This window comes from Haliotis cracherodii, unplaced genomic scaffold (genome assembly GCF_022045235.1).
Source record: "Haliotis cracherodii isolate W230 unplaced genomic scaffold, xgHalCrac1.p SCAF_13, whole genome shotgun sequence".
Taxonomy (NCBI): domain Eukaryota; kingdom Metazoa; phylum Mollusca; class Gastropoda; order Lepetellida; family Haliotidae; genus Haliotis; species Haliotis cracherodii.
In genome coordinates this window covers 26,127,826-26,194,044 of record NW_027266268.1, presented here as the reverse complement: position 1 = coordinate 26,194,044, position 66,219 = coordinate 26,127,826, and the positions used below count along the sequence as shown (strand labels likewise).

The following is a 66,219-nucleotide window of genomic DNA, read 5'->3' as shown; positions in this document are numbered from 1 at the left end:
GCCTGCGCAGGCCCATCAGGTGATGGAGAAGCCCTAGCTTGCGTTGTCATCGGTTACACAGCTACGTAACATTCACCTTGTGATTGCATCAATTATCAAGCTACATAGATGCATCTTATGACCTTGTACGGGACAGGGTTGCATCAGTTCGTAAGCTAGTAGGATTCACCTTGTGACCTTGTGGGTACCGGAGATGACTGATGATACCTTCCACTGGGCAGTATCTGCCTGAAGCAGCTTCAGCCTCTCCCACTACAGTCCACGGTCCATGATGCTGTGTCACGCCATTGCTGTCCAGTGTCCATCTGCTTCATCTAGTAACTAGGTCAGTCAGATCTATGTAGGGTAGGGTTGATGGTGTCATTACTTCACGCGGTGAGATTACCCATCGGAGTCCAACACTGCATTGAGTTAACCCTGCAACACATCACCCACCCAGCTTCATCAACATCATGTATAACACCTGCTTCAAATGCTGACCGCAACATCATGGACCCTGAGCAAGACCGAAGAAGGATGCGATTTGATATAAATGTGTTCTGTAGTTTTCTAGAAAGAATGTACGTATACAAGAGTCACACAGTTGTCGAGGAAACGTATTGATAATGGACAAAAGAGGATTGAATGAAGACAGTTGCCTCTTGATGTAGATTTGAATGATGGAGTAAGGTTTAATCTTGCTGATGTTTGAAAGGCAGCTCTTTGGTAACAGATATTAGAAGACTGCTGACAATGCATTTACATTGTGTGCTGTTTACCATGTGTTGGTGGTCAGATTGGATATTAATGCTGCAACATCAAAGGGCTGTCTTTCGGCTTCATCTCCGACTGTAGTTTGGGGAGAGGTTCATGTTACGCTGATGATTAAATCGTGCAATCAAATTCTCTGGCTGGAGATAAACAGATCAACTTTTTTAAACGATCAAGGTACACTTTATACCTTTTTAATCTGTTTGATATATGTAGTCATTCATGTTGTATATATTTGATACTAATGTACTTATGCTGGCTTGCTGTACGCTGTTGTTGTTGCTGCTGCTGCCTGCACAGATCATCAGCATTCAGTCGGGATACAGCAAAGGGCACCTGTTGACTGCTGGAGAAGCCTGTGAAAGTAGGGGAAGTAACTCTATAGTAGTGATGCTCTTCCAATGAAGGCCGAGAAATTTGATAGAATTATGCACTCGAATTTGAAAAAAGGAAAGCACCTCTGTAACGATGAATTGAATTGAGCACGTGCTTTTATGTAGCTGGATGATTAATATGTTGAATTCTTGTCATGTTGTGAAATTCTTCAAAACATCATTTTCACAACATCATATTGTTTTAGTATCTACACAACTTGATTAAGAAAAAAGGCCTTTATTGTGTTGACTGAAGTCAACAGTCTTGATAGACATTTGTCTAATGTAGAAATATATATGGACAGCATACACACTACCGGAATATCCCCTACTGAGGAATGTCCACGTTGGTATCCCGACAACATAGACTTGCTTTTAGCCCTTTGTCCTTCCCTTGTGATCTTGTTTTAGCTCTGTGTCATGTACAGCATGCACATAACTTCTTAGTTGACGAGGATGCAGTTGTGTATAATATCATGCTGTAATTTGTGATGCTATATTATTTAAATCATTACTGTTTGTGCTTGTTAATGATTCCTCCCCGGCAGTGCAGGCATCTGGTAACATACAGCTTTTGTGGTTAGCCCAGTAGCAACAATGTCTTGTGTTGGTGACATTGGGTGGTTTGGTAGGGTAGCCTCATGGTTCATGCACTTGCTCCTTCACCTAGACGGTCCAGGTTTGACTCCCTGCTGGATTCAGCCTTGGCCTGTCCTGGTGTACTGGTAAGGTAGCCTAATGGTTCATGCACTTGCTCCTTCACCTAGAAAGTACAGGTTTGACTCCCTGTTGGATTGCCTTTGGTGTTTCTTCGGACATCCATCTGACACTTTGGACCCACTTTTAAGTGTAGTCTAAGTCAGAGTTTTAGTGTGGGTTGGAATAGCAGATCCACTAACATCATGATCCTTGGTTTGTCCAGCAAGTACTGAATGTATGCAACTTGACCATAACCAAACCAAACTCCTTTCTTTCATCACTATGTTGGTGCACCTTATTGACACTTGCTCCTGTCATACTTTCATTGTTTGCTTGAGGGCTTGTTCTGAACGACAACAGACAGTGTCTGGGCTTTGTTTTTATGTGTTTGTAAACTTATCAGAACCTGAAAGGATTTTGGAATTAGATTTCGAGAAAGTGAATTCATTTTGTACATGAAAATCATAATCACTCTCACTGTCAATAAAATTGACTTGACAGCCATCTGTGACATATCATCATTTAAAACATCAGCATGTTTTTAGCTGCTGTGACAGAGCAGATGTGTTCAATAGTGTGTGTTGCGATGACAAGCCCAGGACATTATCTCCCATGTGGCTGGAATGTTGAAGTAAAATACGCTAGCATCCAAACACCCACCTACTCCTACTCCCAAACCCCCATCAATCTCTCCCTCTCATCCACACCCTACCACCGACGCACCCACACATATTCCACCCATCCACCGAGTACCACCCTCCCACCAAGTTGGATGTAACTCAGTGTCAGTCTCACAATATTGCCACCCACCCATTAACTCAATCTTCCAGACATCCACACACCCTCACTCACTAGACAAGTTTTGTTTCTGTTTAATGCCTCACTCAACAGTATTCCAGCTATATGACGACGGTCCGTAAATAATGGAGACTGGACCAGAAAATCCAGTGATTGATGTCATGAGCATCGATCTACGCAACTGGTATACGATAACATGCATCAACCAGGTCAGCGAGCCAGACCACCCGATCCCGTTTGTCGGCTCTTACGACAAGCAGCAAGCATGGGTTGCTGAAGACCTATTCTAACCCGGATCTTCATGGGCATCCATGCTGAAGACCCTGTTCAATTGCCCGTATGGGTAAAATGTGTGAAGCCCATTTTGGTGCCCCCTACTGTCATGTGGCTAGAATAATAAGTTAAACCCTTCTCACTCACTCACTCACTACCTATCTTACCCACTCACAGATACACATAAACCCACCCACCCACCAACTGACACTCTAACACTCACCCACATGGAGTAGTTGGGCCACTGCTTGACTGACTGATAATATATCACAAAGCGTATTGTAAAGTTGCCTGCACTAGAGTTGCGGACTGAAGACTCCCTGCCTGTTACTCTCTGCAGAAGCTGTTATCACTGTATATTATTTGTTTATACGGGGAGAAAGATTCCTACATTGTTACGTCGATATAACCTAGATCAATATCGTCCTTCCTGATTGTATACAAAGCATGAGGTCAGTGACCTCACTCTGACATTTCCCTTTCCTTCCTGCAAATACTTGCTTGTCCATCAGTGTGGCTTTTACCTGTGCTATGCAACAATATGGGTTCGCAAAATGCATGATTTCTGTGAATGAGGCATCGTAATTAAGCCTTACCCTTAATTAGCTAATGAGGAAGAAGAAACGAGTTGTTTTTTATTCTTGGGTACTTATCATGTACAAAACACTCCTGCTTTTCGTCAAAGATGAAAATTGTGGTCTAAGTTTACTCACTGCAACAATATCTAGGTCAGCTGCACTAAATTGTAAGTTATCTACACTAATATGTAGAATACCTGAACTAATGTAGGTCATCTGTGCTAAATCGTAATTTAAATCCTAGAGAACGAAATGTTCTTATTTTTATTGCTAATGTTTACAACTTGTTTTACTTGATCACGTTGTGCAATTGTCTAACATTTGCAAAAAGCAGATGTCAAGAAGCTGAACTCCTGAACAGATCTATATACCCGAGCCGTTCCTCTCAGCAGTGTGTATATAGTCGTTTGCTAGAGCTTTCTGCTGTTTGTTTGAAATCGTCAGTAGGGTCTTTCTACTGCATTGATCTGTGATGAAGGTGCAACATTTGTATGTGTAATGATAATTATTGTTTACTTTGTTTATTCCGTCTCAACCCATTTGGGCCCCTTCAACAAAGGGGGAACGGTGGGGTAGCCTTGTGGTTAAACAGGGGTGAGAATCGTCCGCGGATCCGCAAATTTCCACAAATCTTAGTGACAACAAATTTCTTAAAATCTGATGGCTTTCCCTCATAAACTCCCACAAATTATGGACCATGCTCCTTTGCAAAGAAGTTTCAGCTGGAAACGAAAATATCCGTTCTCATCCCTGGTTAAAGCATTTGCTGCTCACGCCAAAGACCCAGGTTCGATGGGTACAGTGTGTGAAGCCCATTTCTGGTGTCCCCCGCCATGATGTTGCTGGAATAGTCCTACAGGCGGTGTAATACCATACTCGCTCACTCCACAAAGTGATCAACGCACTCTAACTACCATTATCATGCCTCTGTTAGAGATGCAGCATGGTTGCTGGTAGGGTTCTTTGTCCACTGTCAGTCATTGTGTATCTTTGTCCCCTTATGATGTCACTGTCTGAGAGCAATTCATTTCCAACAAGTTTATCAGCTCATCTCCATTTCAGGACATTGCTGATAGTTCTGGGGGTTTTCACCAACCTATTACTTATGAGACTGTGACCCTTTATTTTAATGAGACATCTCTGATTATACTTGAGGGCAACTGCTCAATCTGTTATCTATTAGATCAGTGTTTTCAATTGTAACCATAACCTTAGTAATAATATTTAATAATAATTTTGAAAGTATCTGTCTGTAAGAGTTCTGCATGGTAAACATAGACATTGTGCTGAGTCATCACTTTATGGAATGAGTTCTAGTGTGATTTCTAGCCCATTGCCTGGACTTCTGAGTCTAATGGAGAGAAACAGTTGTATACGGCCATGATTAATCTGTAAATCGGGATCTTTGATTGGATAGTGTTTCTTTCTCCATGCTGTGGGGCTACACTGTTCAGGCCACACCAATTTTGTTTTACAATTGCTCCTTCCCCAAAATTTAAAATATGAAACAAATTGATTGTTTTTGTTGTTTTCACTTCTCTGTCAGTGTGTCAAGGGTGTGCATCTGAGGTGGACAACCTTTTTTATGTCACAGTCTGCTTCAAATTGTGACTGTCGACCACTACATTTCACAACACTGTAATATCACAACACTCAGTCACAGTGAATGTTGACAACAACGGTAAAGTCGACAACCCCTGTGGAAGTCAACAATCGTGTTGAATGTCGTTCAAGGTGAATGTTGATGACCACAGTGAATGTTGACAACAACGGTAAAAGTCGACAACCCCTGTGAAAGTCAACAGTCGTGTTGAATGTTGTTCAAGGTGAATGTTGACGGCCACAGTGAATGTCAACCACCTCTGTATGGGCCCAATGGGAAGCAGGTTAAGGTACACTCAACTTATATCAACTTTCATCTTTCAATCAGCCTGTTTTGCAGATCTCATACTTAGATAATGTGTTCCTTATGATTGTGAATAGTCTCCGGATCTGTCTGACCTCCCTGTCTCCCCACAGTCTCTCTTATAGTGATAATCCAGTTGTTGTTTTTTAAGCATTTCTCTCATGACATTGACATTCTCGCCTCCTTGTGACCTGGGATAAAACTATTTACAGAATTGACTGGTATGGAATTATGTGTATTCAAAGTAGTGAAATTGCTCATATAGAATTAATATCAGTGTTACTGGATAGAGTTGAGAACTAAGTAATGAACATTGTTCAGGATTATTACCTGTAGGCAACAATTGGGTACAAAATGTGAGATTTGTGATTGTGTGTTTCCTGGTTCTGAGGAAGATGGTTGTTAGCTTGGGGAAATGTGGGTGAGCTTCATGCTGATATACGCCTTGTGGTAAATAGGTCCTGTTTCACAAAACCATGTGTGCTGGAGTGGTGGGATAGCCTGGTGGTTGAGGCGTTTGGTCTGATTAATATAGGAAACCCATTCTTTACTTCCCCTGCCAACATATTGCTGGGACATGACTCAAGCCAACATGCTACCATACATGCTCACTCACTTGTTAGAATGTCCATTGGAGCTTCAGTACTGGAACCTAGCATGGAATGTTTGATTACTAACGCAAGTCCATGTTGAAGTTAAAGGGTAGACTTTACTGACAATTGCTTTGTGAGACAAGGTGAAGGTCACGTGGAGGTGACGGCAAGAAGCCTTTTCATTACTTCTTTGGGTCTGATTTTTATCTATTCAACACACAGGCATTTGTGAAAGCAACATTGTCATCCTATTTTTGCCATTTTGCTAGTATTATTTTTTTCAGGGAAAGAAGGTCTATGTAAATAGGGGCATTACTCTTTTCCTATGATACTGTACTCAAGGCTTGTTTTTTGCTGCATGTTTTTCCACTATGTGGTATTATCTGGATTAACGGGGGGTTTATCAGTACTTGTAAGTAGGCCACAGTCAGGATGCTCCTTTTGTCCACTGCAAAGGGTATCAATGTCAAGGTTAGGAGACATCAAGGTCAAGGTTAGGGGCATCAAGGTTAAGACAATAACTTTTTCAGTCTTTTAACACTTAATGGAAACAATAAGAAATTTATCTTAAATGCAGATCTTCATCGATCAAATTTCATCTTAATTATTCATCTATGCATTACAACAAGTTAGAAATGTCATTGTAATGCCAGTGTAGGCATTCACAGTATGATAGCGCCAGACATTGCAATATGTGTACATATCTGCCTGTCTTGGGTATGATGCTTTATTAGGCCGTGGATGCTGTAAGAATTGTATTGACTGTTACTGGTACACTTTACACTCACTGTAACACTTCTAGTCTTCAAACTTGTTTGTCAGTATTCCTTCAAGTGTCACTAATGCCACAAGATTGCTTTTCCACAAAAGATGCCTACATTATTTCCTGTACATGTGTTTGTAATACATATTTTCTTCAAAATATTGTGCTGTGCAATGTTTTCTAAATCCTGAATGTTCTCAGATTTATTTCCGAGATGAATGTTTTCTGTAGAAGCTCCAGCTCCAGCTCCAGCTCCAGCTCGGACTCAAGCAGTCAGTGCTGCTTCATTCCCATACCTCAGTTCAACAGGGGTATGGTTGACATTGTAGCTTACCAACACACTAGTGTCTACCCTTTCACTTAAACATTATTTATTTGCTGGACCACACTGAACAGGTTGAGATTCTGTGGGTATTTACAGCATGTGTTCATCTGCTCTCTCTCCAAAGGCTGTATCATGACGATGTCCTGTGTGGGTACACATTGATGTCATGTATTCACACTAAGTGTCATGTGCTGCTGTTAGTGTTAAGCTTCCATCATCCAATTTGACCAGTGCCAAAGAAATTCCTCTGTGTTTATTGTTGTAGCACTACTAATGTTGTAGAGAAATCTTGATTCTACCTTGTAATTTACACCAGTTTATTTCGCTGAGATCGATTAAGATTTTTAAAATAACATACAGATTTCTGTAATATGTTTTCCTTGATTTCATGTCATAAGATACCACTATTGATCAGCCATTGTTAAAGATGGTGGTCAAGTTTGTCATTACAGGCTTGATAAAATCACATCCTTAGTTTAATTTCTGTAAACTGGTTCTAATTGAAAGTCTTTTTGATACAATTTGTAGAAAATGATTGAATCTATATACTAACTTTGACAGGTGGCAGTATTCAGTGTATAAGTGTGACAGATACTTGTAATTTGTAAAGAATCCTTGCCCTTCAGTGTACAGGCTGTGCTGGATGGCTCTACTTGGCTTTGCATAATGCTGTTCTTGTTATACCGTGGTGATTCTATATAGACCTGATCAAAAGCTAGCACTAATCGGAACCTTACTGTATAAAGGGTAAATAATTGTAACATTGTTTCTTAGACTTCTGTACATAATAAATACTGCCCAGCCTCATCATATTGCCCGTGTTGCTTGTCTCTTTGTTTCATTCTGGTCATCCTATGTTCCTTACTAACTGGAACCTAGTGGTAGTGTCCGCCCAGAGAGCGGAAGGTTCGGGGTCCGATTCCCGGCCTTGTCATGCCAAATGACGTTAAAAGATGGTACTTGATGTTACCCTGTCTGGCGCTCTGCATTAAGGGGCGAAAACAAGGACTGATCTGCTCGGAGTGAGTATACTGTGTCTGAGTGGGGTATTCATGTTAAACTGAGGCTTGGTATCTCAGTGGGCTAGCACTATAAATCAGCATCAGTCTGGACTAGTACAAGCGCGCGCACAAACGCACGCCATTCACACACACACACACACACACACACACAGTGTGCATGCACGTTGCTATGTAAGTGCAATAATCTTGGACGCGATGTTAAACTCCATTTCACCTCACCTCACCTCACCTCACCTCACCTCACCTCACCTACGAACTGGAACATCAGGATCTGAGTCTCCAACCACTCTTACAAACACGGGGGCGGTCAGGTAGCCAAGTGGTTAAAGCGTTCGCTTATCACACCGAAGACCCGGGTTCGATTCCCAACATGGGTACACTGTGTGAAGCCCATTTCTGGTGTCAACAGAATCTCCACCCACTCCTACAAACATAGGGGCTGTGACCTAGACTGACAACACAATCTCCACCCACTCCTACAAACATGGTGTGCTGGGACCAAGACTGACAACAGAATCTCCATCCACTCTTGCAAACATTGGGTTCTGAGAGGTAGAATGATGAAGAATCTCCACCCACTCCTACACACGTTAGGTGCTGGGAAATTGACTGACAATGGCACCTGTACCCACTCTTACAAAAATGGGGTTCTGGAAGCTAGACTGATCCAGAATATCCACAGGCTCTTGCAAACCGTTAGGTGATGGGACATTGACTGACAATGGCATCTCTACCCACTCTTGCAAATATGGAGTGGTTGGTTGGTTGGTTGGTTGGTTGGTTGTTTTACGCTGCATTCGGCAATATTCCAGCTATATGACGGCGGTTGGAGTGCTGGGACCTTGACTGACAACAGAATCTCCACTCGCTCTTGCAAAGTGGTGTAACCGAGAATGCCCACTGGGGCGATTATAAAGCAGTCGAAGTGAAACAATCAGTTGACAATTCACATCTACAGTGAGTCGAAAGTCACATAGAAACTTGGAACTGTTTTAAAGGGAGATGGCTTGCGCGTTGGACGCTTCTCGGAATTCAGCGTCTTCTAGAAAACTAACAAAGCAATAAGTGTTGGTTAAGTAATAGGTTTGAAGGTGCCCTAAAGTGTGCCACCGTGCTCTTCCGCTTGCCCAGGACCAGGGTGTTTGGACAGCCCATGTGATAATTTCAATGATGATAAACAAATTCCAGCGAAGGATTGAAAAGCACACGTATCGTTTCCAAGAAAACGGCTAAGATTGAAAGCTTGGGTTGTATGAGGATATATAAAACCAATATAGACTAGAGAAAGCCAGTCTGTCTTTGATTTCGGATGTATACAAACCCATCCAAGATTGCTTAGAGAAGCAAGCGTTTGAAAGAATCCACATGGAGATTTGATGACTACAAAGTGTTTCAGTACGCCTGTACATTTGTTGAAGCATTGAAAATGGACCCTTTTTCAAAGATACCATGGGAAGCGTCTGACTTGGAAAATGACATTGCCGATTATGCGTGTGTTCGTGGTGCAGTCGGCAGCGCTGACAGTTTTTGAAAAGTGAGATTGTGAGTTGGAATCCTTGGTTGAAACAATATTTGTAATTATCTTTTAGAGATGTATACAAGCCTAGCTGAATGAATGTTTTAAGGGGCGTTAAAATTTTGAAAGACTCCATTAGAGCACGTGGAAAAGAGAAGCAATGTAAATTATTTGTTTGCTGTACCTCATACCTGGGATCAGGCTTGAAGCCCGAGTTTCAAGATGGCTACGGTGAACGGCTGTTTTGAAATATTCCTCTGCCGCTTCAGTCAGTTGTATCCTATTGAACACCACATTCAGCCCCTCTCACCACAAGAACAGTCTACAGGGTACCGAAACGGCTATTTGTTTAGTTTGCCAGCCCCTTCAGTCAGTCAGTCCATGTTTGTTTGTTTCACGCCGCACTCAGCAATTACTACCAGCTATATGATGGCGGTCTGTAAGTAATCCGTGATTTTTGATATCTTTAAATCCTACTTTGATATCATCAATTGAATATAAGATATCCGCCTTACGATCAGAAGTTAACTTAGTTGTGCTTTCTTCAGCCTGGAACATGCCTTTGCCTAGGTAAGTGAAATAATATCAGTGGGTGGAAAAGAGAACAATTCACTACTCCATCAGAATGTTTGTTTGCTTGATTGTTGTTTAACGCCGCACTCGGCAATATTGCAGCTGTGTGACGGCGATCTTTAAATAATCGTAGGAAGCCCTAAAGAACAATATTGCTGACTGGCTTTGCTAATTATTGCGTTAATTAGTGGACGCTTTACCACTGGCCCGAGAGCGCTATCACATGTAACGAGTGGTCGTTTAACAGGTGTTTGGCATCCCATTAACACACATGCGTAATTACGTGAATAATGAATTGCGGTCCGCACTCCCATTCATCTTTACTTGAAAGCACACCTGCCATTGTTTATGTCAACATGACCGACCAATAAGATTAAGCGGATTAACACTTGAAAAGGTAAGAATTTATGGCTAACCCTTGCCCTAAGCAAGCTAACCCTAAGGACCGAAAAGGGGTGTTGGAACGTAAAGACGTGTAAGTTTCCCTAAGGACCGAAAAGGGGTGTTGGATCGTGAAGGCGTGTAAGTTTCCCTAAGACCGAAAAGGGGTGTTGGATCGTAAAGACGTGTAAGTTTCCCTAAGACCGAAAAGGGGTGTTGGATCGTGAAGACGTGTAAGTTTCCCTAAGACCCAATATTTTATTAAGGATTTTCACTATGAGCTGCAGGCAAAATGAGAGTAGACACAATGAGCTGTACTCAGAAAGAGTGTAGACACAATGAGCTGTTCTCAGAATGAGAGTAGACACAATGAGCTGTACTCAGAAAGAGTGTAGACACAATGAGCTGCACTCAGAATGGGGGTAGACACAATGAGCTGTACTCAGAAAGAGCGTAGACACAATGAGCTGCACTCAGAATGGGTGTAGACACAATGAGCTCTATTCACAATGAGATGCAGGCAGAATGAGCTGTAGGCAGAATGGGTGTAAACACAATGAGCTGTATTTACAATGAGCTGTCGGCAGAATGGATGTAGACACAATGACCTGCAAGCAGAATGAGTGTATACACAATGAGCTGCAGGAAGAATGAGCGTAGACACAATAAGCTGTACTTAGAATGAGTGTAGACACAATGAGCTGCAGGCAGAATGAGCTGTAGGCAGAATGAGAGTAGACACAATGAGCTGTACTCAGAATGAGAGTAGACACAATGAGCTGTACTCAGAATGAGGGTAGACACAATGAGCTGTACTCAGAATGAGGGTAGACACAATGAGCTGTACTCAGAATGGGGGAGACACAATAAGCTGTACTCAGAATGGGGGTAGACACAATGAGCTGCAGGCAGAATGAGCTGTAGGCAGAATGGGTAAGGACACAATGAGCTGTAGTCAGAATGAGTGTAGACACAATGAGCTGTAGGCAGAATGAGATGTAGGCAGAATGGGTGTAAACAATGAGCTCTATTCACAATGAGCTGCAAGCAGAATGGGTGTAGACACAATGAGCTGTACTCGGAATGAGGGTAAACACAATGAGCTGTCCTCAGAATGGGGGTAGACACAATGAGCTGTACTCAGAATGAGTGCAGACAAAATGAGCTGTACTCAGAATGAGTGTACACACAGAGAGCTGTACTCAGAATGAGGGTAGACACAATGAGCTGTACTCAGAATGGGGGATACACAATGAGCTGTACTCAGTATGAGGGTAGACACAAGGAGCTGTACTCAGAATGGGGGTAGCAACAATGAGCTGTACTCAGAATGGGGGTAGACACAATGAGCTGTACTCAGAATGGGGGAGACACAATGAGCTGTACTCAGAATGAGTGCAGACAAAATGAGCTGTACTCAGAATGAGTGTAGACACAATGAGTTGTACTCAGTATGAGGGTAGACACAATGAGCTGTACTCAGAAAGAGTGTAGACACAATGAGCTGCACTCAGAATGTTTGTAGACACAATGAGCTGTTCTCAGAATGAGAGTAGACACAATGAGCTGTACTCAGAAAGAGTGTAGACACAATGAGCTGCACTCAGAATGGGGGTAGACACAATGAGCTGTACTCAGAAAGAGCGTAGACACAATGAGCTGCACTCAGAATGGGTGTAGACACAATGAGCTCTATTCACAATGAGATGCAGGCAGAATGAGCTGTAGGCAGAATGGGTGTAAACACAATGAGCTGTATTTACAATGAGCTGTCGGCAGAATGGATGTAGACACAATGAGCTGCAAGCAGAATGAGTGTATACACAATGAGCTGCAGGAAGAATCAGCTTGGACACAATAAGCTGTACTTAGAATGAGTGTAGACACAATGAGCTGCAGGCAGAATGAGCTGTAGGCAGAATTGGTAAGGACACAATGAGCTGTAGTCAGAATGAGTGTAGACACAATGAGCTGTAGGCAGAATGGGTGTAAACAATGAGCTCTATTCACAATGAGCTGCAAGCAGAATGGGTGTAGACACAATGAGCTGTACTCAGAATGAGTTTTTAACACAATGAGCTGTACTCAGAATGAGGGTAGACACAATGAGCTGTACTCAGAATGGGGGATACACAATGAGCTGTACTCAGTATGAGGGTAGACACAATGAGCTGTACTCAGAATGGGGGTAGCAACAATGAGCTGTACTCAGAATGGGGGTAGACACAATGAGCTGTACTCAGAATGGGGGTAGCAACAATGAGCTGTACTCAGAATGGGGGTAGACACAATGAGCTGTACTCAGAATGGGGGAGACACAATGAGCTGTACTGAGAATGAGTACAGACAAAATGAGCTGTACTCAGAATGAGTCAAGACACAATGAGCTGTACTCAGAATGAGGGTAGACACAATGAGCTTTACTCAGAATAGGGGATACACAATGAGCTGTACTCAGTATGAGGGTAGACACAATGAGCTGTACTCATAAAGAGTGTAGACACAATGAGCTGCACTCAGAATGGGTGTAGACACAATGAGCTCTATTCACAATGAGATGCAGGCAGAATGAGCTGTAGGCAGAATGGGTGTAAACACAATGAGCTGTATTTACAATGAGCTGTCGGCAGAATTAATGTAGACACAATGAGCTGTAAGCAGAATGAGTGTATACACAATGAGCTGCAGGAAGAATGAGCGTAGACACAATAAGGTGTACTTAGAATGAGTGTAGAAACAATGAGCTGCGGGCAGAATGAGCTGTAGGCAGGATGGGTGAAGACACAATGAGTTGAAGTCAGAATGTGTGTAGACACAATGTGCTGAACTCAGAACGTGTGTAGACACAATGCGCTGTGGGCAGAATGAGCTGTAGGCAGAATGGGTGTAAACAATGAGCTCTAATCACAATGAGATGCAGGCAGAATGAGTGCAGACACAATGAGCTGCAGGCAGAATGAGTGTAGACACAATGAGCTGCAGGCAGAATGAGCTGTAGGCAGAATGGGTGAAGACACAATGAGCTGTAATGAGAATGTGTGTAGACACAATGAGCTGTAGGCAGAATGAGCTGTAGGTAGAATGGGTGTAGACACAATGAGCTGTATGCAGAATGGGTGTAAACACAATGAGCTGTATTTACAATGAGCTGTCGACGGAATGGATGTAGACACAATGAGCTGCAAGCAGATTGAGTGTATACAAAATGAGCTGCAGCCAGAATGAGTATAGACACAGTAAGCTGTACTTAGAATGAGTGTTGACACAATGAGCTGCATGCAGAATGAGCTGTAGGCAGAATGGGTGAAGACACAATGAGCTGTAATCAGAATGTGTTTAGACGCAATGTGCTGCACTCAGAATGTTTGCGGACACAATGTGCTGTGGGCAGAATGGGTGTAGAAACAAAGATCTGTATTCACAATGAGCTGCAGGCAAAATGGATGTAGACACAATGAGCTGTATTCACAATGAGCTGCAGGCAGAATGATTATAGACACAATGAGCTGCAAGCAGAATGAGTGTAGACACAATGAGCTGTATGCAGAATGAGTGTAGACACAATGAGCTGTATGCAGAATGGGTGTAGACACATCGATCTCTATTCACAATGATATGCAGGCAGAATGAGCTGTAGGCAGAATGGGTGTAAACACAATGAGATATATTTACAATGAGCTCTCGACAGAATGGATGTAGACACAATGAGCTGCAAGCAGATTGAGTGTATACACAATGAGATGCAGGCAGAATGAGAGTAGACACAATAAGCTGTACTTAGAATGATTGTAGACACAATGAGCTGCAGGCAGAATGAGCTGTAGGCAGAATGGGTGAAGACACAATGAGCTGTAATCAGAATGTGTATAGACACAATGTGTTGCACTCAGAATGTGTTTAGACACAATGAGCTGTAGGGAGAATGAGCTGTAGGCAGAATGGGTGTAAACAATGAGCTATATTCACAATGAGCTGCAGGCAGAATGGGTGTAGACACAATGAGCTTCAGGCAAAATGAGTGTAGACACAATCAGCTGTACTCAAAATGAGTGTAGACACAATGAGCTGCAGGCAGAATGAGTGTAGACACAATGAGCTGCAGGCAGAATGAGTGAAGACACAATGAGCTGTAATCAGAATGTGTGTAGACACAATGAGCTGCAGGCTGAATGAGTGTAGACACAATGAGATGCACGCAGAATGGGTGTAGACACAATGAGCTCTATTCACAATGAGCTGCAGGCAGAATGGGTGTAGACAGAATGAGCTTCAGGCAAAATGAGTGTAGACACAATGAGCTGTAATCAGAATGTGTGTAGACACAATGAGCAGCAGGCAGAATGAGCTGTAGGCAGAATGGGTGAAGACACAATGAGCTGTAATCAGAATGTGTGTAGACACAACGTGCTGCACTCAGAATGTGTGTAGACACAATCAGCTTCAGGCAGAATGAGCTGCAGGCAGAATGGGTGTAAACAATGAGCTCTATTCACAATGAGCTGCAGGCAGAATGGGTATAGACACAATGAGTTGTAGGCAGAATGTGTGTAGACACAATGAGCTGTAGGCAGAATGGGTGAAAGCAATGAGCTCTATTCACAATGAGCTGCATGCAGAATGGGTGTAGACACCATGAGCTGCAGGCAGAATGAGTGTAGACACAATGAGCTGTACTCAGAATGAGTGTAGACACAATGAACTGTACACAGAATGAGTGTAGACACAATGAGCTGTACTCAGAATGAGGGTAGACATAATGAGCTGTACTCAGAATGAGGGTAGACACAATGAGCTGTACTCAGAATGGGGGTAGACACAATGAGCTGTAGGCAGAATGAGTGGAGACACAATGAGCTGTACTCAGAATGAGTGTAGACACAATGAGCTGTAGGCAGAATGAGGTGTAGGCAGAATGGGTGTAAACAATGAGCTCTATTCACAATGAGTTGCAAGCTGAATGGGTGTAGACACAATGAACTGTACTCAGAATGAGTGTAGACACAATGAGCTACACTCATTCTGCCTGCAGCTCATTGTGTCTACATCGATTCTGCCAACATCTCTTCACCCATTCTGACTGCAGCTCATTCTTTCTACACTCATTCTGAGTACAGCTCATTGTTTCTACACTCATTCTGAGTACAGCTCCTTGTGTCTACCCTCATTCTGAGTACAGCTCATTGTGTCTACACTCATTCTGAGTACAGCTCATTGTGTCTACCCTCATTCTGAGTACAGCTCATTGTGTCTACCCTCATTCTGAGTACAGCTCATTGTGTCTACCCTCATTCTGAGTACAGCTCATTGTGTCTACCCTCATTCTGAGTACAGCTCATTGTGTCTGCACTCATTCTGAGTACAGCTCATTGTGTCTGCCCCCATTCTGAGTACAGCTCATTGTGTCTACCCTCATTCTGAGTACAGCTCCTTGTGTCTACACTCATTCTGAGTACAGCTCATTGTGTCTACACTCATTCTGAGTACAGCTCATTGTGTCTACCCTCATTCTGAGTACAGCTCATTGTGTCTACCCTCATTCTTAGTACAGGTCATTATGTCTACCCTCATTCTGAGTACAGCTCATTGTGTCTACACTCATTCTGCGTACAGCTCATTGTGTCTCCACTCAATCTGAGTACAGCTCATTATGTCTACCCTCATTCTGAGTACAGCTCATTGTGTCTTCAATCAATCTGAGAACAGCTCATTGTGGCTACCCCCATCCTTAGTACAGTTCCTTGTGTCTAGAATCATTCTGAGTACAGCTCATTGTGTCTACACTCAATTTGAGTACAGCTCATTTTGTCTACCCCCATTCTGAAAACAGCTCATTGTGTCTACCCTCATTCTGAGTACAGCTCATTGTGTTTACACTCATTCTGAGTACAGCTCATTGTGTCTACCCTCATTCTGAGTACAGCTCATTGTGTCTACCCTCATTCTGAGTACAGCTCATTGTGTCTAATCTCATTCTGAGTACAGCTCATTGTGTCTGCACTCATTCTGAGTACAGCTCATTGTGTCTACCCCCATTCTGAGTACAGCTCATTGTGTCTACCCTCATTCTGAGTACAGCTCCTTGTGTCTACACTCATTCTGAGTACAGCTCATTGTGTCTACACTCATTCTGAGTACAGCTCATTGTGTCTACCCTCATTCTGAGTACAGCTCATTGTGTCTACCCTCATTCTTAGTACAGGTCATTATGTCTACCCTCATTCTGAGTACAGCTCATTGTGTCTACACTCATTCTGCGTACAGCTCATTGTGTCTCCACTCAATCTGAGTACAGCTCATTATGTCTACCCTCATTCTGAGTACAGCTCATTGTGTCTTCAATCAATCTGAGAACAGCTCATTGTGGCTACCCCCATCCTTAGTACAGTTCCTTGTGTCTAGAATCATTCTGAGTACAGCTCATTGTGTCTACACTCAATTTGAGTACAGCTCATTTTGTCTACCCCCATTCTGAAAACAGCTCATTGTGTCTACCCTCATTCTGAGTACAGCTCATTGTGTTTACACTCATTCTGAGTACAGCTCATTGTGTCTACCCTCATTCTGAGTACAGCTCATTGTGTCTACCCTCATTCTGAGTACAGCTCATTGTGTCTAATCTCATTCTGAGTACAGCTCATTGTGTCTGCACTCATTCTGAGTACAGCTCATTGTGTCTACCCCCATTCTGAGTACAGCTCATTGTGTCTACCCTCATTCTGAGTACAGCTCCTTGTGTCTACACTCATTCTGAGTACAGCTCATTGTGTCTACACTCATTCTGAGTACAGCTCATTGTGTCTACCCTCATTCTGAGTACAGCTCATTGTGTCTACCCTCATTCTGAGTACAGCTCATTGTGTCTAATCTCATTCTGAGTACAGCTCATTGTGTCTGCACTCATTCTGAGTACAGCTCATTGTGTCTACCCCCATTCTGAGTACAGCTCATTGTGTCTACCCTCATTCTGAGTACAGCTCCTTGTGTCTACACTCATTCTGAGTACAGCTCATTGTGTCTACACTCATTCTGAGTACAGCTCATTGTGTCTACCCTCATTCTGAGTACAGCTCATTGTGTCTACCCTCATTCTTAGTACAGGTCATTATGTCTACCCTCATTCTGAGTACAGCTCATTGTGTCTACACTCATTCTGCGTACAGCTCATTGTGTCTCCACTCAATCTGAGTACAGCTCATTATGTCTACCCTCATTCTGAGTACAGCTCATTGTGTCTTCAATCAATCTGAGAACAGCTCATTGTGGCTACCCCCATCCTTAGTACAGTTCCTTGTGTCTAGAATCATTCTGAGTACAGCTCATTGTGTCTACACTCAATTTGAGTACAGCTCATTTTGTCTACCCCCATTCTGAAAACAGCTCATTGTGTCTACCCTCATTCTGAGTACAGCTCATTGTGTTTACACTCATTCTGAGTACAGCTCATTGTGTCTACCCTCATTCTGAGTACAGCTCATTGTGTCTACCCTCATTCTGAGTACAGCTCATTGTGTCTAATCTCATTCTGAGTACAGCTCATTGTGTCTGCACTCATTCTGAGTACAGCTCATTGTGTCTACCCCCATTCTGAGTACAGCTCATTGTGTCTACCCTCATTCTGAGTACAGCTCCTTGTGTCTACACTCATTCTGAGTACAGCTCATTGTGTCTACACTCATTCTGAGTACAGCTCATTGTGTCTACCCTCATTCTGAGTACAGCTCATTGTGTCTACCCTCATTCTTAGTACAGGTCATTATGTCTACCCTCATTCTGAGTACAGCTCATTGTGTCTACACTCATTCTGCGTACAGCTCATTGTGTCTCCACTCAATCTGAGTACAGCTCATTATGTCTACCCTCATTCTGAGTACAGCTCATTGTGTCTTCAATCAATCTGAGAACAGCTCATTGTGGCTACCCCCATCCTTAGTACAGTTCCTTGTGTCTAGAATCATTCTGAGTACAGCTCATTGTGTCTACACTCAATTTGAGTACAGCTCATTTTGTCTACCCCCATTCTGAAAACAGCTCATTGTGTCTACCCTCATTCTGAGTACAGCTCATTGTGTTTACACTCATTCTGAGTACAGCTCATTGTGTCTACCCTCATTCTGAGTACAGCTCATTGTGTCTACCCTCATTCTGAGTACAGCTCATTGTGTCTAATCTCATTCTGAGTACAGCTCATTGTGTCTGCACTCATTCTGAGTACAGCTCATTGTGTCTACCCCCATTCTGAGTACAGCTCATTGTGTCTACCCTCATTCTGAGTACAGCTCCTTGTGTCTACACTCATTCTGAGTACAGCTCATTGTGTCTACACTCATTCTGAGTACAGCTCATTGTGTCTACCCTCATTCTGAGTACAGCTCATTGTGTCTACCCTCATTCTTAGTACAGGTCATTATGTCTACCCTCATTCTGAGTACAGCTCATTGTGTCTACACTCATTCTGCGTACAGCTCATTGTGTCTCCACTCAATCTGAGTACAGCTCATTATGTCTACCCTCATTCTGAGTACAGCTCATTGTGTCTTCAATCAATCTGAGAACAGCTCATTGTGGCTACCCCCATCCTTAGTACAGTTCCTTGTGTCTAGAATCATTCTGAGTACAGCTCATTGTGTCTACACTCAATTTGAGTACAGCTCATTTTGTCTACCCCCATTCTGAAAACAGCTCATTGTGTCTACCCTCATTCTGAGTACAGCTCATTGTGTTTACACTCATTCTGAGTACAGCTCATTGTGTCTACCCTCATTCTGAGTACAGCTCATTGTGTCTACCCTCATTCTGAGTACAGCTCATTGTGTCTAATCTCATTCTGAGTACAGCTCATTGTGTCTGCACTCATTCTGAGTACAGCTCATTGTGTCTACCCCCATTCTGAGTACAGCTCATTGTGTCTACCCTCATTCTGAGTACAGCTCCTTGTGTCTACACTCATTCTGAGTACAGCTCATTGTGTCTACACTCATTCTGAGTACAGCTCATTGTGTCTACCCTCATTCTGAGTACAGCTCATTGTGTCTACCCTCATTCTTAGTACAGGTCATTATGTCTACCCTCATTCTGAGTACAGCTCATTGTGTCTACACTCATTCTGCGTACAGCTCATTGTGTCTCCACTCAATCTGAGTACAGCTCATTATGTCTACCCTCATTCTGAGTACAGCTCATTGTGTCTTCAATCAATCTGAGAACAGCTCATTGTGGCTACCCCCATCCTTAGTACAGTTCCTTGTGTCTAGAATCATTCTGAGTACAGCTCATTGTGTCTACACTCAATTTGAGTACAGCTCATTTTGTCTACCCCCATTCTGAAAACAGCTCATTGTGTCTACCCTCATTCTGAGTACAGCTCATTGTGTTTACACTCATTCTGAGTACAGCTCATTGTGTCTACCCTCATTCTGAGTACAGCTCATTGTGTCTACCCTCATTCTGAGTACAGCTCATTGTGTCTAATCTCATTCTGAGTACAGCTCATTGTGTCTGCACTCATTCTGAGTACAGCTCATTGTGTCTACCCCCATTCTGAGTACAGCTCATTGTGTCTACCCTCATTCTGAGTACAGCTCCTTGTGTCTACACTCATTCTGAGTACAGCTCATTGTGTCTACACTCATTCTGAGTACAGCTCATTGTGTCTACCCCTATTCTGAGCACAGCTCATTTTGTCTGCACTCATTCTGTGTACAGCTCATTGTGTCTACACTCATTCTGAGTACAGCTCATTTTGTCTGCACTCATTCTGAGTACAGCTCATTGTGTCTACCCTCATTCTGAGTACAGCTCATTTTGTCTGCACTCATTCCGAGTACAGCTCATTGTGTCAACCTCCATCCTTAGTACAGCTCATTGTGTCTACTCCAATTCTGATTACAGCTCATTGTGTCTACACTCAATGTGAGTACAGCTCATTGTGTCTACCTCCATTCTGAGTACAGCTCATTGTGTCTTGACTCATTCTGAGTACAGCTCATTGTGTCTCCACTCATTCTGAGTACAGCTCATTTTTTCTGCCCTCATTCTGAGAACAGCTCATTGTGTCTACCCTCATTTTGAGTTCAGCTCCTTGTGTCTACCCCCATTCTGAGTACAGCTCCTTGTGTCTACCCCCATTCTGAGTACAGCTCATTGTGTCTACCCCCATTCTGAGTACAGCTCAATTTGTCTACCCTCATTCTGAGTACAGCTCATTGTGTCTACACTCATTCTGAGTACAGCTCATTTTGTCTGCACTCATTATGAGTACAGCTCATTGTGTCTATCCCCATTCTGAGTGCACCTTATTGTGCCTACAATCATATTGATTGCAGCTCATTATGTCTATCCTCATTCTGAGTACAGCTCATTGTGTCTACCCCCATTCTGAGTACAGCTCATTGTGTCTATCCCCATTCTGAGTACAGCCCATCCTGAGTAGAGCTCATTTTGTCTGCAATTATTCTGAGTACAGCTCATTGTGTCTACCCCCATTCTGAGTACAGCTCATTGTGTCTACCCCCATTCTGAGTACAGCTCAATTTGTCTACCCTCATTCTGAGTACAGCTCATTGTGTCTACACTCATTCTGAGTACAGCTCATTTTGTCTGCACTCAATATGAGTACATTTCATTGTGTCTATCCCCATTCTGAGTGCACCTTATTGTGCCTACAATCATATTGATTGCAGCTCATTATGTCTATCCTCATTCTGAGTACAGCTCATTGTGTCTACCCCCATTCTGAGTACAGCTCATTGTGTCTATCCCCATTCTGAGTACAGCCCATTCTGAGTGCAACCATTCTGAGTAGAGCTCATTTTGTCTGATATTATTCTGAGTACAGCTCATTGTGTCTACCCTCATTCTGAGTACAGCTCATTGTGTCTACCCCCATTATGAGTATAGCTCAATTTGTCTACCCTCATTCTGAGTACAGCTCATTGTGTCTACACTCATTCTGAGTACAGCTCATTTTGTCTGCACTCATTATGAGTACAGCTCATTGTGTCTATCCCCATTCTGAGTGCACCTTATTGTGCCTACAATCATATTGATTGCAGCTCATTATGTCTATCCTCATTCTGAGTACAGCTCAATGTGTCTTCCCCCATTCTGAGTACAGCTCATTGTGTCTACCTCTATTCTGAGTACAGCTCATTGTGTCTACCCCCATTCTGAGTACAGCTTACTGTGTCTACACTCATTCTGAATACAGCTCATTGTGTCTATCCCCATTCTGAGTACAGCCCATTCTGAGTACAACCATTCTGAGTACAGCTCATTTTGTCTGCAATTATTCTGAGTACAGCTCATTGTGTCTACCCCCATTCTGAGTACAGCTCATTGTATCTACCCCCATTCTGAGTACAGCTCATTGTGTCTACACCCTTTCTGCTTGCGGCTCATTGTGTATACAATTGTGTATACATGTGATTCTGCCTACAGCTCATTCTGACTGCAGCTCATTTTGTCTACAGCTCAATGTGTCTACACCCGTTCTACCTATAGCTCATTGTGACTACAGGTCATTCTGTATGCAGCTCATTCTGCCTACAGCTCATTGTTCAGGTCAGGTCATTCTGCCCAGAGCTCCTTGTGTCTATATCCTTCTGCCTACAGTTCATTCTGTCTACAGCTCATTCTGTATACAGCGCATTGTGTCACCACCCATTCTGCCTGCAGCTCATTGTGCCTACAAGTAACTCTGCATGCAGCTCATTGTGTCTACAGCTCATTCTGCCTTCAGCTCATTCTACCTGCAGGTCATTCTGCTTGCAGCTCATTGTGTCTATACCCAATCTTTCTACGGGTCATTCTGCCAGCAGCTCATTGTGCCTACATGTCATTCGCCTACATACCATTCTGCCCTCAGCTCACACAGCTCATTGTGCCACTTCAGGTGCGCCTGAAGTCCACTTCCGTTGTACCTGATATCCACTTCCGGTGTGTTTGATGTAACGTCTAGTGTACCTCATGTCCTGTTGCCTGTCTGGTAACTCCAAACCACACGACCTCACATGTCTATATGTAACACTAGATGACTGCAACAACAAAGTGTTTCAATGTTACATTCTCAGATCATCCGTCTTTAATCAGTAACACACTGTTTCAAAGTCATGAAAAGGCTTGCCATCGGTTGACAGCCCACAGACCATGGCTTCGCCACAGACACCTAAGCACATTAATTCATTTACATTCCACACGGGCTTTCATGGGCTTAGCGTAAATCGCAAACACAGCGTTTATCATGAACTCACTGCACTAATTATTAATTCCTATTTCAAAAAGTGCGCTCCGTCTTTTATCAGTAACACACCGTTTCAACGTCATGGAAGGCCTTGGTATCGGTTGACACCTCAGCATATTACATCATTCACAGTCCGCATGGGCATTCATGGGCTGTGCGTAAAATGCTTAAACAGCGTGTGTCAGGACAATCGTGCTCTAATTATTAATTCCTATTTCAAAAAGTGCGCTGCGATATGGTAAGATCAATATAAATATATCATATAACATTCCAGAAATATTATTCATATCCAACAAATAGTTTGGTTCTTTCTGCTTTCAAATTAATCAATAGCACATGTCTTTGTGGTTTAGGCATCTCTTGCCTGTTTACAAAACTTGAAATTTCATGCAACGTGCAACGTACGTATGGTACGTTCAATGCAGGCCCCAGGAAGAAAACCTGCACTGGGGGCGGGTAACGGGGGATGTTGCGAGCTCGTAACCTGCAAATATATTACCCCATGGCCGGACAAACGATCCAGTACACACACAAGCTAGAATGTGGCCACCAGTAATCTTATGGTAATCTCGCGGTATATCCGAACACTTATTAATAGAAAGGGTGTTTTCCAGACAATTCACCCCCGTCCGTAAATCCACTTTGGGCTACTTTGGGCTCAATTGGAAAAGTGCTCATGCCTCCAGCTTCGGTCTGCAGTGGCTCGGCACCGCTCACTTTGGCCCAGGCACTCCTTCAGTCGGTGCAAAACCCCATTCTAGTAAGAACTCTATTTTTGAGGAACTTCTTACCTATTGCATGAACCCCCATCTCAACTCTCACCCCTCAACCCTCGCCAATCCAAATGCTCCCTTTTCCCCGGCCGACTGATCGCTTTGCTCCCTTTCTCTTCTTCGGCCTCCATTACCCGGGCCTCGCTTTCGCCCCCGCTTCCGCCCCGTTTTAACGCGCTTCTTTCCCCGCTTTCCACTACAATTTTTAAACCAGATTAACTCGTCTTGTGTCTTTTCTTCCATCTTTTCTTTCATTTCGTTACCTTTTGGGCCAAAAAAATATCACTACAACCACTTTTTCATTTTTCTTTAGTCTGCTTCGTGTCATTTCACTTCTTGCACGTGCGTGGCGTGTTTGTTTCTTGCTTTCCATTTCTCACCATGTATTTTACACACAGTCTTCAGGTTTAATACATCTCCTAAAATTAATGCATTATTCTACTTTATTTTTCAAATAAACATCGTACATGTATAGTAGTTCCATTTTTTCGACTTCTTTCCACTTTTCACACAAATCAACCAAATGACCCAACCGACTGCACCGGCTACACCCGGAGCATCTTGGCATTGCACCGACCGCCAAAAAACGCAGTTTAGACAGCCGGCACCAAGCCGCACGGAAGTAAGCGGCTGAGCTAAGAGAGCATCTGGGCTTTGCACCGACCGCCAAAAAACGCAGTTTAGACAGCCGGCACCAAGCCACCCGGAAGGAAGCGGCAAAGCACCAATCACAAGCGACAACACGTCATTTCCTCCATCGGCAAGCTCGCCATGGCGGACCACGTTTCTTGTATTCTGGATGGCTGGCATCACCCCGCCCGACCTCGCGAGCTCGCGAGCTCGGTCTTGTCGCGTCTGCATCGGTGGAGGGGACGATCTGAAGGTAAGTTCATTCATATATTTCACTCCACGTCTCTTTCGTTCCCAAACAGATCGGCAATTCCAAATGTTCCAAACCCTGTCCACCCTTGGCCATTTCATTTCAACGTCTTCTTTCATCACACCAAATGTCACCTGTTTTGGCCGCTCTCTGCTGCACGTTGCAAGTGTTGTCGTGGCCAAGGAGCAGGCAGCGTGCTTCCTGTATTCTTGTACGTGTGATAAATTGCCTACCTTCAAAACCGACAAAAGAACGGCACTTTAGTCACTGAATTTTTTCTCTTTATTCCATTGCTCCTGTACAGGCCTGCCGAACCGAACCGATGTCACACGACCCCGGCCCTCTCCCCCCGGCTCTCCCTCCCAATCCTGTCATGCTGCATAAAATGCAAAGGAAAAAGTTAATTGTATCATCCATTATTCTTGCTCCTTAAACACATGCTATTTTTTTCGTCTAAAAACCTAACCAAAAAGTCAATAACATTCTTCACATTAGTCTCTTTTTGTTACCACTTCATCGTAACCATGGTAACAGTTCTGTAATTATTCCAGTACCGGAAAAGTCACATTTGTTGAAACCTTAATCACTTGTGTTCATTGTGTTGGGCATTGTTGCAGATCCTCACCAACATGGCTCGGTGGCTGCCGACACAGTCTCCTGATACAACTTACCACAGCCCCTGACAGTTTCATCTTTATTGAACATTGTGAAAGGTGGGTCATTTTATTCCTTGGTCTCATTGTTCTCAACAATATTTGTCATGTGCTGTACCGTATTTGCGGTCATTTGGGTTGGGTACCCCTTTCCGATCAAGCGACCCTTTACGATCATTAGGGTTGGGTACCCCTTTCCGATCAACCGCCCCTTTACGATCATTTGGGTTGGGTACCCCTTTCCGATCAAACACCCCTTTGCGATCCTTAGGGTTGGGTACCCCTCTCCGATCAAGCACCCCTTTACGATCATTAGGGTTGGGTACCCCTTTCCGATCAACCGCCCCTTTACGATCCTTAGGGTTGGGTGCCCCTTTCCGATCAAGCACCCCTTTACGATCATTAGGGTTAGTTATGTGGAAGGGCATGGGTTAGCTATCTCTTGTACTTGATCCAAAGTAATTTAGGGAAAATCTGTACCATTTTTATCAAGGGTTGGTACCTCTTTCCGATCAAGCACTCCTTTCCGATCATTAGGGTTGGGTGCCCCTTTCCGATCAACCACCCCTTTACCATCATTAGGGTTGGATACCCCTTTCTGATCGAGCACCCCTTAAACATCATTAGGGTTGGGTGCCCCTTTCCGATCAAGCACCCCTTTACCATCATTAGGGTTGGGTGCCCCTTTCCGATCAAACTCCCCTTTACGATCATTAGGGTTGGGTACCCCTCTCCGATCAAGCACCCCCTTTACGATCCTTAGGGTTAGTTATGTGGAAGGGCATGGGTTAGCTATCTCTTGTACTTGATCCAAAGTAATTTTTGGAAAATCTATACCATATTTATCAAGGGTTGGGTACCCCTTTCCGATCAAGCACCCGTTTACCATCATTAGGGTTGGGTACCCCTTTCCGATCAAACACCCCTCTACCATCATTTGGGTTAGGTACCCCTTTCCGATCAAACACCCCTTTACCATCATTAGGGTTGGGTACCCCTTTCCGATCAAACACACCTTTACCATCATTAGGGTTGGGTACCCCTTTCCGATCAAACACCCCTTTACGATCCTTAGGGTTGGGTACCCCTCTCCGATCAAGCACCCCTTTACGATCCTTAGGGTTAGTTATGTTGAAGGGCATGGGTTAGCTATCTCTTGTACTTGATCCAAAGTAATTTAGGGAAAATTCGTACCATTTTTATCAAGGGTTGGTACCCCTTTCTGATCAAGCAGCCCTTTACGATCATAAGGGTTGGGTATCCCTTTCCGATCAAGCAGCCCCTTTACGATCATTAGGGTTGGGTACCCCTTTCCGATCAAACACCCCTTTACGATCATTAGGGTTGGGTACCCCTTTCCGATCAAACACCCCTTTACGATCATTAGGGTTGGGTACCCCTCTCCGATCAAGCACCCCTTTACGATCCTTAGGGTTAGTTATGTGGAAGGGCATGGGTTAGCTATCTCTTGTACTTCATTCAAAGTAATTTATGGAAAATCCATACCATTTCTATCAATGGTTGGGTACCCCTTTCCGATCAAGCACCCCTTTAGCATCATTATGGTTGGATACCCCTTTCTGATCGAGCACCCCTTTAACATCATTAGGGTTGGGTGCCCCTTTCCGATCAAGCACCCCTTTACCATCATTAGGGTTAGGTGCCCCTTTCCGATCAAACACCCCTTTACGATCATTAGGGTTAGGTACCCCTCTCCGATCAAGCACCCCTTTACGATCATTAGGGTTAGTTATGTTGAAGGGCATGGGTTAGCTATCTCTAGTACTTGATCCAAAGTAATTTAGGGAAAATCTATACCATTTGTATCAAGGGTTGGGTACCCCTTTCTGATCAACGGCCCCTTTACGATCATTAGGGTTGGGTACCCCTTTCCGATCAAACACCCCTTTACGATCATTAGGGTTGGGTACCCCTCTCCGATCAAGCACCCCCTTTACGATCATTAGGGTTGGGTACCCCTTTAGGATCAAACACCCCTTTACGATCATTAGGGTTAGTTATGTGGAAGGGCATGGGTTAGCTATCTCTTGTACTTGATCCAAAGTAATTTAGGGAAAATCTATACCATATTTATCAAGGGTTGGGTACCCCTTTCCAATCAAGCACCCCTTTACCATCATTAGGGTTGGGTGCCCCTTTCTGATAGAGCACCCCTTTAACATCATTAGGGTTGGGTGCCCCTTTCCGATCAAGCACCCCTTTACCATCATTAGGGTTGGGTGCCCCTTTCCGATCAAACTCCCCTTTACGATCATTAGGGTTGGGTACCCCTCTCCGATCAAGCACCCCCTTTACGATCCTTAGGGTTAGTTATGTGGAAGGGCATGGGTTAGCTATCTCTTGTACTTGATCCAAAGTAATTTAGGGAAAATCTATACAATATTTATCAAGGGTTGGGTACCCCTTTCCAATCAAGCACCCCTTTACCATCATTAGGGTTGGGTGCCCCTTTCTGATAGAGCACCCCTTTAACATCATTAGGGTTGGGTGCCCCTTTCCGATCAAGCACCCCTTTACCATCATTAGGGTTAGTTATGTGGAAGAGCATGGGTTAGCTATCTCTTGTACTTGATCCAAAGTAATTTAGGGAAAATCTATACCATTTTTATCAAGGGTTGGGTACCCCTTTCCAGTCAAGCACCCCTTTACCATCATTAGGGTTGGGTTCCCCTTTCTGATCAAGCATCCCTTTATGATCCTTAGGGTTGGGTACCCCTTTCCGATCAAACACCCCTTTACCATCATTAGGGTTGGGTACCCCTTTCCGATCAAACACACCTTTACCATCATTAGGGTTGGGTACCCCTTTCCGATCAAACACCCCTTTACGATCATTAGGGTTAGTTATGTGGAAGGGCATGGGTTAGCTATCTCTTGTACTTGATTCAAAGTAATTTAGGGAAAATCTATACCATTTTTATCAAGTTTCAAGCACCGCTTGATCTCTGACAACATGTGTAACTTGTGGATGGTTTCAATAAGCACCCCACTTTGTCAATTCGCCAAGCACCCAGGGTGCTTACTACGGCTTCATTTTCAAGAGAAATCTACATTTGCCATGGTTTTGTAGACTTGCTTGGGAGCTTTCCGATATTTCTTCTTCAGTGTCTGTATGAGAGACGATTGCTGTTGTTCCTCACACAGTATAACACCATCATCCTAAGTGTTTCAGCACTACATGTCCATATACCATATACCATGTCCATATACCATGTCCAAGACTTGATTATTTACTGCTGTGGTGATGCTGGAATATTGCTGCAACTTTCATTCACTCATACACATGCTTATAAGACTGGGAGAGTAGAAGGTCCAGGGTTCAATCCCCTGGTGGCCGTGTCATTCCAAAAGATTGTCAAGGATGGTACTTGTTGTTAGGGTGAGGGTTGAGCGACATTTTAAAGTTTAAGCCACATTTACATCCTTGTTTGATTAAATTATCTTCTGAAAACATTTGAACAGGAACAAAAAAATAATGGGATTTTTACAAGAGAGGTGCATAATTTCAGAAACAGGAAACTTGAATTGTGTTTTGAAATAGTGGAAGACCGGCTGTTGTGGCAGTTGGGCTGTGTTAGTGTGGCATTTACTCTGAAGACCAGTCAGCCCAGGATCTTTTGTTTTAGAATTATTGAATATACCGTAGTACACTTTCTTAACATTCCAATCAGATTGTTATCTTTGACACTGTTCAAAACGGGGTTCTGGGGTCCAAAAGGGATGATCCTATGTTATTTGAATCAAAGGGCCAGCAGATTTTATTATTTTGACAATTGAGTTTTAATGAGGGCCCTTCCTCTTTAAGGCTTAATTTCAAACACCGTTCAATCTTCTGGTTTCTTTTGTATATTTTGTTTCGATTCATTTATTAATCATTTGCATCAGATTTAAAAAAAAAAAAATGTTTGTTTTTTTACAAAACACAGTTGAAGTGTTCTGTTTGCTTGTTTGGTAGTAAGTAATTAGAGCTGTCTGTGTCCTTGAAAGACTATAGCTGTGAGATAAAGGACTATAGCTGTGAGATTATGCAGACCATGGAGTGAACCCACATTCACTCAACCATGCATTCAGATACTGCTTTATTGAACAGGCGATACAATCACACATGTTGACAAACCATTGAAAAAGTTAAGGTCATATCAATATTAACTATCATTGTAAATCAACAGGCTGCATTCAACTGCCAAGTGCTATTTAGCTGTACGTGTGTGTCACACAATTGGTTTCTATACCCCTTACTTCCTGGTTCGCCATGCTGACAGGTAGCCAGGTGCACACATAGATTACTTATGTTGGTATCAGGGGGGTGTTGTAGGACATGGATAGGGCACATTTTATGGTGCACTTTAGAGTCTTGACAAGTGTTGGGAGCTCTGGAAAGTAGCTGTGCTCAAAGTTAAGCTTCATAATACTTATGGGCCAATTTGTTGTTAGATTTTGTTTAATGCTCCACTCAGCAATATTCCAGCTATATGATGGAAGTCTGTAAATAATTGAGTCCCATGATTGACATCATGAGCATTGATCCATGTAATTGGGATGCGATGACATGCATTCAACAAAGTCCAGCTGATCCATTTAGGACAAGCATAGGTGGCTGGTGACCTATATTCTTACCTGGAATCCCTGTAACCCTTTACCTGTGAAAAAGAAGGATATGTTTTGGGAGAACAGTGACCCTCCACTTCTGAACAGCATGGGTCCAAGGTGTATTGTTTTCACAGATATTTGTGATTCAGGTTCATTGACCTCGGAATTAATACCATTTTTGTCTATTTTTGAAAAGTATGTAACACTTGTGTTGGAGGGTGTGGATACTAGGTCCATGTAATCACAGGTCAGTTGACCACTGGTTATTCAAATCAAACTGCAGCACTGAGGGACCAATATTTCTCAGAAATTGAATCATTTGGGTTTTTTCATGGGTTATTGAAAATATATTACTAATAAAATCTTAGAACACACTTCATTGTGATACCATGAATATAGAACATAGTGACAAATTTAGCTTCTTAATTCATTGTTGAGTGCTGAGTATGAATAATTGATTTCTCAAGTCAGTGACATGAATATTTGACACTCTGTAGCAGTTGCACTCTGGCTGCTGGAAAGGGTTGTGAGTGAGAGGCCTATTACTAGTATTAGTGAGCATCAATCATTGATGTTCTTGCTGGAGTCTGACAGATGGCCGTGTACTATTTCCTTCATTAAAGAGAGTCCGTCCAGACTGGCAGAGGTCTTGCTACATGTGTTGTTTATTATCAACATGGTGTATGCTGACAGTCAATAAACTCATTCGTCTACACTGAAGTTGAAAAGGATGTAGATGGAGAAAATATTTGATGTAAATTCACTTTGGTATCTTTGACTAAAAAGGATATAAGGTACTGTTTTTTCAAAGTCTAAAGAAAAAAGATTTGAAAGAGAAAGATTGTTTTGTGTTCCACTCCCAGCACAAGACTTCTCATGACACTGTTCAAAATAGGCGACCCTTCCCAGACTGATAAAACCAACCTCCTGAAACAATTTGTGAACCCTCCAAAAGAATGCATGAATGGTCAAGTCTTGTTGCCAGGACTGTATTTCACTTGTTTAAGCTGAGACCACCATGAGGCCCAAATTTGATAAGATAAGACCCATGAAGATCGGGGTAGAATAGGTCTTCAGCAACCAATACTTGCTGTAAAAGGCAACTATGCTTGTCGTAAGAGGCGACTAACGGGATCGGATGGTCAGGCTCGCTGACTTGGTTGATGCATGTCATCGATCCCAATTGTGTGAATCGATGCTCAGATGGGCAGTAAGCAGCCACGTCAGTCTCATTGTAGGTGTTTCAACAAATATGTAAGAAGACTAGTTCTGTCTCCCAGACCCTAGAGACCCGTAAAGATCTGGGGTAGAATAGGTCTTCAGCAACCCATGCTTGCTGTAAGTGGCGACTAACGGGATCAGGTGGTCGGGCTCGCTGACTTGGTTGATCCATGTCATCGATCCCAATTGTGTGAATTGATGCTCATGATGTCAATCACTGGATAGTCTGGTCCAGACTCAATTATTTACAGACCGCCATCATATAGCTGGAATATTGCTGAGTGATAAGATAAATTCATGCATCTATGGTGTGTATATATATATACCATGTTCTCATCTCTGTACCATACAAATGCACTATTTTGGTACCAGGTCCCAAGTGGGTGTTTTTCTACAAAGAATTCTATTCTATGATCAATACAGTATCAACACTTAGTATACGCTGCCATGATATACTGTAATGATAATGTACATTATGTATATCTACCTCTCATGTTGATAGTTATATTTATGTCCATATGTAGATAGTTAGTACCCTGCCCTACGAGGGTGTTCTGTACGATAAACATTCTTGATTCTTCTTCTTGATATATACTAGCTTGCTTAGTATTAGTTGGTTCAGTTGCTCTGTGATTAGAGACTTGGAATGAGTTGTATCTGGCTTTTCAAAGAAAGTAATGTTGTTCCTTGTGGAAGAGAGAATGGAGGTTGGTGCTTCGATCGCTGGCCATGTCATACCAAACGATGTTATAAATGGTACTTGTGCCTAGCGCTCGGCATTGAATGGGATAAAACAAAGATTACTGTGTCTGAATGCGGTATCTCAGTGGGCTAGGGCTGTAAAACTGGCATTAGTCTGAACGAGTACAAGGAGACACGCGTGCACACACACACACACACACACACACACACACACACACACACACACACACACACACACACACACACACACACACTGACAAACACTCACACACACACACACTGACAAACACTCACACACATTATTTTGCATAAGTGCAATAATATTTTGTGTGATATTAAACATTTCACCTCACCTCGACTCACCTCACCTCACCTCACCTCACCTCACCTCACCTCACCTCAACCTTATGGAAGGTGAGATGGCTCACTTGCAGCAACAGATGGGGTGGAGATGATTGCTGTTAGGAACGATGTTGTGAAACACAAGCTGTGTTTGCTTCCCCATGTGGGGGGATAAAGGAGGTACCTCTACACAGCTAAATGCATGTAGGGGAGGGGTGTGTGTACACAGGCTGTCTGGCGCAGTCTGGGATGTGGATTAGCACTACTGCCTGACGAGCCCAAATGCTGATTAGTAGGTTTGACTTTCCATTGAATCAGTGTAATGCTCTTGTGGCGTGCTTGACAAAAAGTGTTAAGATTACCTTGATGGTGTGTGGACTGAAGGTCAGGGGAACATTGAAGGTTGCTGCTTGGGTCATGATCATTTTTGAATCTGATGACTTCTAAATCTTTTGTTTTTGAATTATGACAAGGCCTAGTCTGTCTTACAGTCCGGAACCATTGTATTGTCCCTTCCACTCAGTCCTTCTGTGATGTTATACCCTAAATGAAGCAAGTCTAGATTTTCCACAGGTTCAAGAACTACTGTGGGTTTCCTTTTCAATTTAAATGTAGTTTCTATCAAACTGATATATTTTCACAGGGTTAAAAATTGGCACTAGTCCTGTAGTTCTTGCCAAACTGCCCAATAGTTAAGGTATCATAAGGACTAGTAGAAATATGCCATTTTTATGTGTTTTGCTATTTGTTATCATTATAAGGACTAGTGGACTAAAAATGTTAGTGTCTACCACTGTTTTCAGAGACTAAGCTTTAGTCTAACAAGGACCCCGAAGACCTCACAAACTGTTGTGAGAGGCTCTTACGATAGATTATCATCAGTATTCTAAAAGTCAGGGTGCCCTTTTCCATGTTGTCAAAACCCAAATGTTCAAGATTCCTGAATAAGGGATCCCCAGATAAATGCACTATAACAGAAACCTTCAAGGACCCCAGAGACCACCTTAATTTTCTGTCGTAAAAACATCTGAGCATCTAGATCAGGTGTAACATTTGATTTCAGAAGGATTATTAGGGACAGTGTGGCAGTTCGTTGTGATTATAACATTGATAATTTATATCACAACAGACAGAGTAACATCTTCCTTGTATTGCAGGGTTAGACCTTATGACAAATTGTAAGGACTAGCAGCTATGCCCCCAAAACTAATTACATTAAACTAAGGATGTTGGATTTTTACCCAAGCATTAGGTGGCTTTTTCTTACAAAGATGTGTTAAGTATATACGATTCTGCATGCATCTCAATCAAGCTACTCTGGAATTATTTTTCCTAAAGCAAGTCCAGTTGTAATTCAGTTCATGTAAGTTTGGCACCAGCTTTGAACGTGGTTTATCTGGATGCCTGCCATTGTCATGAAAAAAACAACAACAGTTAATTCAATCAGGAATTTGTAATCAAAGCAGCAAAGACATCTTTGTTGTTATTGCTTTAGAATATTCCAAATCATGCACAGCCAGGTATGAAAAATTGATCTCTTATTAAATGTGACTGTTTTAATGTTCAGATTTATTGTAACATTCCAAGTTTTGTAAAGCCAGGTATGAAAAAGTTATCTCTTATTAATGCGACTGTTTTAATGTTCAGGTTTATATTGTCTATTTCTGTTTTGGGTAATCCATTGTGAAATGTGGATTATTTTTATCAGTTCCTAATCTTCACACAGAATAAATGATGATGTTCCAGCTTCTATCCAGACAGATGTGTGCAGCTCAAATGAAAGAATTGACACAGTCCAAGCATCCATCTTCAAATAGCCAAAGACGTACTGTCTGTAGCACCAAGACATAAAGACACATATCCCTTGTCCATTAGTTGCATCTCTTAACACATGCTAAAATGAAGCCCTCCTGTCAAAAATGACAGATCATCAGTTTACAAATATACAAATTAAACACGAAAGGAGATTTGCAAATGTGAGCGAAGACGAATACAAGCTACGGTAATCTTGCTACAGAGGAAGGGAATCCTTTAAGCTTGAAGTCCCTGAAGAAGAGCCCTCTTATCAACACACGTCTCTGCAGAAAGCCTGGTGCGCACAGGTGTTTTTGTTAGGACGCCATGAACTCTCTCATCCAAACAATACTAGTCTGTTGTCACTGGCTTGCTGGTCTGCCAGTAGACTTAACTTTTCCTCAGATCTTTTCTTGAAATTGTGTGTGAAAATGCTTCATATCATACAGACATGTCACAAATATCAGATTTTTTTGCTGAACTGACAATTTTGGAAAGAGAGTTTACATTCATTATCATGGCTATTTAGTCTAATATATTTGTGTTTTTAGAATAATTTCCCCGAATATAAAACCTCTATTACATCATCGCCATAAGTGCTCTTATTGAAGTTTTTCAACAGAAGCCCTCATCATTGTTAACTATCTATAAATAGTTGTGCAATTAATAGTATCTTGCTGCCCATGACTCCTGTGCAACCATCTGCTGACTAGATGCAGATAATTAAGTAGGTTTTTAAAATTAAAAGACATAATAATGTGTTTATGTTGATAGGTCACACTTTTAGAGTAACATTTGATTGGCGGGGTGCAGGTTTTACTGAGCTGATAAGGAATAATCATGCCCTTTAGTACTGCATGGATAAGTGCATGGAAGAAGACATGGAAGCAATCTGTGCAATAACTTATGAGCTAGTGGCCCGAACTAGCATAAAGCACCATATTCAGATTTAGTGTTACTTTATGAACTATTACTAGTTGAGCTTACTAGACCTAATAGGTTAATGTCGCACATTGTGGATCATATTTCTCGTTGTGACCGCCTCCATGGTCTAGTGGTATTAAGGGGATAAAACAAGGTGCTGGTTGTAAGCTATTGCTCCCTTGGGGATTCCGGGTTAGAATAGAACCTGTGCTGGCTGAAAGCTATTACCCCCTTGGGGATTCCGGGTTGGAATAGAACCTGTGCTGGTTGTAAGCTGTTGCTCCCTTGGGGATTCCGGGTTAGAATAGAACCTGTGCTGGCTGAAAGCTATTACCCCCTTGGGGATTCCGGGTTGGAATAGAACCTGTGCTGGCTGAAAGCTGTTGCTCCCTTGGGGATTCCGGGTTGGAATAGAACCTGTGCTGGTTGTAAGCTATTGCTCCCTTGGGGATTCCGGGTTAGAATAGAACCTGTGCTGGCTGAAAGCTATTACCCCCTTGGGGATTCCGGGTTGGAATAGAACCTGTGCTGGTTGTAAGCTGTTGCTCCCTTGGGGATTCCGGGTTAGAATAGAACCTGTGCTGGCTGAAAGCTATTACCCCCTTGGGGATTCCGGGTTAGACTAGGATCTGTTCTAGTCGTATTTGGTAATTATTTACAGGCCACCATCAAATAGCTGGTATATTTCCGGGTGGGCATTCAACACAGAGACATGATCATGGTGGCATATGAATACACATTGTCAAAGTATACTTGTTCCCCACTGATGAAGTGTAGTTGTGTTTAAATAAATACACACTGTCATAGTCAGAGTCCCACTGCTATGGCATTGCCGTGGAAAATAAATACAATTGCTTTTTTATAAACAGACGAACAGCATCTCTTCATCCTCCCAATCGCAGTGTGCTGACGATGGACCACTTCTACACATTGGTCCAATATTTGAACAGCGGTTGGCCATCATGAGGTTTACCTTTCCCCACTCTGGTGCCATATGTCAACTTTTCCATTTGACATAACTTTGAAAAAGCCATTGCCGCCCTTCCTGTCGTACTTTTCTAATTTTTATTCTAAACAACACTGAGATTTGAGTGAAAATGTTGTGTGTGTGTAATCTTGGACCGATGTCGGCTCAACCCAGCTTTGGGGGACCGGAGCAGCTGGTTTGGATGTACATCGCTGCAGGGTAGCCGAGCTTCTAAACCCGCTCAAGAACCATCTACCATATGCAAGATTTGTAATTAAAATCAGTTGTGTATCTTTGCTGTTTGGACCCACCCAATACAGCCAAAACACCTTTGTTCAACATGGAGAATGTGTCCTGGAGTTACGATGTTTTACACAACAAACATGACTGTCCTTGGACAAAGATATTTGGGTTGAAGCATCAAGTGTGACCACAGGCTCCTTGCATGACTGACCTGGTGATGGGTTGGTTAGCTTGTGCCTGGGGTCATAAGTCATGATTCACATCATTGCCTAGCCTTGCTCCATGGCTGTGCTGAATGACAAGTCCATGGGTGTATAGTTATTATATCCTTATAGGCAAGTCTTGATGAGCGGATAGTACATCAATGAGCAAGTCGCTTATAGGGACAACTTGTTCTTATTATTTATATAATCTAGAAATTATGATTTCTGAAAGTTATTTCCTCCAAGACTTGCGCAAGTCTAATTACTGCTGTCACGGCACAAATATAGCCTTCTCATCAACTCTGGACATATTTTCTCAAGTTGTTTTCATGCTTATTATTCACACATTTTGTCTAAAGAGTTCTGGCTGAAAATATGTTTGATAGATAGAAGAAGAAGAAAGAAGAACATTTTCTGAACTAAGTGCCCACTCAGAACAATGCAAACATTACAGTAATAATTTGGCACATATAATAACATGATATACAATTTGAAACAGGTTTAAACTCAACTCAACTCAACTCAACTCAACTCAACTCAACTCACCCTATGTTCAATACATGGTAACTTCAGGTCTTTCTCCCAGAATTACCAACCCACCATGGTAGGCTGACATATTGTCAAGTGAGATCGGACAACACACTGTCCGTTATTGTATGACTCTATTGTAATACTTGACCAATACTTCACAGCCTTGTGAATCAACACTACCTGATGGACAGATCAGAAGCATGTTAGCACTGTGGATTATTTTTATATTCCCAGAGGGATACAGCTTTTGTTTTAGCATAATCAACATTGTTAAAGGAGGCCAAGACAAATATGGGTGACCAAGTCAAACACCTTGCCATACATCTAGTATGGCCACTGGGGGTCCGAGTGAAAGTGGTCGTAATGGCGGAGCATCCTGACTATGTGTGGCCTTCAGCCAATACAATATGGCTGGTTGCACCATGCTGAAGCCGATGGGCTCTGGAAATTTGGTACACCTCGCAGGAACACACTCCATTGTCTGGCCACTATTGGAATGTAGTCCACACCTGCAATTGTATTCAGCCAGATGATATTCATTCTCTGTTGTCCTTGCTTCTTAGCCAGGCATCTCCAGAATGGAGTGGAAGTATTTGGTGGCCATTGGCTGAACAATCGAAAAGGGAAAGAAATTGTAGATTAATAAAATTAATTTGTAATTTTGTACCGATTTAGAAATGCCTGAGGAGTTTGCATGTTCAGAAGAGGGGAATTTGAGAGTCACTTGATGCCATCATATTGATTTTGTTGCAAAGTCATTCTTTGAAATAATTAATTGAAAATTTTGGTCCTTGTACCTTATTTCTGAAGGCTATTTCATATTGATGCATTTCGATAGTTGTCTGATTTGTGTGATTCCAACAGTCATCAATGCTGTTGGAGCCAGAAGAAATACAATTAGAATGTTCCAGAGGTACATATTTTTTGTTGATAAGAATACAGAGTTACCCCGGATTACAATGGGTTTCATTGGATTACCTCAGGAAAGATTCGCTACAAGAGGTGGGATAGCCAACCCTAACTCACAACTAACCCTAATGGTCATCAATGGTATTAACCAGAACACGATAAAGGGGTGTTAACCGAAAGGCTTGTAAGGGATGTTAACCAGAAAATTATAAAGGGTGTCAGGGATTTACCTGGTTCCATCTACTTTTGGCTTCTAAAGAACTCAGTAATAGATTTTGGGGGCCAAGATTTTCTGGATGTCAAGCCATTGCGCATGATCAGAAACTTTTAGCCTGTTATAGATAGGGATTCTAATGTTAGACTGAAGAAGTTTCCCTGTGACACCTTGAACTTTTCAGTGTATTTCTTACGAGAAAAGAAATATCACTAATATGTGACATGCAGTCTGCAATGTTGATAAGTTTATTGACACAGTCAATTTTTCTTCCGTCCAACAGGACTCACAGTGAGTATTATGTGCGCCCATTCACAATTTGTATGCATGTAGGATGCTATACCTTGCATCCAGTAAAACCCTGGGGGGTTACCCATAAGGATTGTAAATGGGGGTTGACCCTAATGATTGTAAAAGGGTTCTTGATTGGACAGGGAATCTAAGCGCTAAGGATAGTTGGGTTGAGATTAAGATGATATTTCCGATATTGATTGAGATTGCTTGTGGCTTAGGTAGATGGCAGACTCCATAAGACACTGTAACCTACATTGGGACACTCATAGTGCCTGTGCCAACGATAAGCCCAACAGTTAGCTATCATCGTGGTTTCAGTGAAACCCTTGAAGATCCGGGGTAGAACAGATCTTCAGCAACCAATGCTTGTCGTAAAAGGTGACTATGCTTGTCATAAGAGGTGACTAACAGGATTGGGTGGTCAGGCTTGCTGACTTTGTTGATGCATGTCATGGATCCCAATTGCGGGGAGCAATGCTCACTCACTCACTCCAGCTTGTTAAAATACAGGCCATTTATTGATAAGGGCAGTCTTTTGATTTTGGAAACTCTGATGCAGGTGACAATTACTACACTCTGTGATCTCTGTGTGGACTGACGCAGTACTCAATCAGGTACTACTCCTGGCTATTTGATAGGCTGTGGGAGAGCCCTGCAGGGGTAGGTGTGTTTGATGTAGGTGCAAGCCAGTCATGGCAAGGTGACAGCGTGTACTCCCACTGATTGATTAATGGTGTCCTCGTCACTGCACACCATCTTGAAGCCTGGTCAATTCAACTATTAGCTGACCAACTCACTCATTTTCCGATCTCATTCTTGAACAATAATGACTTTGTATAGCCATTTATATCACTAATCATTGGTTAAGTATATTTTTACTATTGAACCATGCCATTTCAGGAGTGGCCAAGTGCATATTCCTTTCTGACTACTGGACTAGATTCATAGTGAAATTTTATTTTGTAATTGATATAATTTGTAACTTGTGAGCCCTGGGTTACAGTGGGTCACGTTGAAGGCGATAACGGCATCGGGTGGTCAAGCTGGAATATAGCTGGAATATTGATGAGTATGTTGTTGAGTATGTTGTTAACAACACTTCACTTTGTGAAAGGGAGCCCTGCTTTTGTTCATTGTTTAACGGAGTTGAGCACTGTCTCATCCTGTGTGTCTGACTCCTAGTTAAGCACACATCACATATTGACTCATTTCAGAAATTACAGTCATTATTCCTTGTACATACCCTTATGATGCTTTCACAACTAATTCAACAACAAATGTATTCAAAATCAGATTGGAACAAACAATTATCGATCTCTATAGTCTAAGACTGAGCACACAATTTCACTATCCCCCAAAATATTCATGATCCCCCAACTTTTTTGGTTCAGTATATATACATGTATCCTGTATTTAGGCATGAGTGAGTGAGTTTGATTTTACGCAGCTTTTAGCAATATTCCAGCAATATCACAGCAGGGGACACAAGAAATGAGCTTCACACATTGTACCCATGTCGGGAATCGAACCCGGGTCTTTGGCATGACGAGCAGACACTTTAACCACTAGGCTCCCCAACCACCCCTTATTGAGGCATGACATAATCATACTTGAATATAGTCGCAAACTGCCGTAGTGAAACCCAAATGTCTGCAGCCTTGATGTTCCTCAATATTGCTCAATATATATTAGTGTTACGACTTCAACTGAGACCACATTGATATAATCATGTAATTGTTGTCATTGTTTGTTTCAGAAAACTAGTGAAGAGTTATCAACCACGGAAGAAAGAAGAAGATGATTATGTGTAAGTATGACACGTGTGGAATTGTACTTTGTTCATGCGAGGAGCCATGCTCTGATGGTGGGCTCACATACAATCATTGTACCCCTGTGTGACATGTATTACCTATCATAATCTGTGTAACAATCATCGTCTGTCAGCTGTCCGTTTTCCATTTCCAGAGCAGAACTCTTAAACTGTTGAATATTTCTTGCTATACTGATCAGTCTAGTGGTAAACGTCCTTCCTACACCAACTTGAACCGTCTGGTTTGGTCAGATTATCAGCTCCATCACTGCCTGTCTCCATTTCAATGGTGCCCTGAATGTGGATTTTTAATTATTTATTATTTATTATATTATTATACTGAAAACGAGGGTAATAGCTTGTCATGAAGAAAGATTTTTCAGTTGTTTGAAATTATTTTAAAACCCATCCAGGACAGTCGGGCAGGTGACCCATCAGTGTTTCCTGCCCATCTTCAAAGTTACCTGCCCCCACTCAGACATTATAAATATTGAAAATCACCCCAAACAAAATAAGAGACAAATAGTGTCTGGATTCAGGTGAAATAATGCAAACAATTACTTGAGAATCTACAAGGAGTCATAATAAAACTGAATACAAAAGTAGTCATATATTTATGTGCCAGAAAGTCAGGCAGGTGGAGGATAATTTCATGCAGCCTGGCAAAAAGGTTACCAGCCACGTGCAGGCAGTTATTTCGGACACTGGTTGTTAGGAAGATAGTGTGGAACACTCAGCTGCCATGTCAAGACGACCATGAAGAGTAAATACTACACTGAAACATACAATGGAACTCGTTGTCATATCGAAAGGTTTCTGTCACCTTTATTCCTTTGAAGAATTCATTACGACTTTCCAGTTGAATGTCAATTCACAAGGGACAAAATCTAATGAAATCAGTATATGTCTTTTAGAGGTCTGGTGGGATGAAGTAAAGCCAATATTCTTGGAAGATTTATGGCCTAAAAGACTGCAGTTTTATCCATGGTTCCGTCTGTTCCAGTGTATTGATCGCAAGTTCAACAATTAGCCGAGTCAATCTCATGGCAGGAACAACACGATTTTAGACCTGATTGGGTTGCTTTATTAAAGAGTGGACATTTTATAGATGGTGCCAATAACCTGACAGATTTGAATATTCGTGCAGAAAAGTGTTGGTTTGTGGTTTGAGATATGGCTCTTGCATATGAGCGTTTCATATCGATAGAATGTAATCGTGACATGATACCCAATCGTATCAACACTATTTTCTGCTAGATATTGACACAGTAATACTGTACGATCTGTTACCTTGACTTTATGTGAAAACCATGTTAGATCACGTCATAGAGATGGGGAAGAGAGGGACCACTTGAGATGCCAGGCGATGTTGCATCTTCTGCCTGAAGCTGACACATTGGGATATAAGTGAAATGCTTTTTTAAGGGGGTGGCAAGCTGTTCAAACTTCGTTGAAACTAAACCTTTTGGATAAGAGTTACTAACCAATTATATACCCCTTATAAGCTTAAAAAAAAAAATGTAATATAGACAGTAAAATGTGGACTTCAATGTAAATTTTCGTTCTTAGTAGGGTTGTGGTTCGAGCAGGATGCATAATATGCCGACTTTGGTATGTTTTTGAAGTTTAAATAGACAATCAAAAGCTATGGCATATTGATAGAGCATCAGCCTGGAAAGTGAAAGGTCAGTGCTTTGATTCCCAGGCCATGTCATAACAAAAGACATTAGAAGCGGGTACTTTGTTATCAAGCCTGACACTTAGCTTTTCACTGCACCTTTTTGAAACTAACACGTTTCTTTAAGGCATATTTATTAGACTTGCCAGTTCAGCTGCCTGACTTGAGTTTATCTGAATTTATACACTGATCCCACACTACACAACTCACCATGGCATTATCACTCTTCACTCTACACAACCCCACTACAGACCCCCCCACACTTGGGGATAGACACGACCTCTTGTCTGTTAGTCAGAGAGACGTGAAAATCCATAGGGACTCACTAAGTTGTTTTCTACCATAATCTAGCGATTTTACATAACCACTATTCCGAAATAAGCTGTGGACTCGTTAGATTTGACCCAAGGTGCCTACCCCTGACAACTAAACAACTGCACACAGCACAACCCACACCCACAGCACACCCATCTAGGGTTAGAATAGGTCTTCAGCAACCCATGCTTGCTGTAAAAGGCGACTATGCTTGTCGTAAGAGGTGACTAACGGGATCAGGTGGTCAGCCTTGCTGACTTGATTGATGCATGTCATTGATCCCAATTGCATGGATCGATGCTCATGATATCAATCACTGGATTGACTGGTCCAGACTTTATTATTTACAGACCGCTGTCATATACAGACTGTTGTCATACAACATTCCATGTCGGACCTACCTAACTCAACTCTGTTACCCCACATCACACCATCACACCACCACACCACCACACCATCACACCATCACACCACCACACCATCACACCACCACACCATCACACCACCACATCACCACACCACCACACCACCACATCACCATCACCATGCTGTACGTGACAACCGACAGTGGCACCACTGAATCAGTATTTGTTATACTTGATGATAACACTGCCGACAACAATTTGCCAGCAGATGGGTTGCCACTTAGTCAGTATTGATGTTTACTTTATGGATTATTTAAATGCATTAATCAACTTTAAGATTGGCCATTAACACCTGGTGTTGATATGGAAGTCTTGTTGACTGATGCAGATACAGGAATTGTTCTGATGTACAGCTCGGTGTATTGGGTACAGCGGGTGTCAGATGTATGGCAGTATGTGAATCCGGTAATACTTAAACAGTCAGGATACTATCATGTAACAAAATATGAATCTGCTATGACAGACAATATCGATAAACTTTACAACTTCTGGTCAACATGTCATATGCTTTTCATGTAATTGTTGGAATGACCTACATCAAATAAAAATGTAAAGGGAAAAAAAAAAGGATAGAAAGAGGCCTGTCCCCAAGGTCACATGGTCATCTAGACCATGTTGAAAGTACAATAAAATAAAGAAAGGGGCATGTCATCTAGCCCATCTAGCCCAGTTGTCTAAGGCGCCGCAATTCGTTGCACGGAGTTGCATCCCTTGGGCATGCCAGAAAGCTATGATTGTGGGTTCGAATTCTGGTTTGCCCCAGTTATGTTTCTAGGTTTGTCAGCACCGAAGTGGTAAATGTCTAAGACCTGCATCACTTGGAGCTTTCCTCCCACATGAAGCTGACATGCCGTGATAAAACTGGAATACTGTTAAAAGCGGCGTTACGCCCAACTCACTCACTCACTCAAAGTACAATGATCTATAGAAAGGAGCGTGTCCCCAAGATCACATGGTTATGTGGCTGAGAATTTGACCTCATGGAGTGACCACAATTGGCTTACCTGTTACAATGTTGGTGTGTACTTTAAAAGTTGAAGATGGAAGAAAATGAGAAACAGTACTTGGTCATGACCCCTGTCGACCTACTTGTCTATCGGTCCCTAGCAACATGCAGTCAACAGTCATAAGGCCATTTCACTTTATTTTCTTGTTCACAGAACTGTTGTGATATACATCCTGGTGTGTTAGCAGCACTAGGTGTCAGATGTCAGTATTGCATGGCCCACTGCTGATCTCTGTAGGATAACCACAATCTCTCCATCACACAGGTGATCACAGAGCAAGTTTATTCTGTTCATTACCATATAGAATGCAGTCACAGGAATGGCAGCTCAGATAAGGAGGCACCCATGCAAAAAGTCATGTAAAGGGGTCGTGGCACTTAGATGACCAGTGGTCAGCTGTAATTGTGACCATAATGGTGAGAAGGGGGTGTGGCACTTGGATCACCAGTGGTCAGCTGTAATTGTGACCATAATGGTGAAAAGGGGGCGTGGCACTTGGATCCCAAGTGGTCAGCTGTAATTGTGACCATAATGGTGAAAAGGGGGTGTGGCACTTGGATCACCAGTGGTCAGCTGTAATTGTGACCATAATGGTGAAAAGGGGGTGTGGCACTTGGATCACCAGTGGTCTCTTGTAATTGTGACCGTAATGGTGAGAAGGGGGCGTGGCACTTAAATCACCAGTGGTCAGGTGTAATTGTGACCATAATGGTGAAAGGGGGTGTGACACTTGGATCCCCATTGGTCAGCTGTAATTGTGACCATAATAGTGAAAAGGGGGCGTGGCACACGACAAGCAAGTGGTCAGCCAAGAAAGGTGGTTGTGTTAGTGGTATGTGAAGGTTATAAATCAAATATGATTCATAATCTGTGTCATGTTAAAAACAGATAGATATCTATCCACAGTATTGTTGACATTGTAGTCACAATTGTGTTTGAAAATAAACAACATGGGTTGTAGTGAAAATGCAGCTAATATACAGAATAACCGTATTTATTGTACAATTGCTGAGGTAGATTTCCAAACAGATAAGGTATGCAGGTAAACTGCATCCTGCTGGTAATCAGAATAAACATTTTACACCTATTGTATAGTTCGGCTTTCCCATGTGAGTACAATGGTATAAAAAAGGGGCGTTTCCCCGAGGTCACATGGTCATCTGGCCCATGTAAAGTACAATGATATAAAGAAAGAGGCGACTCCCTGAGGTCCTGATTATCTGGCTGAGAATTTGACCTCATGGAGTGACCACAATCAGCTTACTGGTGACAGCCATGTGTGCTGCGGATTAGCACGTACCTTGCCTCATTATGTTACAATGTTGGTGTGTACTTTAAAAGTTGAAAATGGAGGACAATAAGAACAGTTGATGATGAATATTCTTATTAACCCCTGTTGACCTACTTATCTATTGGTCCCTTTCAACATGCAGTCAACATAAGGCCACACCACTTTATTTCCTTGTTTACAGACAAGCCTTCCCACAGTTTGTATCCTGCCTCTTACCATACTAGGGCTGGTGGGGTAGCCTAGTGGTTAGAGTGTTCATTTGTCATCCTGAAAGGTGGGGTGAAATGGGGTTTAACGTAGAGTCCAAGATGATTGCACTTATATCGCTGTGTGCGAGCGTGCACGTACACTTGTACTAGTCAGGACTAATGCAGATTTTATAGTGCTAGCCCACTGAGATACCATGCTGTAGTTTTAACATGAATACTCCACTCAGACGCAGTATACTGACTCCAAGCCAACTAGTCCTTGTTTTAGCCCCTTAATGCCAAGCACCAGGCAGGGTAACAACAAGTACCATCTTTTAACTTCTTTTGGTATGACGCGGCTGGGATTGAACCCCAGTCTTTCTGCTCTCCGGGCGTAGTTTCTACCACAAGACCTCGGAGGTGGTCCATCTTGAAAGGCCAAGACTGGGTTCCCCACATGCATGTTCAGTATGTGAAGCCTATTGCTGGTGTACCCTCCTGTGATATGGCTGGAATATTGCTAAAAGTAGTGTAGAACCCACCTCACTCATTCTCACCAAGAAGCTCTGAAAAGCCTTCAACTGGCCTGATATGCTTAAACAACCTTGAAGACAAGCCACGTAACACCCATATTATGTCTAGCTGCAGTCAACCAGAAACTGCTGACACAGGTTTTTGTGTTGAAGATACCTCCTCCTCCTCCCTGCCAGGGCAGATAGTCACCCGAAGCTCTGTGCCTTCTACATTATTACTCCAGGCTATGATAAGAAACAGCTGGTGAACCTGGCCTGGCATCCAGTACAGTCTCCACACCGGCGTAATCATAAAAAGCAATTTAATCCTGTTTATCTTGTGTAGTAGGCTGGTGATTAGGCAATGCTGGCTTCTTTCGTCCTCTTTGTTGATTGTTTTCATATGAAATAAAACACACGGGCTTTAGGTTTTGGTTTTGATAGATTGTGATGGTGTAATCAGACTAAGTGTGTGCGACACAAAGAAAATACATGATTGACAGAACATTACAGGAACATACAATGCTTTGTAACAGTGGCGCAGTGAAGGTTTGAGCTTTGGCCCTCAGTACCCTGTGTTGTATGAACTAATTTGGCATGCTTGCCGTAAAAGGCGACTATGCTTGTCGTAAGAGGCACCTATAAAGATCGGGTGGATTGATGCTCATGATTTCAATCACTGGATTGTCTGGTTCAGACTCAGTTATATACAGACCGCTGTCATATAGCTGGAATATTGCTGAGCGCGGTGTTAAAGAACTGACAAAAAGGACTAATTTGGAGATTGGGTGATCACAATGGCTGCTACAGATGAAGATGGGCAGGAGACTTGTATAATCCAGTTAAACATGCACTGTGAGTGATCTCAAAGAAACAGGTTTAAGACCTAATTCCATGCCCTCCTTGTCATGAAAGATGGCCTGGCTGAGTGTCAGTATGCCCCAGTGGCATGGATTGGTGCTCATGCTATCAACCTCTGGTTTGTCTAACCTTCAGTTTATTACAGACTGGTAGAGGTGTAGTATTGCTATCTGTACCATGCAACAACTTTCACTTACTGACTCAGTCACTGCTCCTGCTTAGCAATAAATGTGTTAAGTATGTGAGGACAATTAAACACTGGTTGATTGTTCATACCAAAGTTCGTAATAATACAGACATGGTCACGGACTTGTCTATTACCCTATGACTTGACCCTATGCAGCGGTAGAAACTAACAGTTTTCATCCACTAGTCATTACAATGATTACATCTAGCAAAACCCTTAAAAAGGGCAAGTTTGTACTAGTCCTTATGATACCTTAACTATTGGGCAGTTAGTCAAGGCCAATTTCTAACACTGCTATGACAGTGACTAAGTAACATTCCATCTTGCATCTAATCATCAATAGGATCTTTATTCATCCTGGAATGGCTTTGACCCAAAGGAATTACACAGACAGTCCTTCTATACTGACATCTCACCTGTGAAGGTGTAACCAGTATCTATAGCTGCCCCAGTGTGTTTATCTCGTTCCTACCTGGCTTCATCTATGGCAACTCTGCGTGATCCACCCCACCTACCTGTGTAAAGTTGTGTTTCCTGGCAACTGTCCGGAGGTGTGGGTGGGGCTGTGTATTACCCCCTCCCTCCCTCCCAGGTGGATGACATCCCCTCTATATACCTGACAGTCAGGTAGGGACTCCAGCTCTTTCCATCCTGTAGTCTTTTATCTCAACAGCTCTTGTCGGGTCTGAAGAAAATCCGTTTAGCCATGTGATGCTGGTTTGGGGAAAACAGGTCTTATTTTACGTGGAAGGAATACTTCAGCCATGGCATGCTGGTTTGGGGGAAAACAGGTCTTATTTTACATGGAAGGAATACTGCAGCCATGTGATGCTGGTTTTGGGGAAAACTTTACAGTGAAGACCAAAATGGTCCTACTTTACAACAAACATTACATAAGTAAACAGCTGGTGGCTATTGTAACTAATCCGTGGGTTTGTGTTTCAGGTTTACGTGGTCGCGGGCGTTTGTGGACATGGTGAAGGAGCTGCATGACATCGCGGGCCAGCATGAGATGGTGGCTGAGAACCTGCAGGGCACCGTCTTTAAAGACCTGCAGGCGCTCATCGGGGAGCTCAGACAGGAGAGGAAAAGGGTGATTGCTTGTTTCAGACTCAGTCTTAGTAGGGGCATGGGGTAGCCAAGTGGTTAAGCATTGGCTCGTCATGTCGCAAGCACAGGTTTGATTCCCTAGATGGGTGTGATGTGGGTTTCTGGTTTCCACCACCATGATATCGCTGGAATATTGCTAAGTGTGGCGTAAAACCAGTCTTAATCATAACACACCAAATTTTGTATTTTAAAATGAAGCTGGATGCAATGCAAATTAAGAACACTTAGAATGTCTTGTTGATCATTGGTTAATTTACCCCCCAAATCCTTTTTAAGTTGTTTTATTGACAGATGCACACATTAAAATATGTTTAAAAATGGACTATTGTTTTCATGCTTTTACAAAACTCATAGAAACCCTATTGTTTATAATTGATACATATAAAGAGGTGTCATATAGATCTTAGTTATAGATTTCCAAATGGTGGAGAGATCCATCCCTTACAGGCCTACTTCCCAACCTACAGGGATCAACCAAACTATAGGATATGTACACACTTAATATAGAAATGGCCACACATTTACGAACAGGACACAATCCCCATAAAGCGTGTGTGATAATGATTAAAATCTGCCACATTTTCATGTCTTAGCTCCTGTGGGGTGTTCATGGATGTGTGTTTATCATTTCAGCATTTACATGAAGGAACAAGGATTCAAGATTCACTTAAACAGTCATACCAACAGTTAGATAAGGTGAGATGCATGGCCGTGACTTCTCTGTGGGGAGTTACCAACAGGTTGGGACACCTGAGCAAGGGGAGACAATTGGGAGTACTGTTAGATACCAACTTGTAGAATAAGTACAAGGCTATGCAAGCTCTATTTTCTTAGGTGTTTGTCTCAATTACATATGCCATGTGGTTGCCTGCTTCCGTGTTCTTGAACAAAGAGAGGTAACTCTCAAAACTGTGTGTCAGCTATCACAGTTCAGCGGTAGACACTACACTACTTGAAGTGATGTTTGTGCAGAGGAGACCCGTGAAGATCCCGTCTTCAGCAACCCATGCATGCCGTAAGAGGCGACTATGGTTATCGGAAGGGGCGACGTAAGGGATCGGGTGGTCAAGCTCTCTGACTTGGTTGATGCATGTCATTGTATCCCAATTGCATGGATCGATATTCATGATTTCAATCACTGGATTGTCTGGTCATTTAGCTGGAATATTGCTGTGTGTGGCGTTAAACAACAAACAAACAAACAAAAATTGTGCAGAGGAATTTGTTTTAAACAACTGATCAGAGTAATTACATTTCTTGAAAGAAATTAATGCTTTCAAACTGTAGTAAAAATAAATATGACATGGTCATTTTTGTATTGATTGTATATTCTCAAGTGAAGAAATGTAGATTGATGCAATATCTCTGAGTTAAAGGTATGTTGTGTACTGTTTCTGAGGTATAAGAATAACTTTACATGGTGTTGACATTATTTCTACACCTTTCAGTCAAAACGACAGTACGAAAGGGCTTTCAAAGACAGTGAAAAGGCTCTAGACAATTACAGGAAGGCTGATGCAGACATCAATCTGTCCCGAGCTGAAGTGGAAAAGGTAATTATCACACTGTGTGTCAGTCTTGTGTGAGAAGAGCTGGAGCTAGTGTAGTGGGGGAACCATTTTCCTGTCACAGGGAGGCTCCAGGTTTGTTCCTCAAGTGATACAATGAGTAAAGCACTTTTAGTCCTGGAACGTAGGTAAAAGTGTTATGTTTATACTGTTATCAGCTGAAAGTTGTGAAAATTTCCCATGTTTTATTTCTTAACTTTGCAGCATCGAATTGTGATGAATACGAAGGCTTCTCAATGTGAGGATTGCAAAAACGAGTACGCTGCCCAGCTCCAGCAGACCAATGCTCATCAGAGAGAGTATTATTCCACCGGCATGCCACAAGTATTTCAGGTAGTACATCCGGCTTCATCATTCACAACATACCGTGAACTACAGTCATAACCAACTCAAAGGGACCACTTATTTGAGTTTGTTATAACCATAGTTTGTTATAAGCATATATGCAGCATATACAGCTTATGGACAGGACAAAAAAACTAACTGTTCGTTATATCCGTCAGTTGGTTATAAACGTCTTGGTTATAAATGTAGTTTACTGTATGCAATTTGTTTGAGCAAGGACCTTTTGTAGCTCACCTGGCAGCCTGTTCACAGTCCTGTTACTAAGATTGTCATAAATGTCTCATTGTGAAAAAGATCTTATCTAAGCCCATTCTTGAAGCTGTCTTAGTGCTACGTTTCTTGAAGCTGTCTTAGTGCTACGTTTCTTGAAGCTGTCTTAGTGCTATGTTTCTTGAAGCTGTCTTAGTGCTACGTTTCTTGAAGCTGTCTTAGTGCTATGTTATCGTAAGTTTATTACCAAAATTATGACAGGGTCAGACCCATCTTAGGAACTTACGACAGGTGAGATTGGGACAACAGACAGCATGTTTGAAGAAAATGATCTGACAGTATGGGTCTACGTTATCATTTCTGAATACAAAACCAAGTGCACTTTCAAAACGTGAACAGGTCTTAGAAGACACGCCTCAAACATTGCATTTGCCAATTATATGACTTATGCCTAACAGCAAGTTCATGATACCATAATAATTATACCATACAAGATGTTATGCAAAATACCTTTAGTTAATTTCAGTTAAAACACTAGCAGCATGTTTCTGTGCTTTCGCAATGACCATGACCTTTTCTTGTCAAGGGAAGTTTATGTATATGGAGTGTGGGAGAGGTTTCGGGAGTAGTGCCCTTTACCGGGCGCACTTTTTCAGATCCAATAAGCGCTGTGGGGGCTAGAACGTGCTTCGCCGACTCACCGACTTGGCTAATTGGTGCGTTGTTTGGCTGACGCTCTACCACTGGTCCACGAGCGCTATCACATGTAATCAGTGCTCGATTAACGGGTCATTAGCATCCCCTTAACACACATGGGCAATTAAGTAAACAATGACTTGCGCATGCGTGTGATGTCCCATTAATCTTTTCTTGAAACTACACCCGCTATTGTTAATGTCAACACGACCGACCAATCAGATTAACTCTTGAAAAGGTAAGAATTTATGGCCTACCCTTGCCCTAAGCAAGCTAACCCTAAGGACCGAAAAGATATGTTGGATCGTAAAAATGTGTTAGTTTCCCTAAAACCGAAAAGGGGTGTTGGATCGTAAAGACGTGTAAGTTTCCCTAAGACCGAAAAGGGGTGTTGGATCTTAAAGAGGATGTTGGATCGTAAAGACGTGTAAGTTTCCCTAAGACCGAAAAGGGGTGTTGAAGGATCGTGAAGCGAGAGTCACTGGAGTAGTATTGCGAGACAGCGGTCACACTATAGCGCAGTAATTGAGCGAGATGGTAGAGATCAGCCTGCACCCGGTAAACTACATCGTCCCTTTGACCATGAGTACAACGTATGAAATATAGTGAATTGAGTGATCTCCTTATCAACTATGTACAGCTGGATGACTCTCTGTTTGAAAAGTCTATGAAAGAATATTCCTTTACGAATGATGTTGAAAATGTTTAAGGGCCAGCACATTTAAAAATGGTAACTCGGGTACCCGGGTCGAGGGGGTAACGAGTTGGACCCGGGTACCCACAGGACAACCCAGACTTGTGGTTAGTCACGTGATGTATTGTTTAAAGACAAAAATTATCTAAAACTCTATGGTTACGCTACAAGTTACTTATGTTTGCATTTCTTTCTGACTATGCACCCATTCTTTCGGACAATTGTTGAATAAAGATATAACTTAAGTCAACTTTAGTGTATACATGACCAGATTGTTTGATACATGTATCTAAATACGTTTTGCCAATTGGACATTTTGTACCTGTCTCTTGAGACCCACAGTGGGTACCCGGGTAATAGAGGGGTGGGTACCCGTGTAGTAGAGGGGTGGGTACCCGGGTAGTAGAGGGGTGGGTACCCGGGTTATAGAGGGGTGGGTACCCGGGTAATAGAGGGGTGGGTACCCGGGTAGTAGAGGGGTGGGTACCCGGGTAGTAGAGTGGTGGGTACCCGGGTAATAGAGGGGTGGGTACCCGGGTAGTAGAGGGGTGGGTACCCGGGTAGTAGAGGGGTGGGTACCCGGGTAATAGAGGGGTGGGTACCCGGGTAGTAAATTTGGACTTGTTCCAGTCCTATTCGACCCAAACATTTTTGTTGAAGCAGGGAGACATACACCTGCAATATCAATTACAAAACACAACCAGTCCAACAGAAGCTTTTACTGCTATCACACCGAGTTCCCAGAGATTAAGTAGTGATAGATGAAGCCTTCATTTATCAAGGGAGGGCACTTGTGGCCCAGTCGTCTCAGGCACCGCAATTCACTGTGCAGAGTTGCGTCCCTTGGACTCGCTAGAAACCTATGTTTGTGGGTTCGAATCCCGGTTTGCCCCAATTATGTTTCTAGGTTTGGCAGCACCATACCCATGCTTGTGGGTTTCACCAAAGTGGTAAACGCCTGATACCTGCATCACTTTGGGCTTTCCTCCCACATTAAGCTGACACGCCATGATATAACTGGAATACTGTTAAAAGCGGTGTTAAACCCAACTCACTCACTCACTCACTCATTTATCAAGGAAAGTATCAGCTTGTAAAACATGTTTGCGACTATATGTCATACGCCATTTGAAAGGTCTAATCCTACTGTACATAAAAATGAAAGTTATGTCATGTTTATCACATTACTTTAAAAATACTTAATTAATAATTACTTAAATAAAATATCAGCCCAAGAACAAATCTGTCGGACTTCAGCAACCCATGCTTGCCGTAAAAGGCGACTATGCTTGTCGTAAGAGGCGACTAACAGGATCGGGTGGTCAGGCTCACTGACTTAGTTGATGCATGTCATCATATCTCAGTTGTGGGGATCGATGCTCATGATATCAATCACTGGATTGTCTGGTCCAGACTCGATTATTTACAGACCGCCGTCATATAGCTGGAATATTGCTGAGTGCGGCGTTAAACAACAAACAGATCAAATCAAAAATCTTAATCAACTTTTTATGTCATATTACCCTTTCATCTTTTTACAAGTACAAGCTTATTTGTGTGTGTTTCAGGGTTTACAAGATATGGACGAGAAGCGAATCAACCGCCTCCAGTCAGCTATAGGTCAGAGTGCAGAGGCTGACAGGAATGTCATCCCCATCATCAACACCTGCATCGACGGCATGCAGAAGGCTGCAGCAGCCATAAATGCAAAAGAAGTGAGACTTCAATACAACCATGCACAATGTCTGAATGTAGTGTTGAATATTGCTAGTAGAGAAGAATATGTTTATGCTTACCAGGAAGTAGATGACAGAGTTAGAGTCTTTGTTTGTTTGTTTGTTTGTTTGTTTGTTTGTTTGTTTGTTGTTTAACCCCGCACTCAGCAATACTCCAGTGTATGGCGGCGGTCTGTAAATAATTGAGTCCAGACCAGACAATCACACACACACACACACACACACACACACACACACACACACACACTCACACTCACACACACTTGTACGTCACTATTTAAGTGCTATACTTTTGGACGTGGCGTTTACTCCATTTCATCGGACCTCATCTTATGTTTTCAGGATTCAAAGATGGTTATCGAGAGGCACAAGTCAGGGTTTCAGGTCCCCAGTGACATTCCATTCGAAGATCTGAGCAACATGCAGGCCACCGAAAACTCGAACCACTCCACACCCAAATCAGCGCCTTCAGACATGAAAAATACCTATAAGACATCCACTGTTTCTGGCAAGAGTCGGAAACGAGGGGGAATATTTGGTTTATTTCAGTCATCAAAGGTAGGTCATGTTCAGATTGTTGGTCTCTCTACTAACATATTTGTCATTTTGAATTAGCATATTAACAGGAGTGTGCACTGTTCTTTTAGGAAGCACATGTACTACCAACCGAACATAAGGGAACGATGCATTTTGCTTTGTCTGTCATACAGACCTGAAAACAAATTGATCCCGTACAGCCCATGCTGGTCTGTAACATTTGGCAAGTCTAGATTACTGCAGTTTCTCAAAATGAAGTCCCTGGGCTCCTTTTTGTTGTATTTTATTAAGATGATAATTTATCTGTAAAATATTTTCATTTCAGAGACTAGATGTTAGTCCACATTTTATTGTAATCCTTTAGGTAAACTAGACTCAGAGATTCTTTTAAATGTAATGACTGTGACATCTCATCTCACATGTCTACTGATTTTGCTGGTGTTTTCCAAGCTTTATTTCATGTTGGCTCATCTAGACTTAAAGAAACTTTTGAAGTGAATAGGGCATCCTACATATCTGTTTCAAATCCTGTGTTTGAACCTTTGACCAAAAGACCCACATAATACACTATCCTACCGTTGCCAGCCCCCTTTTATTTCACAGATGTAATTGATCAGTAAGTATTCAGTCTCAAGCTGTGTGTGTGAACTCACAAAATGTTAGCAGGTGGTACACTATGAGGAACTTTAAGAACGCCAAAATATTTCGCCCACTTTATTGTTCCCTTACTCTGTGTTGGTAGTACTGCTAGATTGTAAGATGTGTTTTTGACTATTGTAGGGCGAGGTGTTATTGTCAGTAGATGTGATTTACCAGGGAGGGAATTCGTTCTGTTTACAACGACTCAACGTTTGTCTTACTTTAAAAAAAAGACAAGATGTTTATCCATACTATAGCAAATCTTCTTTATTCCTAATGTTCTTAACTATGTGTAGGCAGCCATATGCCACTAACCCAAGCTAGAGTGTTTGTTGCATTGGCAGATAGGCTAGATTATAATACAGCTTTCACTGTAGAGACTGTGTGGTATGCACTCGGATGTATTTCACAACCTCTTGCATATGGTCATCTGACCTACTGTATCATGTGTAAAGTGAATATTTATCATGCACTTCATTGTACGGTCTATTCTAGGTGTTACTTTTGCAGATTTTTTTAAAAATTTTTTAAAAGGTTTTTATTTAAACATTTGGGGCGTAATGGAGTCATTCCTACAGATATGTTGTGCTCAGTTGTTTTTACCATTATTCCCAATTTGTAATTATAAATATGTGGAATTTCCAAGTTTGTTTTCTAAAGAGGATTTGTCTTCTTAAACATTGACTGAACATTTTTATTAACTGTTGCTGCAGAAATCTCAGGTCTGTTTGATGGCAGTTAGACTAGATGTTGGATGTCAGTGATGCTCCTGTGTTAGATCAGTTGTCAGACATGTTTCATCTTGCCTCATCGTCGGCTTCATTCTTCAAGGGCACATAATGTTCATCACATCAATTCACATGTATTCACATGTATTCTCATGTCTCATGTAGCAGACCTTTCACCGTAGTTCATTTTCATGAATTGCATACATCTTTCCTGACAACTGATTTAACTCAAGAGACGTATTAATGTTATGACGCTTCCAATTTTTCGTCAGGATATATTCTTTTCGATTTGAGTGCTTGGTGTCTGACTGTTGACTCAATTTGTTTGTAGGTTTCTCTTCAATGTATTTGTGTGAGTGTTAACAACCAACAGAATTTCTCGGGAGAATTTTGTACCAAAGTTTTATTTTCTAGCCAGCCGTTATTATTTGTTTTTCCTCATGTTAAAGATCATTGGATTATTGGTATGTAAAGAATGCAGTCCTGTTTTCCATCCTGCATTATAGTTTCCCCTGAGTTTCCTGTCTAGTACCCAGTCCTATGTTTTCAGCATGGCATGAGTAGGTGTGTGAGTAGTTGTGCTGCAAGCAGTTTGACAGCGTCGGCCAGATGGGGAGGACACCTTGTGTTCCATGTAGTTTTGTAGCATCCGAATAATGTCACATTACTTTAATTTTATGAATGTGTTTTTAAAAGCTATATGGAAAGATAGCTGAGGTAAGTGTATCTCTGTGCTGCCTTGATATTGACATGTCGCTATGCACAGCTACGGGCTGTCCCATCATGTTTACCTAATAGATTCCCGATTTGGAACATCCGCACTAACAACCCTGCCGTATGTACATGAATCATAACCCCATGAAGACCACAAGACAATTTGCTTCCTAATAGATTTGCCTTCAAATATGTGTACATCTATTTTCCATCATGCAGCTTTCCATGTACTTACCGGGTATGGATCCTCGAAAAGGTACAGATTTATGGCTGTCATCGTTGACAGCTATTGCAGATAAAAAATCTTTACCAGTCCGATTTCCAACTCGATAAGTAAATATATTGTTGCTCCATCTACAATATAAGTACTTGTATGTGAAGACGAGTGTCTCATGAAGTAAATCATGTTGCATTTGTCGTTAGATGATGACGCTGGCACTTTGCTGAAGCCTATAAAGTACGATGCACATTTGGATCGGGAATCTATTAGGAAAACACTGGCACAGTCAGCAGCTCCGTGTAGCAACAAGTCCAAATCTAAATTGTTTTAAGGGGGCAGCACTGAGATAGGGTTACTACAGCGATATGGTAAACCACAGGTAATAAGTCAACAATTAAAGTTCTGAAATGGAGCCCTTTTATGAAGTCAATAAGTCCATGGAACACTAGAGGTAGCTGCTGATCATGGCATAATGCTGGGTATCTTTGTCAAGGTGCATGGTCAGATTGCTTCCAGGTATTGTTTTGTTAATTTTGTTCTTTTGTGCGTCACTGTTTACATTGCTTTTTTCCAGGACAAAGATTTATTACTATAGAATTTTACATTCCTCATTTGTTTGGAACTATGACGAACTGAGGTGATGGTGGGCACAGTTTTATTAGAAACCTCACCTTCTTCAGCACGTTTTCCAGGCCTACTTGGAATCAAGTTGGATGATTTCATCAACACCCAGAAAGTATCTCGATGCGTTAATTATTATTTGACTTGGTGAAAAAATTCAAAATTAATCCATCTTCTTTAACGATAATGTATCCCAACTTGGTACAATGTGCGTACATGTTTCTATGAATTGCAACTTCGGTCTGATATGAAGAGTGGTTGGTTTTAGTTTGGGTAGCTTCATACAGAGAGAGTTGAATCCATATAAGCATAGAGCGCTAGAGATGCTCATCCAAGCTAGATACTTTGGAACTGAAGGCTATGTGTGTATTTATTTTGTTTCTAGCTGTTATCGCAGTTACCCACAATCTCTACCACGGTAAATATGTCGCCCACCTCGTATGTCTGTGTCACTGTCCGTCGTCCGTCAGTCTCTCTCACTGGATCTACTGCACTATGTCATAGACAGACCATGCATTACAGCCACAGACAATCACTCTACACAGTACTCCTATGTTTGCTCTCAGAAACTAGGTGTTCCTATGTTGGAATGCAGGAAATACGTTCCCTTTAAATTCTGAATTTCTTGTCTTTAAAAAGTTATAATTTAGATTTCAAGTTGAAAAATAGCTATCCAAAGTTTCATAAGTATCATCCAAATTCACAAAAACATCACTTCTGATAAAGTTAAGATGTCACCATGACAACCTGTCATGTTTAAGTGTGATAACTGTTCGTTCTGATAGGACAGTGTCCACTTTCTTAGCAACCCACATCTTTTTTTAAACCAATTTCTAAAACGTAATCCCTGTGCCCTGTAACAAACAACTTTTACACCATTTCGAAATTATTATTTTTTATATCCCAGTAACATTTTGCATATATTTAATACTAACATAGCTTAAAGTATGGAATATATTGCAATCACATCACAGATGTATGCAACTTGTCACAGATGTATGCAATGTGTCACATATGTATGCTATGTGTCACACATGTACCCAGTGTATATGAAGGTTAGATCCAGGTATGCCGTGTCTATGATATCTTGTAGCATCCAGACCCAGGTGTCAGAACAGGCTGAGTAGATGATCATATCAGAATATGGCATTTCAGAAAACATCCCCTCCTCCCCTGAATCCCAAATCCCCTCTCATTTTTCAGTCGGTCTCATTTGTTCACCCCTGAATCCGAAAGACTACTTAACACAATTCTTAATATTCACTCTACGAAGGCAGAATCCAGATCGCAGACGAAAAACTTTCAAACTCATTCCTAGCTCATGAAAGGGTATGATTTGAAATTGAATGACTGAGAAAAATATTTTAAAAATAGAATACATACCGGTAAAGGGAATTATTATGTACGTTATATTTTGTTAAATGTTGAATATACGTACCAAATAGATTTTATTTGCGTCCCAAATTCCCTTTAAATAGACCCTTGAATCCCATGTACAAAAGGACGTCTCTTTCTTGACTCCATTATATTGCTAGCATTATTGGTATTCATTATGGAGCTGTCAATCCTGGCCTGGGCAGATATGGTTTGATATGATGATCTACTGAGCCTGCATCTTACTCAGTTCCTAGAGTTAGCAGATGCAACACACTGTGACAGTTTATTTGGTCATGTCTAGGATTAGTGTAGTCAGTTGTATACACAGTGTTAAACTAGTTAATGAAATGTCATAACTACAGCCTGTTAGTTGTCACTGTGTGGCAAATCTGCTCCACAATGTTTTCTGTTGCCTGTTTTACAAAGCAAATGTCGGAAATTGCACAATGGGCTTTTTCCTGTTTAACGAATACAAGAATTCATTTTTTTTGAGAGCTCTGTGAAGTAAGAATTGTGTTTGCATCCTTTTACTCAGGAAGGAACAAATTGTATTTCCTCTGAATGTGTATAGCATGATGACATTTGCTTTGAAAAATGGCAGCAGAATGACAAGTAATATGATTCCAACTGGGTTAGCCATAGACTTCTGGATCTGTGGTATATACTGTGAATCTACCACCCTGTCTGGTGTATATATACAAGGGGAAATAATTCATCACACTCTGGCTTCTGAGCAAACAGTCAGGACTGTTGAATCTGTCATCCAGAAATATTTGAAACATGTTCTCAAACAGAAGATTGCACCTCCAACAAATTTCTTTTATCAGTGAAGATAGATGACAGTTTCTTTTCACATAGTTGTCAAGATCCGATGTTTATCAAACATGTAGTGCTATCAAATACGCAAACAACAATGTTTGGCATGGGGCATCTTTGCAGAAGAGTCCCAAGGAAATACATTTATGTTGCAACTGTTTAAAGTGCATGGAATACAATCAAAATTAATCCGGACAGGTGAGTTATGTAGACTTGTGATGCTGTATCTTGTTTGAAAACAGGATTTTCAGAGAGGAACAAATCTGATATAGGTTGAAAAAACAGCTTCAGCATCTGATTTTCACTTGTGGGCTATTGTTTAAGAACATATTTCTCCCTTGTACAACACCAGATGGGGATATAAAACGTGGGATGGTCTGGGAAATTTTCTTAATCATTGTCAAAGAGCACTTTAACAAACAGCACAGCATAATGATTGGGAAAGTTTCACAGAGGGCATGCCCAGGTTACAAGTTTACAACTTGTAGTCCTAGATGTACTTCCTTCAGTATGTAACCATGGTAACTGTCTTAGAGAACATGTAGCGACTCTGTGATGTCATCAAGAAAGATGCATGTCTATCTATTGTATATAACAGGAAATTGTTCCATCAAAGCAGTGTTGGTACAGAAATATGGATATCTATCTATGGAGAGAAATATTCGAGAAAGTTAACTCAAATTTGCTACGTAGTGTGACCGTGTCTAAATCTTCATCTCTTTAGATGATACGTCCATTGTCACAAGCAACCAGCCTGAGCACCATGTTTTATATAATTATCTCCCCTAACTTTTGAAAAAGATAGATGCAACTATACTTTTTTTAGAAACAAGGAAGAAAAGCAAACAAACCGTCCCATTTAGTTCCATCTCCAACACTGTTTTGTGAGTTATTAACCAAATGATTTCTGTTGTACTTAACTACCATGATGACCTTGACCTTTGGATGTTGGTGGCCGGGAACTCTAATTTCCATCAGTGTTGTTCTAACATGACACTGTTACTAATACAACATGGCTGTGCCCTGGAGGTGCCCAAATGTACGACACCATGTAAAGTTATTTCTTGTGGCTGCGATTTGATTCAGAATTCAACCCTGTCAAGATCCGGGTTAAAATTGGTCTTCAGCAACCCATGCTCGCCGCAAGAGGCCACTATCAGGTTCAGATGGTCAGGCTTGTTGTCTTGGTTGATGTGTCCCATTTGTGTAGATGGATGCTCATGATGTCATGACTGGATTTTCTGGTCCAGACTCTATGAGGTGGAATATTGCTGAGTGTGGGGTTTGACAGCAAGCAAACAAATGACATGTCCACGGAGTGATGTTGAAGTGGATCTCCATTGATACCCATTGATACCCAATGATACCCTCTGACATGTCGGTGGGGATTCCAAGTATCTGATGTTTGTCTTAAGCACTTCTAAACCTGGGATCTTTCTGATACTATGGCTCTAGCTGGCGTGGATAGTTGCTCATACTGTCAACCACTGGTTTTCCTGTGAAATTCAGTTACTGGATGTTGCCATATAGCTGAAATACTTCAGCGAAAAACAACATTCACTCTCTCACTCACTCTGAAATGTGCAAATGCTTCATTAAACTCTAAAGTTTGATGTGAGGTGAAATGGGGTTTAGCGTCGTGTTCAAGATTGTTTTACTTATATCAACGTACATGCATGAGTGTGTATGGCTGCTTGTACTACTAGTCCAGATTAAAACTGGTTTTATAGTGCCCGCCCACTGAGATACCATGCCACAGTATAACATGGATACTCCACTCAGACACAGTGTACAGACTGAGCTGACTAGTCCTTGTTTTATCCCCTTGATGCAGAGAACCAGGCAAGGCAACAACAAGTACCATTTTTGGTATGACATGGCCAAGGACGCAACCATTGACTTTCCATTCTCCAGGCGGACGCTCTGTCCACTAGGCCACGGGGCAGTCATAAAGTCAGAATACAAACCACAGTTGACAAATATTCTTGTGTAAATGTTAATTTGACTTAACATGCAACTATACATTAATGTCAACTGTCCACGAGGATGGATTAATGTCTTGATAACATGGTGCTCTGTAATATGGAAGACTACAGTTTACTTGACAAATAACGAAATCAATTTGTATTACATGAAGTTCAGGCTATGAATTCTAAGCGAGAACAGTATGTGACAACTATTTGGTACGACTTTGTTTACAAGGTGCAATTAGAGTTAGTGAGTATTGTTATTGTGCCAGAAGCTGTAAATCAAGCCATGTGGTCATCGGAGTGTTGCTGCACAATATCAACACTTGACTTCACAAGTAGGCGGGTCAGGTTGACTTCCTCAACCCCGTCCTCACACTGGTGTAAGAGGCTACTTAACATTCCCTGCGTTCTCACCAGTGTTTTCTGCATGTTGTCCATAACAGAACATTACATTGTCCTTAGGCTCGCAGTGGGTTTTTTTTGCCTGGAATTATTTTTTGTTGATTTAATGTGTTACATTTGCAGGATATGCTTTACTTTTCCTAAGCAAGTGTCCAGGTTTGATATTTGATGGACTGAGGCACCATTCAATCAATGCCTGGGATATTTATTTACATTTTTGCTGTGCTCAGTAAATGCTCTTTACGATCTACTGATTAATTTAACTGACCGGTGGAGATCCGGGGTAGAATAGGTCTTCAGCAACCCATTCTTGCCCTAAACGGCAACTATGCTTGTCATAAGAGGTGACTAACGAGATCGGGTGGTCAGGCTCGCTGACTCGGTTGATTGATGTCATCGTATCCAAATTGCATGGATTGATGCTTGTGATATCAATCACTGGATTGTCTGGTCCAGACTTGATTATTTACAGATCGCCGTCATATAGCTGGAATATTGCTGAGTGCGGTCTTAAACAACAAACAGAACAAAAAGATTAATTTAAGTATTTCATCTGATAACATTTTGTAATGAAACAGTATAGACAGCTTAATCGCTGTCTCGTGCTTACAAATGAGTAAGTGGAATACCAAAACGGTTTTAGGTGGTTATAAACAGCAGTGGTAGAAATTGCATGCTGTGGTATGCTTTGGTATTGCATGCGTGCATGTTGAGGGTTATCAGTGGTAGATGCTAGTATGAGGTCCCTTGACCTCGTTGTGGCATTGTCATTAATACAGTCGTCCTTTAGGAATGATGATGGTGATGATGATGTGCGGTCATTTCAGTGACATACAGCCATATCATTGTATATGAATTGTGACCTGCCATGAAATTAACATTGAGTAATTTTGTGTAACATGGCATGATCCCACAGATAAAGAACGCAAATTTAGCAGCTTATTTCGCTTTGCTTAATGATCATGTAGAGTATTGTTATGTGAATGACATGCTTTGTGGTAAATACGAAATGTTTTGTTAGAAACAATTTGTTAAAGATACTTGTGACATATCTGCTTGATGGTGGGCGTTTACATGGATATTGACCAGTTTAGAGTGAGATATGACTGGTTTGATTGTCTTCAGGTGGATGACCCAAAGGAAGACTTCAGTGACCTGCCTCCCAATCAGCGTCGGAAGAAGCTGCAGCAGAAGATTGATGCAATCAAGAAGGAAATGGCCAAAGAACAGGCAGAAAGGTACTCTAGGGTTGTGGGCGGGTGGTATTCCTTGGGGGTAGCACAGACAGAGAGGTACTGTAGGTTTGTGGGAGGGTGGTAGTCCTTGGGGGTAAGACAGGCAGAGAGGAACTGTAGGGTTGTGGTAGTCCTTGGGGGTAAGACAGGCAGAGAGGAACTGTAGGGTTGTGGGAGGGTGGTAGTCCTTGGGGGTAGGACAGGCAGAGAGGAACTGTAGGGTTGTGGGAGGGTGGTAGTCCTTGGAGGTAAGACAGGCAGAGAGGTAATGTAGGGTTGTGGGAGGGTGGTAGTCTATTCCTTGGGGGTAGGACAGACAGAGGTAATGTAGGGTTGTGGGAGGGTGGTAGTCTAGTCCTTGGGGGTAGGACAGACAGAGGTAATGTAGAGTTGTGGGAGGGTTGTAGTCCTTGGGGGTAAGACAGGCAGAGAGGAACTGTAGGGTTGTGGGAGGGTGGTAGTCCTTGGGGGTAGGACAGGCAGAGAGGTAATGTAGGGTTGTGGGAGGGTGGTAGTCTATTCCTTGGGGGTAGGACAGGCAGAGAGGAACTGTAGGGCTGTGGGAGGGTGGTAGTCCTTGGGGGTAGGACAGGCAGAGAGGAACTGTAGGGCTGTGGGAGGGTGGTAGTCCTTGGGGGTAGGACAGACGGAGGTAATGTAGAGTTAAACTGTTACAGGGATAGCTTTGTTTCAACTTGAGATTATATAGGACTTGCTGTTACAGGGATAGCTTTGTTTCAACTTGAGATTATATAGGACTTGCTGTTACAGTGATAGCTCTAATTCAGCTTGAGATTATGTGGGACTTACTGTTGTCTCGAAGTAAAAGCATTGCCCCTGCATGTTCCTTCTTTATTTATCATTTTCGGTTGTGTGGAACCTCAGTATTGACATAGGTCTATCAACTCCAACACAACGGTGTTTGACTGTATACATGGCTTGCTGTTACAGGGAAGGCATGTTGAAGATGAAAGATGTTTATGCAAACAACCCGGCTCTAGGAGATCCAAGTACCTTAGATAAGAAAATAGAAGAAAATGCTCAAAAGATAGATGATCTACGGCAAGATCTGCAAAAGTTTGAGGTGAGTGAAAACACGTTGATGCCATTTAAACAATATGATTCCAAGTACAGACACAGGGGGCAGGTGGACACACAGACACGTCAGTTAGATCACTCTCGTCAATCAGTAGGTCCTGAAACATATAACATTATACTGGAGAGTTCTTAAGGATTGTCCCAACACCTTACTTGCTGTGTCTGACTGCTATAGGTGTTGCCAGTATACCATGATTTGAATTACGTATTTATACTTCCGACAATATGTTTGGAAAATACTGGTGTATATTGGGTTTTCAAAATCATGCATATTTTCATCTTGTTGGCAAAATGTACATCAGTGACAACTCCAGTTGAAATTATGAAATTAGCATCTGATTCCTGTGATCGAAGAAGCAAAATTATTCACCACCAGCCTCCTGTATAGGATCTGTCTATTACGTTTGTGTTGTGGTCAGAGTAACATCCAACAAAATGGTGGACTACTACAAAGTTGTCAAAAAACTGCAGGGGAAGTGTGATGTATGTGACCTTTTTTAGTATTTTGTTACAAATTACAAGTGAAAGAAGGCATGCAATATATTGTGGTATGTATCGCAATACATGAATCATTACTGCAATTTATGGCTATAGAAAAGGCCAATACCCATCACTACTGACTACGTAAATCTACCTACTGTGTTCGTAGAGATGAATTGCTTGCTGAAATTAGTTGTTTGGATAAACAAGTGTCCGTCAATAATGAGTTTCATGTTCAACATTGTCCCTGAATTATTTTCAGGCTATCGAGGTTCCACGAAAGTCAGCATTCAACTTACTAGGTAGTGTGGACATATTGAGTGATGAAATGAGTGTTTGTGTTATGTGTTCCAGAATTATCTAGGTGAGGCTGATGGTAAACATCGGCGCCACAGTACGTCTAACGAGTCGCTGTCCCCAAGTGTGTCAGATGGCAGTACCCCAGCCAGTCAACAGCAGGTCTCCGAGCCAGGAACACCAAACCTGCAGCATAATGTGTATGCGTAAGTATATGCTGTCAGTGTCTGTCACATCATGGTTGTTGTGGGGGCACGGGGTGCCCAGTCGTCTAAGGTGCCGCAGTTTGCCGTGGGTTTGAATCCTGGTTCGCCCTGGTAATGTTTCTAGATTTGTGAGCAGCACACCCGAGCTTGTGGGTTTCACCAAAGTGGTAACTTCTGAGACCTGAATCACTTCGGGCTTTCCTCCTGACTTGAAGTGACATCACAAGTGGAATAAGTGACGTCACGACCGGAACCAATACCGGAAGTGACGTCATAGATGACACCTTTATGACCTTTGAGAGACCGGAAATGACATCTAGAAAGGAAATGAAGTCATTTAGACCCGAAATGACCTGCCTCTGCACATGGAAGAGGTCGTCCAGAGTGCTATTAGGGATACGACTAATGATGTATAGTTGACATTGAGGAGGACTTCTGATGAAAATCTGATTGTTTAGTTTTAGTGTGGTCGCAGCCTGAATACAATATTATGGCAGTGATGTAATAGAGGTAGTATTCCAAGAATTATCAACAATAACAATTGTTTTGATGTTGATGCAAATGTTACTCTGAATATTTGCAATGTTCATTTCACATCCATAGAAAACAAACATCTAGCTGAACCTTACATATGATATGTACCTCTGATATTTATGTTTCTGTGTGGAAACTTCACTGTATCGTAATATGAAACTGCCTCCCACTCACTGCTAACGTCTCATACTGACCTTCTGTTTCAGGCCTATTGATGGAGATGAGGAGGGGGAGGATGAGTTTGAAACGTTTCCTATCATCGGAACCTGTCGGGCATTATATCCTTTTGATGGTGAGTTCTACAACTGTAGCAAAGCCCATGCCAACTTTCATCACAACATCCGTTCCAAAGTAGCTTGATGCTGATTTATCTTTATGTACACGTGTTGACCATGTGTCATTAGACAGCAGAAAACACAGTCCTCCTAAATAAGACCGCCTCCATGGTCTTGTTGAAACAGCATCTGCCTGGAGACGTCATGCCAATAGACGTTAAAAGAAGGTAGTTGTTTTTATCCTGCCTGACACTCAGTAGTTTGGGGACAAGACAAGGACTGGTTGGCTCGGAGTCAGTATACTGTGTCTGAGTGGAGTGTCCATGTTGAACTGCAGCATGGTTTCTCAGTGGGCTAGCACTATAAGACCGGCAATAGTTCGGACTAATACAGGAAGACACGCACACGCATGCACGTCGCTATATAAGTGCAATAGTCTTTAACATGACATTACCCCCATTTCACTTTACATTACCTCTCCCAAATAAACTCACCCTGTTGCTGTGGTTTTCAGGAAGCAGCGAAGGGTCGATCTCCATGCTGGAGAATGAAGAGTTCAACATCATAGAGGCTGACCAGGGCGACGGGTGGACGCGGGTCAAGCGGGACGATACCTCCGAGGGCTTCGTGCCAACATCCTACATAGAGGTCCACCTGTACGATCAGGATCAAGTCTAGCACACCATATAGCATTACTCTAGTTCACAGACCTGAAAGATGTCACTGTCGGTTGTTAAAACGAGATCTCCAGGATGCAAGCTGCTGATTGAGTGTCGTGTTTCATAACCAGGAGAACATTGAGGTGTCTGCAGCGGGCAAATCCCACTAGTGTTTGGAACAGACCGTCTCCATAGTTCCTTCATCAAGCCATGCTAGAAAATGCACCGTCCTGTTTTAACAGACTGAGAGCCGACTTGGAATGTGTGAAAGTACTATCATCAGGTGACAAGGTAACCTAGGTCATCTTTCAGGTGGTCAGTCCACAGCTCCATGCTTGCAATCAGTCAGATGCCTGCGCAGGCCCATCAGGTGATGGAGAAGCCCTAGCTTGCGTTGTCATCGGTTACACAGCTACGTAACATTCACCTTGTGATTGCATCAATTATCAAGCTACATAGATGCATCTTATGACCTTGTACGGGACAGGGTTGCATCAGTTCGTAAGCTAGTAGGATTCACCTTGTGACCTTGTGGGTACCGGAGATGACTGATGATACCTTCCACTGGGCAGTATCTGCCTGAAGCAGCTTCAGCCTCTCCCACTACAGTCCACGGTCCATGATGCTGTGTCACGCCATTGCTGTCCAGTGTCCATCTGCTTCATCTAGTAACTAGGTCAGTCAGATCTATGTAGGGTAGGGTTGATGGTGTCATTACTTCACGCGGT

At 42.2% G+C, this 66,219-nt stretch overlaps 1 protein-coding gene across 1 annotated transcript; it reads left to right on the top strand.

Moving 5' to 3' along the window:
- The first annotated feature begins 35,813 nt into the window (after window positions 1-35,813).
- LOC139458554 (cdc42-interacting protein 4 homolog) lies at window positions 35,814-65,510 on the top strand. Its single transcript, XM_071239984.1, has 15 exons — window positions 35,814-35,875; window positions 39,807-39,857; window positions 45,451-45,562; window positions 46,917-46,951; window positions 47,270-47,417; window positions 48,068-48,130; window positions 48,883-48,987; window positions 49,207-49,335; window positions 52,516-52,662; window positions 53,026-53,241; window positions 61,833-61,945; window positions 62,894-63,026; window positions 63,875-64,023; window positions 64,764-64,849; window positions 65,347-65,510. The coding sequence occupies exons 1-15, from the start codon at window positions 35,814-35,816 to the stop codon at window positions 65,508-65,510; spliced, it is 1,713 nt and encodes a 570-aa protein (XP_071096085.1).
- Window positions 65,511-66,219: the final 709 nt, after the last annotated feature.

Excerpts from the sequence above, each read along its gene's own strand:
- LOC139458554 (XM_071239984.1), top strand. The coding sequence starts at position 35,814 with ATGTCGGCTCAACCCAGCTTTGGGGGACCGGAGCAGCTGGTTTGGATG. Across the intron at positions 49,336-52,515 it reads GCATGCCACAAGTATTTCAG|GGTTTACAAGATATGGACGA; the intron begins GTAGTACATCCG and ends TGTGTGTTTCAG. Across the intron at positions 52,663-53,025 it reads CAGCCATAAATGCAAAAGAA|GATTCAAAGATGGTTATCGA; the intron begins GTGAGACTTCAA and ends TTATGTTTTCAG.